Source organism: Schistosoma mansoni, chromosome 4, assembly GCF_000237925.1.
Source record: "Schistosoma mansoni strain Puerto Rico chromosome 4, complete genome".
Lineage (NCBI taxonomy): Eukaryota > Metazoa > Platyhelminthes > Trematoda > Strigeidida > Schistosomatidae > Schistosoma > Schistosoma mansoni.
Window position 1 is genome coordinate 27,549,053 of NC_031498.1, and position 63,337 is coordinate 27,612,389.

A 63,337-nucleotide genomic window follows, 5' to 3' on the forward strand; every position below is an offset into this window, starting at 1 on the left:
ACTCAGTACCTTTCGCTTCAAATGTCATCGCGTTATCCACTCGGCCACCGAGTCCCGATAGCCATTTGCCTGTACGATGGTGGTGAAGTTTAAATTCATTTAGTATTGTTTGTTTGAATCTTCCCATCGAAAGGTACTGGGTTGGAGTTCCAGAGTGAACATCAACTCTGAGATGCAGGTACATCCAGCTGACGAGTCACAAATAGGATGAAACGCGTGTCAAACTGGATTCCACTGCTAGCTACGATCCATCTTTGTTTATAACGCTTGTGAATTAAGGCTATATCGAGGCAATACGCACAGTATGCACATATGGCCAATAAGAGACTGACCAGTTGCAGTCCTAAACATCAATGGGAAGATACAAAGAAATAATACTAAGTGAATTAACAGTTTAGTTGACTTACCGTAACCAAATAATTAAGCAGTAATATCATGAAATTAATAGATATCCACATTATGATACACAGTTACTATGCTATCACTTAGTATTTTTGTGAAAATTCATTTGAATAAGTCAAGTTAAAACTATGTTACATCATAAATGTGTTATCCAAAATATATTAAATATCATAAATCCTCAGATAAATGCACAAAATTATTGTTTTTATTGTATGTGAAGTATTATTTGTAGCCAGTAGATTTTGAGGGTCAATTAACCAATCGAAATTTAGTGCAGGTGATCAAAGTACCTGTCATAGTATAGGTACTTGAATTAACTGAAAATAAATAATACTTGATCACAATTAAAAATATTTATGAAGCATGATCCGTATTACGAAACAGATTGAATACACTTTAGGATATTGAATTCTAATTCCAAACTTCTGGTAATCTTCTTGTTTGGGTTCTCGTGAACAAGATAATGTTGTTGTCCGAAATATAAACATGAAAGACTAACGTGAAGTCTAGTTCTTGATTCCTGGATATTTATTTAAAAATAAAATCTAATTTAAAACAATCTACAGTAGATTGTGCCTTAGAACCTTGTGGATTCCTTCACAAACAACAAAGAATGATTGAAGCTATGAGTAACAGTGTAGGAAGACGGAAATATTTGATGCCTATAGTTAATTTCAACCGAAATATAAATAACACATTTAATTTTATACATGATACTTTAACTCTTTTTGGACAACGGTGGTATGGAAGTCAAATACAAAGTGTAGCCGGAAAATTATATTTAAAGTGTTCAAGTCATAGCAAATAGCTAAAGATTCAAATGAATGTGCATTGAGCCAGATCTTTCATTTTCAGCATGATTCGGTATGAAAGTGAAAAATAGACTATGGCTAGCACATCATAGACACATTTAGACAAGCAAACACTAATATATTGAAAAATTAAATGAACGGATACATTCGTAGATGCTTATCAAAGTTGTGTTACAGGAACTGCTGATTTTATTTGTTCGTATTTAAATTCGATCCCTCGTGTTGCATACATTCATCTTGGTAACTCTAGTCGTGCCGAGTATAGTACCTGGTATTTTTGAAGACCATTTTTGGAGCAAGGTGTTAGTGATAATATCCCGTTGAAGTAATTATTTTATCTATAATTATAATTAAAATAATAATAATAGTTATAATTATAATAATAATTATTATTAACTTGTGGACACTTGTGGTTAGCATCGATAGTGGGTAGTCGTCATTGCAACAAGTCATTAAAGCTTGTCATTGGAGGAATAAACTCTCATCCCATGTCATTGGTCGTTTATTCCAGTTCCGATAATCTGTGAGGGTCAATTGCATTGTTTTCTATTCTCGATTTTTGGATGTGTGCTCATCAACCATGATAGTGATTAATTGTGTGATAATGAAAACACTACTGCTTAGGAAATCAACAAACATTGATGTATGGAGATATGTAAAAATAACCAATAGGATTTGAATGATTTGTCTGTCACACGATTTGTCATACGGATAAATAACGTGAATCACTGAAACTTAAGGAGTTACTGAAATGAAACGTACCACTATCCCAGTTATTTATTAATCCCCCATATTAACTTTTACCCAGGACATATGTAACGGATATTTCTCAGTCTTCCATGATTACACCTTTATTATTCGACTCTGATTCAAATTCAACTTCACTATTTGATTTTGTCATTGTGTGATCCCGAATCACAGTTAATAATGTCCTGTTTGACTGAAATCAAGGTAACAGAACAGAGCAGTTGATTTTTATTACACTTTTACTGTCAGCTGAAAAGATTTGTTAGTCGGTTTGATTCTTGCAAAAAGGTTGATCTTATTTTGTTTAGAATATGCTCGTCAACTCTCAAGTACGTAGCATTGCGTTTATTAAACATTCTTTGCCGTGTAGTACAATCTTTCATACCAGAAAAGCTTTGGAAGGCATAGTGCACGAGCGTCATTGTTGAAGTATTTTGTATCTTTTGATAGAACTTTTTATTCTGAAAGTATCTCATAAATTACGCACAATTTCGGTGTAATTATTTATTACAATTAATTCAAAAGGCTTTGTACACTGAACGCAGTAGTTTGGCATGATCAAATAAATCTTTATATGGTGTGTCATTTTCTGAATTTAGACCAAATATTTGACGTTTGGTTGTTACACTAGCCTGACAAGGTTAACAATAACCGACGAAGGGAGATTAGTTGTGTTGGGGATAGAACGTCCAACACTCGACTATTGGGACTTGACTGGATCAATAGACTGAAGCTGACAGACCGTCCCATAAACTCAATCTACAACAACGTCAGTACGACGAAAATGGAGGGTTCAAATCCCATTATATCTCAAGCAAAATGTAAAATTGATAAATTGTCCGGCTCACAGCAAGACAATATGTTGCTAAATGCGCATGAAGTTGTAACGATGTGGGATAATCAAGAAACATATTTTGTAAATAGAGCTCGTAATCCAGAATTAAACGAAGCACTATTGGTCCTGTCTAACTTTGAAAATAAACTCCAGCAACAAAAGATTGGTTCATGTGATATTGGTCGATAAACCTGAAGGGATTAACACCCAGAAAATAATTGGAGTAGTACAATGATTACAGTTGTGCCGAATGAAATCCAAAGTCTTTGGAAAACAGAAGCTGATGATGAACCAACTTCCTATGTGACATTTCATGTCAATTTACTAGATATGGGTCCTTATAATGATTCACATGATTTTGATGAGTTTTTATAAAAATGAAAAAAATTATCTCGGATGGATCAAATGATGATTAAAAATCTAATGCAACCATTATAGATACTGATTTTTCTAGTGATCTATTATCGACTAATGAGATTCTTGATGAATATCAAGAAAATGTTCCAGAAGAACCAAACCCTGATGACATTGTAGTGACCGGCTGGTCTCGATAAGAACACGATTGGAATAACAGAAACAACCATTATTATTGTAACCAATTGTACCAGTGATTGTTTTACTGTATTTGTTTAACTGTATCAGACTCACTTCTTGTTCCGCTATCCGCCTGGTTCGGTTCGAACTTTCTTACGCTCTGCCCATTTTGCCTGTACTCGTTGGCACGTCTCGGTATTCTTTCGATACCACGAGATCGCCAATAAATATACTTTATCTGGATTAGTTAAAGCCTTCTGGTTTACGCGTTATCAAAGGAACCAAGTCGTTTCTGGGCACGTAATCGTACCATAGTAGTGATCATAGTCCATCCTTGACTCGACCCTACTACAACATCAAATCAAATGTCTTTCATGCTCACTATTTAGTCACTTCTAACGAGCTCTCTATCCGATGCGAAAAATATGTTTTCAACAAAGTCTCACTAATAATAACGGGATATGAGGATCCAACACTATTTCGTGGGGGAGGATAATGTCAGAGAAATTAAAGTTGTATATATATATATATATACGCCTGTGACCCCTAATGGGGCATAGGCCGCCGACCAGCATTCTACAAGCCACTCTGTCCTTGGCCTTAATTTCTATCTCTGTCCAATTCTTGTCCATTCTTCTCATATCTGTCTCCATTTCTTGGAGTAATGTGTTCCTCCTCTCCTTCGGTCTTCAGGATTCCAAGTGAAGAGTTGCCCTGTGAAGCAGTTAGGTGCTTTCCTCAATGCGTGTCCTATCTACTTCCAGCGCTTCTTCCTGATTTCCTCCTCTGATGGGATCTGGTTTCTTCTCTCCCACAGTAGGTTGTTGCTGATAGTATCTGGCCAACGGATCCGAAGTATTTTGTGTAAACAACTGTTAATAAACACTTGTATCTTGTGGATGGTGGCTTTCCACCCCATACAGTAGAATTGTTTTGACATTTGTATTGAAAATTTTGACTTTCGTGTTGGGTGACGGTTGTTTTGAGTTCCAGATGTTCTTCGACTGTAGATATGCTTCTCGTGCTTTGCCGATCTGCGCCACTTAGTTAGTTGATCATTACCTCCTGAATAATGATTTGATAGTTGCTGGTATTCAGAAACCCTACTGCATCTGACGATCGCGCTTTTTTTAAAAGAACATTGATATTTTTCATCACCCATTTAATTTTAAAGTATTGACCGCTTATTACGTATCAAAATTACTATATTCTCTTTGATTGAAATAATTTCAACTGCAGTTATCGAAAAGGGTATCGTTTTCTATTCCAAAGTGATTTATTATCTCCAGATGGTAGAGAAGATTTGTAGCTATGGGGCATGATTTTGTGCTCCGCGACCAAACTATTCAGCTACGAGAGCGAAATTCCATCAACATAACTTGTCATCTGTACTTTTTGTGTACAGGTAGAAAAGGAGAGTAGTATTTTCCCCCGTTGAACAAATCTTTTAGTGTTAATTTTATTCAAAGATGAGTAGGCTTCTTTAATTTTTTTTAAGTCTGATTTTGGTTTTCAGTTACAGTAAAATATAAACCTTATCTTTTTGTGCCCAGTGTCCATCACCCCTTAAAGCTTTAGAAAACACTTACTATAGAGGTCGATTTTTTGTTGTCCTCTCTGTGAGATCGCCAAACAACTTTATGGCGCAAGTAAAACATCATTGTGGCAGACCTGCTTGCTTTTTCCCTGTCGATGATGAAATGCAGTGTGACAACTGCAACAAGTGGTATCGCAACGTAAGCACCGGAACCGCACTAGCTGAATATAAAAGGTGCTGCAAGCCACTATCACGTCGGCTGTGCAAAGCGTACTGTTCTACAAAGTCTCTGCTGATTCTTGAGACGATTGGGTGTCTGAACGGTGCTCTTAGATAAAAGGCTGGCAGCCGATGAACAGTTTTCGAGAAAGCAGAGAGCGTTAACATGAGTCAGCTTTGTATTTGAATGAAACCATCAAGATGGCCCTCGATAGCGTGGTGAATAACAAACTCACGCATGTAGACATGGCTACCGGAAAAAAGAAAAAGCATGTTTGGTAGAACCAAATTATAAGAAGGTCTAAGATATGGTTGGACGGTTCCAGCTCCGGATCCACATACAAACGAAAAACAGACCATTACGGAAAAAGCCCGATTAGGGTAGATGATATGATAAAGAAATATAATAAAGCCAATAAAGAGCTTGCAGTTACACTCAGAAAAGTAAGAAAACAGTGCGAGACTTTTGCCCATAAAGCCAAATCAAACTTCAGAGATGAGAACTTTTCAGAAGACAAAAATCTCCAGTTTGTAAATAAGGAATGTGTTGACAGGTCAGTCATTTTTCACAAATTAAGAGAATCTGCCGAAAGAGAATCAAAAGCTAGATTTAAACAGAACCTAAGCGACATTAGGTCCTTAAAAAGGAAGCTACTCCCAGAAACAGTAGCAGGAGTTGGCATCTGTAAGCTTAATGGGATCAGGACAAAGTGGAATAGGAAAGCATACAGAAAATCCACCTCTTAAAGGTTACCTTTGCTTCTGCTATGAAAACCGAATTCTTAAAAACTCACTCAAACTGACTGGATCAAGTATATATGTCCGTGAGGAACCCAGCCTAGGTGATTGTATTTAGATGCGATCAGCACAGGTATAAATAAATGAGTGCCACCGGAACGGTGAAAACAACCTTAAACTTATGGGTTTTCGCACTGTAAAAATGCGGAGATAAACGATTCCCAATCCATTCTGGATGGTAAGAGAAAAGTTCTTCATAGAATTGAAGAAGTGACAGGCAACTCGCTCGCAGCCTACATAATAAATGGTGGAGCTCAAAACGGTGATGGATATAGGAAATCCTGATGTGATTGTCGTCTCAGAAACATAGTTAACGTCCGAATTGTATGCTATTGAAATCCAATTTGTTTGTATTTTTTACACAGCAGGGCTAATAGACTAAACTGTATGGGAGTGGAGGTACCTTAGAGTTAGGAATAAATTCCAAGTGGTCTTTTCGGAAACCAGCGTTTTTTGAAATACCGTAAGGCTGTGCTAGTCCTTTACTTTTCATACCGTATGTAAATGGACTCCCAAGTAAAGTTAAGTCTCCAATTTTACTATACGTTAACGGTGTGAACATCTGATGAAAAATTATAGGTGATGAAGATGCATGAGCACTTCAAGCAGACTCACATATTCTGGTTAGCTGGTCTAAAGAGCGGCTGATTCCTATCATCACGGTCAAGTATGCCTACATGCACTTTGAGGATGCAAAGGTAAATAGGTAGAACAAAGGGGAAGTACTTATACCCGAGGTTCGGTCTCACAAGGATCTTATGGTGACGGTGAGCCATGATCTCAAGACCACGGCAAACGTCCGGGAGGTTGCAGCCAAGGGGTTTGGAACCTTCGAAACCTTTTATTTTCAGAAGTGTTATCCGCACCTTCAATTGACTCATTCAAGAGATTACACCACATTAGGTTAGGGTTTAGAACCCTATGGTCTTCAAGACGGACATTCACCAACTTACATACTACCATGTTCACTACAATATACACAAACGTAGTGAGAACTAAGCTCGTAAACTGCATTCAGCTGTAAGTCTCCATTTGAAAGGTGACTCGGATATCCTGGAAATAATGCAGACGACAGCTACCTGTGCAATTCAAAAACTCCGGGATCTACCATACAAATAGCGGTTTGAAAAGTCAGGGTTCTTTACTCTGTCTTATATCAGATTAAGAGTTGTTCTGATTTTGATGTATGGAATGCTAAGAAATGTTTTCGGATCTAATATGAGTTCTTTTTTCCTTCCCACTATATCGAGGCATATCAGAGGACCACTTCCGCATTAACTCGATCGTATCGGAGGCGCATGTAAGTGGTACGTGTGAGGTAGTATGTTGTACAATTAGGTCTAGAAACGGGTTAGTGACGATAGGAGGAATATATCGTAGTCCGTGTTGTCTCGCTGACGACTTTATCCTAAAACACGTCTGTTCTTGGAGTAAAGCAGAATGTTGTCTCATCGTTGGAGATTTCAATGCACCCCATATAAACTGGATAGAGCTCAGAGCTCCATGTGGGGGTTTCGATAGCGTCCTTCTGTCATCAATTATTCAATGTGCACTTGTACAATGTATCGTTAAGCCGACGCATATAGACTTGGAACATAATCCGTCATTGATAGACCTTGTCCTCACACACCACTGTGAAGATATCGTTGACATTCAACATCTTCCCCCACTGGTGAATAGTGACCATGTCGTACTTTCCTTTAAGTTCCGGATACATGGTATAGAATTTGCATCAGCTCCACCCCGTCCTAATATCTGGAGAGCTAATATTCCGGCAATCAGGGACTATGCTATCTCAATTGACTGGTCGGTCGATGCTGATGGATCGATTGATGATGCATGGAATAGGTTTAAGTCTACGTTCGAATCCGTAACTCAACCGTTTATCCCATGGTCAGCACGTAAGTTATCATATTGCCCTCCATGGATTAATAAGGAAACCCGGAAGCTGTTGAAGCGTAGGAAACACTTCTGGGACTTATTCTTGTCAACAGGTCAGGCATCATTTAAGTGCGAATATAAAAAAATCCGGAATATATGTAAAAAGACCATAGCTAAATCCCGCACGGCTTACGAACGACAGTTGGCATACGATAGCCGTACCTGTCCGAAGCGACTGTTTTCGTACGTTAAAAGGCGGACGAAACGTAGTGATGGTATCCCCTCATTACTGTTAAGCGAAAATTCAGCTTTATTGGCTGAATCTGATCTGGCGAAAGCGGAGTTATTTGCTAACTATTTCAGTGAAGTCTACTCTACGTGTAGTGTTACAACTACTTGTCCCGTTGACAATGAGATACCAGCCATAGGACCTTTACACGTGACAGAGGATATAGTTCTTCCTTTGATAACTAACCTAAAACCTTGTAAGATACCGGGCCCCGATGGGTTACACCCACGTTTGCTGTCGTCGCTTGCGGACATTATCTCAAGACCGCTCACGATGCTCTTCAACATGTCCCTTTCACAGGCTCAACTACCTAGAGACTGGAAAGACGCCATAGTTAGTCCTATATTTAAGGATGGTCTGAGACGGATAGTATCTAACTACCGGCCTGTTAGCCTGACCAGTATAGTAGTTAAGTTACTTGAAAAATTAATTCGGGCTAAGCTACTGAGCCACATTGATTCGTACAATCTGTTAACTCCCGAGCAACATGGGTTTCGTAACAAGCATTCATGCTTGACTAACTTACTCATTGCGAGAGAGGATTGGACAGCTGCACTAGACAACGGCCAGTCTGTCGACGTGATATTTATAGATTTTAGCAAAGCGTTTGATAAGGTTTCACACTTAGGTCTTATGCAAAAGCTCTCGAGCTTTGGTATAACAGGTGCTATACAGGAATGGATAGGAAGCTTCTTATGTGACCGCAGACAGAGAGTGAGAGTCAATGGAACTCTATCCGAATGGAAACCGGTCAAAAGTGGTGTACCCCAAGGCACCATCTTGGGCCCTTTACTTTTCCTTCTGTATATTAATGAACTACCTTTATTACTTAAGTCGTCGACGTTATTGTTTGCGGATGATGTTAAAATCTGGAGAACAATAAGAAATGAGACTGATCGTTGTTATCTACAAGCAGATTTAGACGAATTGGTTAGGTGGGCTCATGATTGGGGCCTGGAAGTTAATTCTAGGAAGAGCGTGTTCATGCACATCGGGCACGATATTAGTTACCACTATACCATTAATGGTACATCTCTGCCACGCGTTCATGCGCATAAAGACTTAGGAGTAATTATAAGTCACGACTTAAAAACTACTACGCACTGCAGTGCGGTTGCTTCCAAAGGCTATCGCGCGCTATGGTCGCTTCGCAGAGCATTTAAATGCTTTGACGAGGACATGTTTCGAATTTTATATCCCACCTATGTAAGGCCACACTTAGAATACTGTATCCAAGCAGCTAGCCCTTGTCTGATAAAGGATACTAAATCGCTTGAGCGTGTCCAGCGTGTAGGGACAAAATTAGTAAAGGGTCTTTCCAAACTCCCTTACGATGAGCGTTTAAAACGTCTAAATCTTTTCCAATATCTTATCGTAGGACGCAAGGTGACCTTATACTGGCATTTCGTATCTTTAATTATGATCTGGGTGTTAATATGTCTTACCTTTTTGCTCCCTCCAGCACTAATAATCTCCGGGGTCATAGCAAGAAGGTTCTGAAACCGCGATCTAATAAATTAAAGGTGGGGTCCCGTTTTTCTCATCGAGTGGTCAATGACTGGAACGCTTTACCAGAACAAGTGGTATCAGCACCATCAGTGAACATTTTCAAAGAGAAGCTGGACCTTCACTGGAAGGAAATCTGTCAGGATTAACACAGGTTCATCAACCTACTATCCTTATTACTGAAGACTGAAGACTGACATATAGGGAGAGTAGAAAAGACAAGAGCGAACAAAATACCCATGGCACGCAGGTTTTCCCACCGAGTCATCAATTCATGGAACCTGTTACTCGAAGCATTAGCAACCTCACATTTAATTGACTCATTCAAAAGGAGACTAGATATTCCTAGAAGCATACTAAATGAAGAATAACATAGGCATTAGGCCTTCTGTTCTTACTGTACTAATTTGAATCAAACGCACTCGCTCAACAAGACATTCAAATCCACAAAGAGCTATCGTAATTACTAGAATTAGTGTTATTAAGTGACTGGATCATTGCAAGTGGGATCGTAACAAAAGTAAGCACGATTAAACCAATTGGAAAAATATATTGAACATCGCATGAGCGCGCTAAATACGCTTGACTACGTCGGGCGCAATATCTGACTGTGAGTTACTTTTGATCAGTCGTTTAAGCCTTCGCTTGTACTGATTCCTACCTGTTTATCACCTTTTGAAATGTATGTGTTTGATCGAAGGGTTTTCCTTGATTCTTATTTGTATGCACAACCACAACCCAAGCTGGTACCTAACATTTTAGTTTTTTCACTTCACCTATCGTTAGAGCCCTACATTTCATGCTCAATCAAAGTAAGTTTGAATTACTATCGTTTTAATCGGGAACGGCTTGAATTTGTACATTTGTTTTCGTCTATTCTCCGACATATATTCACTGTATAACCCCATGTTCTCGTGGATACATTTTTTTCATTTCCTTTGCACCGGTAAACGTTAAGAAGAATTATCTGATTTTTCATAGTTATTTGCCGAACCCTATGCTTTGACCTACTTTGTTATGTTGCAAAAAGTTTTCAAAAGTATGTTTTGGTCTTAATGTCAGCCTTGTATCGGGCCATAACATTAGTTGAACTCATGACAATGACGAAAGCCTTGTTTATTTGTTCGGACGAAATATTTACCTTTGTTTTCAATTTTCGTCAAAACATTGAAGTTCGATTTAATGCATCATTGGTTTGATGATACTTGACTTGGGAATGATGCTCTTAACTCAATACTCTAACAGGCTGTATTCAATTGTGAAGAAATAAGAGTAGTTATTTGGCGAGAAATAGATATATTCCTAATTGGTATCCAAACTGTGCGTACATGTTTAAATTTAGGTTTCGGTTACCATCGAACCAACTGACCTCCATCACTTGTTATTTCCGGTGCTATGAACCTTTGTTGGAGTACTTATACTGCTAATAGGCGGTTGTAACTTCATACGACCCCGATTTCTTTGTTTTTTTGAGCGCATTTAATTTTGCTACTCTGATAGTAATCGATATACTTTTCCTGACTAGGGATGTTGTGATAACAGCACATAATTGTTCAAGGTTTTAGAGTAAAAGTTGAGCGAAACAAAATTTCTAAGAATTTCTTTCCTGATTTCACATGTACATGATGTACAAATGTTAAACACAGCACATAAACAAACCTGAGTTTTATATCTATCAGTTTTTCTACATTGATAACAGTATAATCCTGATTGTTTTGAAAATGACTTGTTTTATCCATATCTACCACTAGTCATGTAAATGTGAGCAGTTCAATATTTACTTCGAATGATTTCAGTTAAATTACACATAACACGTAGTTTTCCTAACTGACCTGTTCTCAAATCACCCTATGCTGACATTTTTATACTACTTGGAGTTTGTTAGTAGTTTGGGAATTTCAACTTAATTGGGTTTTTTCTGCCACTCAACGGCTATTGTGTGATATGTCTACTTTCGATTGCGTTCAAATTATTGTTTTCCATCATCCTTTTGAGACCGCTAGAAACCTATGAAAGAATTACTCCTAATGAGACTGCTTTTCATTCTGTTTGTGAATGTATTGATAATATCACCCTCCAACCAATGTTAGAATATGACCGTAGATAATTCAGGCCAACTAGCTATGTGTGCTGGTGGTGGGGTAAGTGATGATACCAATTTATGTATAGTGAAAGCCAGGGTAGCCATGTCAATCCCCGCCATTTTTGGCGCCTTCATAATGTTAGTCTAGCTATAAAAGTTTGAGCCTACAAAGCGTCACCTATGGCGTAGACGAGATATCCGTCTATCAATTAAGGGACGAGTATACTGCGCATCAGTTCGTTCTGTTCTACTTTACGGCTGTGAAACATGGCCATTAAGAGTAGAAGATACTCGTAGGTTACTAGTATTTGACCACAGATGCCTTAGAAATATTGCTCGCATCTGCTGGGATCACCGGGTAAGTAATAGTGAGGTTAGACGCAGGGTATTAGGGAACGATGGTAAATCAGTTGATGAGGTGATGAATCTTCATCGACTGAGATGGTTGGGCCATGTCTTACGTATGCCTGAACACCGATTACCACGACGCGCTATGATGACTAGTATTGGGGATGGTTGGAAGAGAGTTAGGGGCGGCCAAACCAAAACATGGCATCAGTGCTTGAAGTCACTAACTTCTAGTCTGAGCCATGTTGGCAGATGCAGACTACCTGGTTGGGGTCCGCGTGACTATCGTAACCAATGGTTGGAGACTCTGTGTGACATGGCTCAGAATCGATCACAATGGCGTAGGTGTATACACTCTTTATCTTCCCTTAAACCTTGAGACTAAAATTGCTTCATATCTCTCTTCCTTCCTGTACTATATCCCTATATACAACCTATAATTTATATACTACTACCAACACTAAATTAACTACTATTAATCCGGTGTTGATCTTGTTGTGCTAACGAGGTATGGCAACTTGGACCGATGCATATATGTACCTGGTCCTACGTTGTAGCTGACTGACTACAAAGCGTCAGTGAGAATGATTTTGTTCTATACTTGCTAAACAGCTTATACGAGTCGAACATTCAACAACTCTGTATCTGATCATTTCAAAGAGATGCTGATGTTCAGTCCAAACACTATGTTAGTAATATGGCGACTCGACAATGTATGTTTGGGCACAGTGACGACAACTCACTTGGTGTCATCATTTTGAAGTACCAGCTTCGGTGGGTTGGACATGTTGTAAAAATGTCATTCCAACCGCTTTCATATCGTGCATTTTTTGCCTAGAGATATGTAGGAAAGTTGTGTATTACTTGTATCTGTCAATACATCATGACCCTTTAGTTGAGGTCCTAGAGATATTGGAACTTTGTAGTTTAAGACATTGACATAGCTCAGAATATAATTCAGTGGCAGTTTCGCTATAATTTCCCTTTACATTCTTCATAAAAGTGAGAGGAACCTTTTTTAATTATTTGATTCTGGTTGTATTTTTTTAAAATGTGTTATTTCTCACACTATGTAATACTTTCGTTAGCGATGGAGTAGGTGAATTCATTCTTTGTCTTCTTCCAAATTCTGAGCTATCTGAATGGCTCATAACCTTTCTGTGTTTTTGTTCCGCTAATTCATATTTTCTTGCAACATATTTTTAATGCCTAATCTTTTCTATCACCACTGGTACTGTTACTACCTCTTCTATTCTGGGACTCGGTCTGAAAATTCCATCTATGACATCTCTGCTAATGATGTATGTCAACTTTAACCGATGTGCATACATACAAGGTTCTGTGTTGTGACTGACTGACTTTCAGTCACTTATTTTTACTCATTTATCTTTGATTATATTGACCCTCCATTTATATCTTTACAATTTCAATCACTTATTTGTGTAACGTATATTTATTTTGCTGGTTATTTCTATCAATATTTATGTTCAAATCTTTCTGATTACTGCTCATAATTTTACTACCTCTACCACTATGGGATTTTAATTGACAGCTGCGTCTCTGTGCTAATGTGGTACGGCAACTCGAACTGATGTACGCATGTTTTATTTATTTACTTATTTAAACACATAAATATTGGTACAAGGAAGCACCAGATAAATATACGCCTCACAAATCTCATTTAATTTTTGTGAGGGCTGTGATACTGCCCAGGTGCCCAGACTGAAGCAGGTGGTTTTCTTAGGGGGCCACACCCGGAGCCTTTGACCGAAAGATCTGATCCACAAGGCAGTGGAGCATCGTGAGGAGATGCATTCCCATGGTAGCCGGTGATCAACGATTGATTCGTACGCCATTTGTTCCATCAGGATACTGGAACCCATGTGCACCATTGGTTTGGAATGAGGGTTTTCCAACTCCCCTAGGTGGACTTGCCATGTCCACCAACCCTGTTAAAGCGCCGGACATTCGCTTTTCGTCCTCTCACTTTTGTGAACAACACACCCGCCACGAGAAGGCAGTGAGTAGGACTTCCCTGGTAGAGGCTATATATTCGCTGGCCATATGAGAGCATTTGGAGAGGGAGAGCGGACTCTCCCCACTCTCGGCCGTACCAGGGCATTTGGGGGTCATGTACGTATGTACGAAGTTCTGCGTTGTTGCTGACTGACTGACTGACTCGTTTTAGTTACTTAATTTTTCTATTTTGTAGTATTTTACATGACTTAGATGTTACGATTGAGAAAATAATTGTCAGAAATATGTCGATTTATTCTGGCTCAGTATGTTTCGGTAAATCTGATCACATAGTTATTAGAATCTTTTTCTTATTGCGTTATTCTAAATTCATTGAAGGGATGAGCTATTCTTAATTCTTGTGTCGTCGTTTTATTTTATACAGAGTTTGGTCTTTAGATAAATTGATAGTTTACTTAACATCAACTTCATTATATACCTATTCATTATAAGACTACATATGTATCTTTTCGCCCTCAAACTTCTATTTTCAGATTAAATTTCAAAGATGTCATCTACGCCTATTTGTGATCGTGTTAATACATACGCTAATAAAAGTAGAGTTATACCTGGTTATGAGGGTATACCATACAATTTATGTGTTAACGTTATCGGTTGGGTGGTATGTCGCTTCATTTGGATTTTCATCAACGGCAAATTTAGGTCCTAATGTCCGGATTTACACTATTAAGAAAACTTGCATGGGACTATGGGCGTATGGCTACATTTCAACCTAGGAAAAATAGGTTTGTTCAAGATGGTTTTCACGTTATATTTTTGTTGCAATTAATAAAATTTCCTACTTCTTTATAACAAAAACCAAAAAAACAGAAAAGGAATTAAAAAAAGGTTTAAGAAAATCTGAGTTTACACAAATTATCGAGTTTGAGACATGCTTAATTCATAATAAATATTCTTTTTCCAAATATTTGTTATCTAGTTTACAGACTATCGATGGTTTGTCGGCCAAATCAATCTGACTTTAATCCGAAAGATAATGAAATGTAGACTGGAAAAAACTACACTCGTACAGTGTGTGAAAATGCTCTTTACTTATTAATTGAATTGATAATTCTTCATGTTTTTACTACCAACAAAATTTCTTTGATTTTGCTTCTGATTAGTTAACTTGTACCGTAGTCATGGTGACTGATTCATAATAAAATGGAACAATCATTATGTATAATCTACCAAGTTGGAATTAAAATGGATATTTATTGGTTACAATAATTAAAAGTAATATTTAACCACCAATCAGTTACAGTTAAATGGCGCCAACCTTTGGATTCCAACTGATTGGAATCATTATTTTCTTGAAAATTAGATATCCTAGATTCTATTCTTTGTAACACTTTAACTATTTATGTTTGTGTTATAATTGTATTTTTGCTATATAAACGACCCAGCTATTCCTATTGCTTAGTATTGTTATATGATGACACTCGACAAGACCCCAAAATCAGAACACTTTGAACAGGAATGAAATTGTATTCAAAATAATAATAGTAAGTGAACAGCAATCACTGATTTGAATAACGTTCATATATTTATAGTATATACATAAGAAGCTTCTAGATTTTTCTCCAATAATATGCCCGGGCTGATCGGTTTAGAATTAGCTAATCAGCGCGCAGCAACATCATCATGTATAAAACATGCTTTAATCCAATCTATGTCCCACTAACAGTTTGTGACCAGTCTCGACCAGTTAGTCGTAGACAGCATAGGACGTTTAAAAATTGTTTATCCGTATTCGAGTTGTTACACACTCAACATCAGCAGCCCTAGAAGTGAATTAACAATATAAGAAGTGAATAAGATGAAATGACAGTATCTGCTGTCATGGAAAGTTAGATACAAAAAATAAGGTACCAAAGAGATAAATGAAGTCAAAAAAATCAGTTTAGAAATGACACTGATCAAAATTTAGAATAAGATAAAGAATAAATACAAATGTCTCACTGGGGCTTATTCTGACCCTAAGTTTTTTGACCATACATTACAATGGTCATTGTAATCTCAACCAACTATCCACTTACACATAATTCAGACTAGTAATCAATAGAAAATTTTAAACTTGGAAAGAATCACTACCATTCGATGTTATTTTGTTTTTAATAGTTCTCTCACTGATGTCACTTTTTAATCAGTCATTACCAACGTAAAAATGCATAAATTTACGTTAGTCCACATTAATACGATTGGATGAAACTGGCACGACGAATATCAAAGGAATCGGGACAATCTAATAGCAATGATAATGAGAAAGCCCGGACATTGAGAATATGGTTTGAGGGGACAATGAAAGTGTATGTATGACGAAATATAGTAACTGAAGATCTGCAGTAAGATAAAGAGTAAATCCATTTACTCTGACCCATGTCACTCAAAGGACCTTATCATCAATCGTGGTTATTGCACGAACCTTAACTAGGTAATTTGTATCTACTAACATTACAGACTAACAGTCAATGACTTCATAGGCTGACTTTTTTGGTTTAGCCTCCTCTAGGTTCTTCCAGTTCTGCATGATCTAACATCCTCCATCTAGGTAGGCGGGAAATACAGAGTCTTCTGACCGCTATAAGCAACCATGCAGGCATGTTCGGAATGCCATTCTCCCCCTCAAAGTGCAAAATGTTACTTCAGGATTGGGTTGCATCGACACCTGAACTAATGATAGGGAGTGAAGTAGTTGAGCGTGTTGACCGCTTCACTTATCTCGGGAGTCTCATCAGCCCTTGTGGTCTGGTGTTTGACGAAATCTCAGCATGGATACAAAAGGCTCAACTAGCTTTCACCAACTTGCGTCATTTATGGCGTAGGCGAGATATTCATCTAGCAATCAAAGGACGGGTTTACTGTGCAGCAGTTCGTTCCGTCCAACTTTATGGTAGTGAAACATGGCCGATAAGAGTAGAGGGTATTCGTAGGCTACTAGTTTTCGATCATAGGTGTCTTCGACGCATTGCTCGTATATCGTGGGACCACCGGGTGAGTAATGCAGATGTTAGGAAACGGGTATTAGGTAAGGATGGAAAATCGATTGATGAAGTACTGAAACTTCATCAGTTGAGATGCCTGGGACATGTGTTACGTATGCCCAACCACCGACTGCCCCGACGTGCAATGCTTTATGGTGTAGGAGTAGGTTGGAAAAAAGCTATGGGTGGCCAGACCAAAACATGGCATAAATCCATGAAGTCGCTGACAAGTGGACTGAGCCATATTGGTAGATGTAAACTACCTGGTTGGGATCCGCGAGATGATAGCAATCGATGTTTAGAGACCTTGAAGGACATGGCTCAAAATCGTTTGCAATGGCAAAGGTGCATCCACTCTTTGTGTTCTTCTGAATTCTTCAAGTCCCTTCTATTTTTTTCTCTTCCCAAATGTATTTCACTGTATTATATTCCTTAAAAAATATCTCCAAACCCTAATCTTTCGGATTACTGCTAATACTCTTACTACTTCTACCACTATGGGATTTGAATTGTCAACTGCATCTCTGTGCTAATGTGGTATGGCAACTAGAACCGATGTACGTATGTACGAAGTTCTACGTTGTGACTGACTGATCTAGGTAGGCGGCGGTTAGATATGCGTGATACACGTCTTAGCCACCTCAGCTGAAGATCCACAGCCTTATCAATCGATCTGCCATATTTACCTAGTACCCCATACCTAACCATAATATTGCTCACTCAGTCGTTCCACGAAAGGCTACAAATAGTTTTAAGGCATTGATTATCAAAACTTATACCTTACGTGTGTGCATGTTTTCAACTTTCGTAGACTATATTTCACTCAATGCATACCAGTAGAAAATCATTTTTAAATCTAAAAAAAATAACTTTCCATTCAATCTTCTTTATTCATTTTATTTTTCATTTTAGGTGGACTCTATTTTCAGAAATAAATGATGAAAATGTCAGTACTGACAGTGTTTCCATAGATAGTGTAGAACAAAATCCATCTACTAATGATCCTGTAAGCTTTTGTGTTCTAATTACTGTTAAACGTTAATTATTAAGTACAGAATTGTTTTTCACTATTTTTTACTACTTAGTTTTCTTTTCTTTCTATCTTTCTTTGTAGGGCTATTTTTCATGGATTGTTAATTACTTCAAGTTAACGTGAGTTACTTAACAAATTTTGTGTGCATCGATTCCTTCAATGATTTTCTTATGTATTCTTCCGTAAATCTGTTAATTAACGATATATCAGTTGTCATAAGTTAGTTTTCAAGCCTAAAAGTGAGGTCACTATTTGTTCACGATGTCTCAGGTTCACTCTTTGCCTTTCCTTAGATCCTGAGTCCTCAAATATATTTTATTTTCCTCTTCTGTCTGCATCTAGTCTTTTTTTTAACCATTACTCATGATATTACGACTTGTACTATTCTTGGATTTGTGTTGATAATTTAATCTCACTGTGATAATGTGGTATGGCAAGTTGAACCGACGCATATATGCCCCATGTTCTACTTTACAGACAACTGACTGACTTACTGCGCCAATTGTTTTGAGTTCTAGTGTTTGAACGTGACAGATAGCTCCGTATCCACATTTCGTGATGAATGACACTCTTCTCAAGGTATACTTGCAATCCTAATGAAATTGGTCTTCCTCATAAAACTAGAAACAGTGTCACGTGGTTTCATAGTGAGAAACACTGCCACTGGGCTACTTATCCCTCAACTGAAATTTTTAGTCACTACTGTTCTTTGAGTCTTCTAGCTACTTTTTTTGTTGTTGAGACAATAAAATAATCAAAAACTGTTTCTAATGTAATGATGACAATAATTTTGTACAAACAATATTGTTAACCTGGCTAGTGCAATTCAGCATTGGAAATTGAGGTAGGTGGTTATGGGGTATACGCAACATATATTTCAACTGCCTCAGTCGGTGGAGATTCGCAGTCTCACCAACCATTTTGATATCTTTTCATATTACCTTGTCTGTAACCTAAAGAGTGTTTACTCAGTCATTCTACAATGCTCAAGGTATGCTTCGAAGAGACTTACGATTAAAAACTTTTTAACGCATAACTTCTGCCTCCAAAGACTGTGTTTTACAGCCGTAGATCAACACAGTGAACTTCTGTGCCGTGTTTTCAGCCCTTTGTTGACAGATGGATGTTTTGTCTGCGTCACGAGTGACGCACGATAAAAAAGCTGACCGGATTTCCTGAATTCCTGCAAATATTTTAATTGGCACTTACAAGATAAGTGAAGTGGCCAATGTGCTCAACTACGACACTACCTACATACATATATATTAGGCTCTGCGTTACTTATGACTAACTGACTGATCATATGACTGATTAAAATAATAATTATGATTACTTATTTCTCCATATCTGATTTAGTTCTCATTTATTGATTGTTTTTTACACCATTTTTTTCACAGTATTTCTGAATAAATGTTTTCTATGCATGCATTGTATTTTAAGAACGTGAATAGTAATTGGTTATGGGAATGCTTTTTGATTGAATTCTTGAATAATGACCATGAGAATGATTGTTCTCGACTCTTCATTAACAATCTTATACGCTATCTAAAAAGTTAGATTATTTGTCATTAGCATTTTCTTTGGTTGTCAAAGTAAACACAAACACAATATGTAGTACAACAGATTTATTCATTCAGCTGATAGATTCATAACATTATCTCACTTGTTTTAGCGTAGGCGATCAGAACTTGTGATTAATCAACTATCCTAGAAAAAAGTATCTGGCTAAATAAAGTACAAAGTTGTGTTGCGTAGATTAATGAAATGGTTTCTTTTGAAATATATATCCATATATTCTGATCGTTTGATCATTAATAAGTTTAAGCAAGTATACGAACAGAAAACTAAATTAGCTTAGTGTTATTTCATTCAACAATCTACTATTATTTTATATTGTTTCTTCCTCAAATTGGTGTTTTCTCTGTGTTAAAATGATTAGATTGTTAAGTAAATGTGAATAGATTGTTTCATGGTAATTCTCATCACAAACTGTTGTCATCAGCACTAGAATCGTCAAAAACCAGATGGAACGAGGTTTTCCAGTAGTGTATATCGATCAGTCTGCACGAAACTGATCTTTTTACGACCTTGATGTATCACGGTAGGAACGATACCATTGAGATAATGTTTAGGAACAAATGATGTAACATGTATGAAAGTGTATGTAACTTTCCGGTTGCCTGCACCATGGCACGACACTTCCTGAGGTACCTAAAACGGAAACTGGTTTACCGATGATCCTGACTATCCTGAGGTATAACTATTGTTCTCAAGGGAATACTGCTTCTGGCCGGTCACAAAGTCTAAAGTTTCAAATTCATATAACTAGCGATGCGTATAACACAATCAACCAGCTAATCTTAATTTGTAGTGGAAAGTTATTTTTAATTCATCAAAATGTTCACATAAATATCTATTTTACATGCGGCATGCTAGTCACAGACAAAACAAAGTATAATATTAGTCAATAAAGTCATTGATTATTAGTCTCAACCGTTCCGATAGATGTAAACTTTCCGGTTTCGTAGTGACTACAATCTAAGTTTGGTGTATTTTTGTCAACATGGTTCAAATTCGATCACACTGAGATCTTTTTATTTATTCTTTATCTTTTTTAAATTTACTACCTACTGAGACATCATACATTTCTTTCTTTGATCGTATTTCTTACTCTTGCACTGCATCTTTTTATGTTCATCTCACTTATTATAGTCAGTGTTATAATTTTATTCCCTTGATTTCAGATCTCCAGCTTGTTTAATGTGTAATAACTTCCACCAACACACATGTCAGATTGCCTTTATAAACTGTGTTGAACAAACTGAGTGTATGTTGAATACATCTTGCTTTTATATGAGAGTAATTATAGGATGATATAAAGTATCACAATGTTATATATATGTAATTTGCATCTACCATCATGACTCAAATCATCAGTCGATAACTTTATTGTCTGGTTTAAATGCCTCTCGGTTTCTTACAATTTACTCCTACACTATCTAACATCGTTCATCGAGGTCGATGGTGGTTGAATATACATAATACAAATTCATTTGGTGAGGATTTGATAGATTAAACACATTTCAAAGGTGAAATAGACTTCAGTATCCTTAGTTTTTTTTAATGAAAATACTCAATCCGTACTTATTCCTAGCGTAAAATGGCGTTAAGCTAAGGAATTTTCGGAAATCGTTCAACCTAAAGTGAGTCACTTGACATTCGTGTTATCTCACCATTCTCAATTTTTCGCTGTATTGTTTGAGCGGGTAGCTGTCTCCTTCGTAAACTTTATTTACACTACAAACTCACTGCTTCCTGATTTTCCGACGATGTTCTTCACTTAGTATAGACACCATACTTTCATTTTATACAAAGGTTTCATAAAACTGTTTAGCTGAATCATAATTCCAGAGTTCTTATATTGTTTTGTTCTTTTTTTCTTGTATTTATCTTCTACAGATCGGCAGATTTACGATCGAAAGCAGGAAATGATGCTGTTCAATATCTTAGATTTCATTTCTACTTAATTATTTATACAGCAATCACCACAGTTTTTTGTTTGGTTGTTATACTTCCAGTAAATATACATGGTACACTAAAATGTAAGCACTCAAAATTTTATTTGATATTGTAATATATACATCTATCTGTTTTGTGATCTATTTGATTCATCCTTGTGATAATTTTATAAGCGAAGTGGGCTTCTGTGAATTATAACTACAGTAGTTCATGAACACTCATTTGGAGAAGACCAGTTTTTTATTTAATGCAAAATTACAGTGTCTTCGCAAAATATGAAAATCATACATTAAATACTACATTCGCATATCTTCCATCAATCGTCTCATACGAACTTTGTCGTTCTTTCAGTCTTTCTGTTTTTACTATTACTCTTTGTTTACATCCCTATCCTCTTCAGTTCGACCATCTTAATCTTCTTCTGCTATGCATTCCACTTCTGAATGGTGTTACGTACTACTTATGTCTGTCAACATTAGTAGCATACATCACACTACTACTACTACTATTATTTTGTTTACTTGTTATATTCCTATAAGCGTGGCTTCAGTACATAATGACTCGAAAAGCATGAAATCAATAGTGGAATCGTAATTACTGTGAAAATTGGTGCTGAATAATAGTAATAAACAGAGATGGTATTCATCAAAAAGAAAACAGTTAAAATAATGAACCTGTCAGCAGTACGACTCCAAGTTTTTTTTCATATTAATTCACCTCTTCTGGTAGTTTCATCAATCTGTTGATTTCACGACCAACTCACTCTCTTCATAGACACGGAAAAACCGACTTACCTTTATCAACCTTAGTTAACTGTGTTCCAGAGAAGTATTCGTGATCCGCATGTAAAAAAGAGGAAGTATGCGACATAGAATTCGGCTAATTATTATTTTATGACTGTGAAGCTCAGCCTTTATATGCACAGAACATGGATAGTGTGCTTTACTGAGAGACCGTACAAAGTTATTGGTCGATATGAGACAGATTCATTCATTCTTGATCTTTACTATTAGTTCGTGTTTTCATCTACTGATTGTAATTTTCACTCTCTGATTATATTTGTTTCTATATTTAGTTTTTATTTTGCTTTTTGTCGTGTTCAGTTTGTCCTTTGGTTCGTTACGCTGATTTAAGATATTGAATAATGACACGCTATCTGCCTCTGTTTTTGTCTTTCTGTCTGTACTGGTGTGTGATATGTATTCATATTTGACCGTTTGATGTGGGTGGTCACTCCAGTTTCATGATTCTGGATAATTAAACAACATTCTGTTCTATCAAGCTTATTTCTGCACATGTTCACTCTTCTATTATTGTTTTTCTATGACTGTATATCGCTATACTATTACTGATAGTAGTAATAACGATAATAATGGTAATAATATTTCTGATAACCGTTGTGAAAGGCGGCATCCGAAATCTGATACTGATACAGGACGTGCTTTGCGCTAACCTTACAACTGATTACTTGGGCGAGAACACAAAAATGGGTGGGAAAGCATATTGCGCTACCGGATGTATATATATATATATATATATATATATATATATATATATATATATACAACTCTCCCCATTGGGAAATCAATCAATTTCCTAGCCGATGATATGCACTTGTCCTTCAGGTCACTTCTGATTGGCTGACCATGTCATTATTACAACCGTTATTATATGTGTAAGTGCTTTATTTAGTGGGCGTTTACTGTTAAAAATGAGAAAATAAAATGTCTCGCTGGTGTTGTAATGTTTCTATAATCACACCACCGTTAACCCAGAAACATATGGAAGTATGTATGACAACTTGAACATATGGAAGCTATTGTAGAAACAGTAAGAAAAGTAAACTAAATACTAGTGTTGTATTTATTATTTCATTTAAATACAATAATATTGGTACATGGAGGAAACAAATATATATGCACCACAAAAATCATCCGATTTGTGTTAGGGCTGGAATACCTTGTGGGCACCCAAACCGATGCAGGTTGTTTTTTTAGGGGGCCATTCCTCTAAACTTTGATCTAGGGCTCTAATCCACAAGACATTGGAGCAACTTCAGGAGATGCAGTCCCTCGATGTCCGGAGCCCATGCACACCATTGGTTTGGAATTGACGTTTTCCAACTCCCCTGGGTAGATCCTCCATATCTATCAACCCGGTTATTGCGCCGGACATCCGGTTTTCGTCCCCCCACCTTCGTAAACAATATCCTCACCGCTTGAAGGCGCTCTGTACGACTTTCCTGACTGTCGCTGTATACTCTTCGCTATATGAGAACATTACGAAAGATAGAGGTGACTGTCCTCACCCTCGGCCGTATCAAGGTATTTTGGGGCTTAGAGGGGAGGGGCATAAATTATTCATGAGAAACGATAACAAATGTCAATTATCTCTGTTATGTATAAGTATCATAATCGGTAATTTCCTTGATTTCATTTATTGTAAGCTTCACAAAGAAATAACATTAAGCAATAAAATATTCTTTTTAATATCGAGGTATTAGATTTTTTGGGGAGGGGAGATCGATTGGAGGAGCAGACTGAGTACATTAAAAATGTGTTTATTACTAGCATTTCTTTTAATAATTGGGTTCGAATCTCGCGAGGCGAGGTCGTGGATACGCACTGCTGAGGAATCCCACAATAGGACGAAACGGCCGTCCAGTGCTTCCAGGTTTTCCATGGTGGTCTAGCTTCAATTGATTCACGCTTTCAACTATGAAAATACTAAATCTCCATAAAACCCCTTCTGATAATAATAATCACAAAATAATTGGTAAATTCATATTATTCTTTGATTGGTTAGTTAGTTGTTCACAGAGTTTGATGGAGAATGCTGGTGAGCGGCCTATGCTCCTCGACGAGGGGTAACAGGCGTAAGTAAGTAAGTAGTTAGTTGTTCGTTCCTATGGCACAAAGTAAGGACACAAAAGACTGCTACGATGGAGATCAGTTGTCTCTCCAAAGACACATCCCCGAACAAATCCCTAAATTACATTGTCCTTTGACTAAGGTACACTCACTTATATAACTACTTTTTATACAAAACAATATCACATATAAGGAAAAATACATATGATTACTCAAAAACACTGAATTAATATAGGGAATATAATATTCTCATTGAACGAAAGTTCGCACTTGTCAAATTGAACGAAGTCTACGCTGAATTGATACCAAAAATATTGATTTAAATAATACCAATTTGTGACACAAATGACTTGACTTTAGATGATTGAAGGTATTCATCAGGAAATTCTGCTCTACCTCGGTGTCGTGCTACTTGACACTTGTCAGCTTGGAATATTTGGAATTTTAAAGCAACTAATTTTTTCTGTAAGAGTTGAACCCGTGTCATCCAACTCCATAGTTTGTAATGTTTTCACTAAGGTATTTTGGTCATGACTACACTGATTAACCATTAATTAGGGATCAATGTTATACTTGTTCTAGTACTTAGTGCCGAACTGAATTCTATTAATCAGTGTAAAACCTAATGTTATTTCTTAGTTCTATTAACCTTTTCAATAAGTAGTATGAATATACGATATATATAATTTTTGTTATTAATTTCGATAAACAAAAAAATTAGCTCCTGACTTACAAAAATTCGGTGTTACGACCATATCAAATATATCGGCTAACTCATCGAGTCTATGGGTGCATACAATATTTGGCATTGGATTTTTTCTATTGGCATTTTTTCTAATGCAACATTTCTCGAGGCAATTTCGTCGAGAATCGACTCGAACGCCGAATTTTGTGAGTTGTTTTATTGATCTGTATCACTTTTCAGTGATAGATGAAGGGGAGCGTATTTGTTTTCTTATCAAATCGTTTCCGCTTCATTAAACTAATTACTCTTCGGATATTTCTTTCTTTTTTGATATTGAATCTTATAATCGATGTATTGAATTGAAAGTTAATTAATCTACCTAGTTTTATACAAGGTACAATAAAAACTAAGTAAATTAACATGACTCTTTCTCCACGTGGTTGTATATAAGCTACACTTCAAGTATGAAGGCTAATAATATGCTAGCCGGTTGCTCAAACTGAGTTAGGTGGAGTGTGTTATGAATTTGACCTAGCGGTCGCCAATTATTATGTCTTGATCAAGGTCGTCGCTAATTTGTTATGACCTTACGAATTAAACAAGGACGTAATTCGCATAACTTGTCCACCAATAGGATACGACTTGTGCGACCTTCACATTGTGACAATGACGTTCGATTAGTATGAGTAATCTAGCGTCCTTATTGGTCCTTAATCCACCTAGCCCGTCCATTTGAGTCCAGAACACCAATAGCAGCCTCGGCAATATGAGTCGTTTATTTCAAGCATACTTTGTTTATATATCAGACAGACAGACCACATCATACAATAAAATAGAAAATAATATTTGTACAAAACCAAGCCAAATGAGGCTGTATGCTTGGGAGACAATAATCAATAAACTGAGTGTAACTTAGGTACGGTAAATCATATAATAATAATCAATAGGTCAAAATGAAGCTTACAATAAGATGAATATAGATATAGATAATCTAGTTACTGAATAGTTATACAATAGGAATATACATAGAATAATGGTCCAATAATAAGTCCTGCAAGTTACCCGTACTTATGTCTTCGATACTACATAACAGAGTGGGCCTCGAACGTGGTTGAAAGTATAACATAAGATACTAGTTAATACGCTGGTATGTGTTTAATCAGATCAGTCCTCGAGACTCACGCTTTTGATTAGGGATGAATATAATCCTCTGAGTAATCAACCGTAACTGTATGACAAAAGTTCTTAACCGAAGCCTATGTTTATTAAGATATTGGAAGGTACTGATATTTTTCCGTAAGAGTTCGCACAAATATACCAGAAGTTAAATTTTATTGAAATCTATATCCTGGATCCTTTAAACTATTTATGAGTATTCAATTGTTCTTCCATAAAATTTACATCTTCCTTCAACAGTACATTAAGTAATTCTATACAATTTTTACTGTAGTTATTATAGGAAGTAGCAATTGATAAGATGGTTGAGTTTTATTTATTTACTCTTATTTTCTAAATCTGTATGATTTCAAGTGAATCATGTTTCGTTGATTGTTTTAAGAGCTAATCGAAGTGTATAGAGAGTTCCGGATTGAATATCATTCCATATTCTATGCAAAGCATTTTCTTAGATTCCTAACAAAGTGTAAGTTGAAATTATAATTATATGTTAAACACATCAATTTACGAATATATTTATATTGTGGCTAACAGGGGAATTCGGGTCTCACCTTCCATCAAATTTAAAACAAAACTATATACGCTTTCATTCCCTGTATTGTTGTTAGTTCTCAGGCTCGAACTCCGTTCCTATCAAAGCGTCACCTATTAGAAGAGTGAAACCAGTCAGGCAACCATTTATCAAATAGGTATTTAGCTGAAAAGTTGTAAGTAGGATAAAATGCTTATCTTGGATTTTGAATATATGAAGAAAATTGTAATGAAATGGTAATTTCAAGCTGTCCGTTCAGTTTGTACATATATCAGCTAAGACATATATATTGGTTATAAACAATAGGGAAACAGAAACACGTACAAACAGCGTTTTATCAATGCATTTCAAACCTTGTTTTTTTTAAAATATAACTATCAGTAATATCTGTAGATTCCAGGTGGCACTTCACATAATTTCTTTTAGGTTTTCTTGTCTGTTTACATTATCCATGATTTCCTTTCACTTACAAAGTTGTCAGTAAAACGGCTATATATATTTATACACTTTTTTTCATTTTTATAGTCAGAGAAGACATTGATGATTTCCGGGATATCACGTAGGAATTGTTCACGGGCACTCATTTTAAGGCATTTTGCGTAAGTAATAGTCTTTCCTTTATTGCTATATATCTTTTGTAGCCTGTGTATCTGACTCCAGATTGATCATACGACGATGTTATGAACATAATTCTTCCATTTAACTCCACATTTTACCTAGTCTAACTCTGTTTGTATGACGGCTGTAATAAGAAGTCAAACACGGGTTGCGTTGAATGGATTTATTTCATCCACTCGTGTATCTAGATAGACATTCGGAATAAGAAATGGGAAAGTGAAACGGACAAGTCGATTGAACCAACTCGTTTTGATAAAATGTGGCTTGATATTTATGGTCAGGGGAAATAAACTACAGATATGTGATGAGTAGAATAAACAATGCATATATATATATATATATGGCTTGTGTACAGAAAAGCCAGGGTATTTATAAAATTGAACATGACTTTGGGCTTTTGCGAATTTCTGAAACCATGCAAAATATAATAGCAGCCTAACCAATCCTCCAGACGAGACCGTGGTACATGATTCTGCATTTTATGGGTGCTTCTGCGACGACGCTAATTGGATTAAATATTTCCTGAAGTTTCTGGGCCTCTAGGGTTTTTAACAAGGGATATTTCTAGGATTCCTCCAACAGATTTGAGATCAAAAACAAAACTATTTGCCAGAAGAATAATTTTGTACATCAAAATAATATAGAAATTATTAAGAGAAAGATAATATGATCAGTTTTCGTAAACAGTTGGTCGATATCAACTTTTTAGGTCATTCCTTCTCCAAAGCGTTAACTCTTATCGGTTTAGCCTAATTCTAACGCGCCATATCACATAATCTATTAGGAGGTTCATTGAAAACTGTTGGTAGTTGATGAATACAGTTGAAAAATTGTTGTTCGTTAGTATTTTTTCGAAAAATCAGAATTAAATTTTACTACCTCGTTTACCAGTTATTTGGTTATAAATCACACTGTAATTGTGAAGGCTTATGATCTATTCAGTTGCTTAAAGCGACTTAGGTGTATATTTGTATCTGGGACTTAGTTGACCGAAAGTCGAAATAGACATATGCAACTCTAAGCTGGACGTTTGATAATTGTACAACTGATTTCGGAATTACCAGTAACAAGGGAGCAAAGCAAGCAGTCTGTTCAACCTGTCCCCACCTATTTTGAGTAAAGTAAATACAGGAATTGTCAAAAAGTTTTCCTTAATTAATAAAACAAAATAGAAATTATCAGTTCTACAGCCAATCGATTTATATCCTAGAGTCTAAAACAGGTTCTGTACATAGTGCTATTCGGATATTTTAAGGTGTAAACATTACATCGACTTGTAATTTGTCTATGATTTGAAAATAGTATATGACTAGTTGATGAATCTCCCATCAATAACCTCAGATTGTGTGGTAATGTTTTCTCTCATCACACATTTCTTAGAAATGTACATTTGACAACGAATGCTCGATGTTAAATGCACTATGACAAGTTGTATGTAAAATGAAGTAAAAAGGTTATGAAATCAGAACAAACGATGTCAATCTGTGCTACCGTAGCTACTGTCTGAAAGTCAACTCAGAAATAAAAGCACAGTATACCGTGCCTTTATTTTACACTATCTTAGTGAAGTTTTTGTTTTCAAGCTGGTGATGTTCAATGACTCTATGTGTAGGTAGTCACCAGTTATCTCTGAAGTGTTATTCGCATTCTATAACGACGTTATTTAGGTAATACTGTGGTTCTTCAACGTTTGTTTAGGGATAGTAGAAATGATGATTCAATAGGCTCATACGTTTTAAAATACCATCTTCAATGGATTTGTTACCCCATACACATGTTCTCTCAAAGGTTCCTTTAATGGAGTGCTTTAGGGTCTTAATTATCATTTATCCAAACTAATAAGTATTCGAGATAAATATATTGGGGGCCCGAAACATAGTTACAGAAACTTTTCTGCTGTGCTTTTTTCTAACTAAAGATTGGGAATAAAAGGCGTTCTTATCAACAGGCCAGTCAGAATGGAGGTTATCTCGGTCTCGATCCAAGGTTTATTTTTCTATTCAAGGCGAATCCTTGGTCAACGCTTAGGGCTCTAGCCTATAGGCAAATAGCCCACTTAACATAGCGAAATTGAAACCCGGGTTTTTTATTTTATTATTTTTATTTATACACATAAATATTGGTACAAGGGGGTACCAAATACATATGCGCCGCACAAATCTCGTTTGATTTGTGTGAGGGCTGTGATACTGCTCAGGTTCCCAAACTGAAGCAGGTGGTTATCTTAGGGAGCCACAACCCGAGCCTTTGACCTAAAGGTCTGATACACAAGGCAGTGGAGCATCGTGAGGAGATGCAGTCCCATGGTAGTCGGTGACAAACAATTGGTTCATACGCCATTCGTTCCATCAGGATACTGGAACCCATGTGCACCATTGGTTTGGAATGAGGGTTTTCCAACTCCCCTAGGTGGACTTGCCATGTCCACCAACCCGGTTAAAGCGCCGGACATTCGCTTTTCGTCCTCTCACTTTCGTAAGCAACACCGGTGCCACGAGAAGGCAGTGAGTAGGACTTCCCTGTCAGAGGCTGTATACGCATGGCCATGTGAGAGCATTTGGAGAGGGAGAGCGGACTTTCCCCACTCTCGGCCGTACCAGGGCATTTTGGGGGCAAAACCCGGATTCTTATTTGTAGATTTCTGATATTGCTTAATCTGAAGTCGTAAGAATGAAAAAAGAAACGAAATCATATTCGGAAATACATTATCATTTTATATTTTATCGTCGACTGTTTTTCACAATGATTTAATTATCTGTTTTTATTTCCCTTTTGTAAAATAAAATTTAATCACTGGATAAACACTGATGATGGATTTTTTTTAAAACAAAGTGACTTATTTGTAGCCATCGTATAAGTGCTTTTGTATGTTTACATGTAGAATGAAAATCTTATGTCCTGATCGCCTTTTTCCCACCTTACTTTTTATGTATTTTTCAACAACAATAACAACAACACAGAGAACTTTATCCTGAATGTCCTGTTGAGGATGTACAAATTTGTTATGATACACGAAAACTGATAAAACTTGAAAATCAGAGGTACGTTTCTTTCTCTCTGTCGTTTGCTATTCTCCTCTTCATGTACTTCTTTTCAGCTATGTATACATGTCATTTGCCATTAGTTAGAATTGAATAAGTCTGTGGAGCAGTGGCTCACTGGCTAAGATGTCCGATTGTCAGCTACTACATCACAGTTTCAAACACGCCTAAATTTTGATTGAAAGTCAAGTATGCGAGTTCTGTACTTGGTCAATGAGTTGAATAAATTGAATAATATATTGAGGATGTAGCGCTTTCTTATCATGTTTTTACCAAACTATGTATATACTATCATCTGATCATTTTAACAAGTTATCTGTTTTCTTGTTCATTTTAACACATCATTATGCCTATTAGTTTCATAACTTATTCAGGTGCGTTTCTGAAAAGTGTACAACCTTTCGTTGTACAAGTCACATAAGTGACCAATCAGAGACATCGTGGTTACTGACAATATGCATCGAAAATAATATACATTAATCAAGTGTCGATTCTTGAACTGCTAACATCTAACTGGCTATTACTCAATATTTATCTTCAGGATCGATCAAGAAACAAGAAAAGTAAACTTGTTGAAATACTTTGTGCTGAGAATTCTATATTGTACCAAAAATGTAATATTGAATAAAGCCACCATTAATAATAATATTATACAGTATCCTTACGTTCAAGTCAATTCACTAAACGTATTGGCTGATATCTCATTTGGTACCATGGTTGATCGTTCTGAATCTAATGTGAGTTAATAGTTTACAGGAGCTGTTTTTGTCAGAATGTGGGACAACTAGTCTTTGGTTCATATTATCACATCCCATAAAATCACTACGTGAGAGGAAGATAGAGAGATTGACAACACAATTGTTAGAAGAACGGTAATAACAATATTCATTGAACCAAATGACTAAACATGAGTTATCAGTTATAGAAAATAAATTCAGTCAGTGAAGGGAATGAACACTACTCAAATTTATTCTTGTCTCCGCGATCAATTTTCTGGTCATAAAATCCAACATCATCAACCATTGTGTTACCATCATCTGAAATCTACACCTACTGATATTGGACTCAATCTAACTGGTACTTAACTCCTGAATGCTCACCCATGTGTGTGTATGGGTATCATTTTATCAGTTATGCTTACAGACTGTGTTTCTATGTTTGCATGTGTGTTACCTTGAATCTTCAAAGGCTGTGAATCATTGTATCATGGGATCTAGGCACTTGAATATTTTAATCTTATGTGAAAAACTAATCTTTCTTATCACTTTAATTTTGTGGCATTGCTTTATATGATTAATTTTTCATTTTTTTTTCTAAAGCGTATTTCTTTTGCAAAAACATTGATTTTTTTGTCAAGTGTTGTTAAGTGAATATTGACAGGTGAATAAGTAAAAACAAAAGAGGAAACAATTAATAACAAAAGTACTAAATTGTAAGCAAAGATGGATAGTGGCTAGCAGTGGAATCCAGGACTCGCGTTTCGTCCCATTTGGGACTCGTCAGATGGATGTACCTGCATCTCAGAGTTAATGTTCACTCTGAAACTCGAACGCAGTACATTTCGCTTCAAAAACCATCGCGTTATCCACTCGGCCACTGAGTCCTGATGGCCACTTGCTTGTGCAAAACTACTAAATAGACATACAATTGTTACAATTCAAGTACCAATAAGTATCCTCTGTTTTGAGCCACAATTCGTATATAAGGGATAGTAATACTACTCGACTGTCAAAACCTGTTGAGGAGTTCCAAAGTATTCCTTAGGAAAGCTCGCAAGGAAACTCTTGAAAACACTATCCAATCAGCGTTAAATAAATGCATCTCAAAAAAATCCAGTAAATGGTGAAGAGTCCCGTTTCTGATTGGATATTTACGTATACTGCTACTATATTTGATATGGTTATAGAAATTTCCAGAAGGTCAAGATCGTGTGTATTTCCATAATTATCATCGTTTTTTTTTGTACATAAACTAGCCTTGAAGTAAGGTGTTCTTTTTTGCACTCCATGCGTTTTCTCTTGTAATCAAGTTATCGTGTAGATTTAGCCTGTGGTTCAAAAAAATTAAAAATACTAGTACCTGTTATATAAATGATGTAATCCAGTAGTCAATAACTTTGTTGACTGATGTTCACAACTTGTATTTGTTGTCTTTTTCCAGAATATTCATTAATATACATTTGATTGTACTGTAGTGAACAAAACACTAGCTGGGGACAATCGAATGTATTTAACCACAAATTACAGATTATCTCATTAAATTCTGATAACCATACAGCAAACAGTTAATTTGCAAAATAACCATCAATTGTCTCAATCTTCACTGTTCCTTCTGTAAATATCAGTTCATCTTCTCTAATTTCATTGTTCATGCATTTTCCTACCAATTGCGCTTCATTTTAGTTCTTTCCTTATCGGTCTTCTGCCAAAATATATTCTATGTCTGACCATTGCCATTGGCCCCCAAATGCCCTGGTACGGCCGAGAGTGGGAAGAGTACGCTCTCCCTCTCCAAATGCTCTCACATGGCCAGCGAATATATAGCCTCTACCAGAGAAGTCCTACTCACTGCCTTCTCGTGGCACCGGTGTTGCTTACGAAAGTGAGAGGACGAAAAGCGAATGTCCGGCGCTTTAACCGGGTTGGTGGACATGGCAAGTCCACCTAGGGGAGTTGGAAAACCCTCATTCCAAACCAATGGTGCACATGGGTTCCAGTATCCTGATGGAACGAATGGCGTATGAACCAATTGTTTGTCACCGACTACCATGGGACTGCATCTCCTCACGATGCTCCACTGCCTTATGTATCAGACCTTTAGGTCAAAGGCTCCGGGTCTGGCCCTCTAAAAAAACCACCTGCTTCAGTTTGGGCACATGGGCAGTATCACAGCCCTCACACAAATCAAACGAGATTTGTGTGGCGCATATGTATTTGGTGCCCCCTCTGTACCAATATTTATGTGTTTAAATAAAATGAAATAAACATTGCCATATACTACTTATATGGATATAAGTAGATCACAGTACAGTACCTTGTTAAGAAATCACTTATTTATCAATTCCATTTTTAATTATCATTATTAATATTACTAACAAAAATTAATTTTATTCTTTCTCTTTCTCAAGAGATACTGTAAGAGCTGCTCTACGTTACTCTGTAGAAAGTTATGAACGTAAACATAAACGTCCATTTATTATACCATGTTGTTGTGGTTGGATGTATAAAAAATGTTATGAAAATTATTGTTGTCGTAGTTGTTGTTGGAATACTAATCATCAAATAAATTCTTCACAAAATTATATTTCCAATAATAATGATAATCATAAGGATAATATTATTGATACTATACCAAGGTCTGAAACTGTTAACAACCAATTATCTTCATCGTCCTCTTCTTCTTCTTCTCCTCCTTCTCCTACACCTCAAATTAATTATAAGAAATGTAAATTATGCCTTTGTTGTTCATGTCCACCACCTACTGATGCAATTAATTATTATACAAATAAAAAAATTTATTTACAAGAAGAAATTGTAAAACATTATGAAACAACAATTAAAAAACCAATTGGTATTGCATTTGTTACATTCTCAACTAAATATGCTGCAGCTCAGTAAGTTTATTTATGAACAAATGAATTATTATATATAGTTAAAATCATGAGTCAATCGAAGTTAGACCACCATGGGAAACCTGGGAACACTGGACGGTCGTTTCGTCCTATTGTGGGACCCCTCAGCAGTGCTCATCCATGATCCCGCCTCGCGAGATTCGAACCCAGGACCTATCAGTCTCGCGCGCATGCACTTACCCGATAGACCACTGAGCTGGCATTCAACGGTTTTAATGCCCAACTTCAACCAATCCATGAAATTGAGCAACCATTTCACCAATGTCTCCAATGAGTTGATATCTCCCAACAGACCTGGCTGAACCCCACTGGTTACTGGTTCTCACTAGAACTCCAGGAAATACCTCATTGGATCGTGGATGCGGACTGCTCAGGAGTCCCACAATAGGAGGAAACGGCCGTCCAATGCTTCCAGGTTTCCCGGGTTGGCTGCTTCAATTGACTCATAATCTCAACTAAATAAATGAATTATTAATTGTTTTTATTAAAATATTATCTTATTATATTTATTGAATCTATTTCATCTGTTATATTCTATAAATACTACTTTTCTCATACTTTTAGTGTATGTAAAGAATATCGCAACATTTGTCGACGTTTAATTATATCTATAATGTCTAGTACTAGTTCAGTATTAAAAAGTCATATGTGGTCTGTTGATTTTGCACCTGTTCCAAGTAATATTATTTGGTAAGTCCTGTATTGTTTTTGATTAATTATTTTCTTTTATAATTTTTAAATTTTGATCCTAATTAATTCAATCTATGGTATTTAATTTTTTTCTAATGTATTGTTTTCTCGTGTACTGCAGATTAGAGCAACAGTTTAGGTAGAAAAAAATAAACGAGGATATCCTATTAGTTCGTTGAATCATTGACTTTTAGTCGGAATCTTGTCTTTATTAAACCTTACACCTTGAGTTTCAATGCTTCTTCATACATACCTTCTTTTCGAATCAAATTCTCTATCTCATCCGCTCAGTATCTATATATTCGACTATTACTTTCATTTTCTTTGTCACTCATATTACTAACTTGATTTCTTTGCATTGATGTGGTTTGTTCACTTAGGCTGAATGTTACATGTATATAAGACTCTACTTTGATGATGATGAATTGTAATAGTCGAATTCTCAATGGTCTTTATGAGAAGATTATCTATGATTAAATGTTAATTACCTACCACACTTCATTGTTTTGTAATACGGAGGTTGTTCGATTAGTTCGAGAATTTTTATAATAGTATGTTTATCTGTAGAGCGAATAAACATAATATTTTACCATAACTTGTCACTGAACACTTAGCAATATCGTTTTTGTCTAGACTTTACTGCCTTTCAAATACTATCGATCAAATTACAAAAATACCTGTAGATTAAGTAATTCGAGATCACCGTGACTTTTATTTGATGTTAATTATTTCAAAGTAATTGACATTCAATCACAACTCATCGTCAATAAGTAAGCTTCAGGGTTTTTCTGTTCTCCATCGAGGTGAAAATTCGCTTAATCCATTGAGATAGTTTATAGTCATTGAGTTATTTACAATTAATTGATCACTGAGTGGTGATCAATGTCATGCGTGTCAGGTTCTCCTTAATGCAGATGGGATCTTATCGACCAAGTTGCAATGTGACAACTAGTCTAGGTGACTCGAAACTGCGTGTACTATGTTGAAATAAGATGGTGATTGGAGGTAGTCGACAAGAAACCTCGGACCTAGGTTTCGTACCACTTGGCACTCGTCAGCAAGGTGTACCTGTAATTTTCAGGGAACTGATATTCCCTGATAGATTCGATCCTGTGTCACCCAGCTTCGCAGTCAGAGACGTTACCACTGGGCTGTCCTGCCACCACTGACCTCCTGTAGGACTGAGATGTATTTACAATTGATTTACCACTGGGTGAGATCAAATCCGTTAGGGAGCATCAGTTCTCTCGAGGTCAGTGTCGTGGCATAAAAGAAAGCTGCAAAGGGCTAGCTTCTGTTGGTCCTTTACAACTCCCTGGCTGGGGTCCGAGAGATGGTGCAACACAGTGACTAGAGACGTTATCAGATATGGCTCAGAATAGAAGCCAGTGGCGAACCTGCTGTAACCTTCTTTTACTTTCTTCATAAAGAGTGGTTCTAACTTTCTTAACTGAAAGAGTCTTTTGGTTGTACATTTCAGTCCGCCTTATCTTTTCATCCCTTCTCTTCCTACTTTCATTATTTTGTGTGGCGCATATGTATTTGGTGCCCTTTTGTACCAATATATATGTGTTTAAATAAATAAATAAAAATAAAATCAGTTCTCTAAAGATTACAGATACGCCTTGCTGTGACGAGTGACAAATAGCACGATACCTAGGTCCAAAGTTTCTTGTCAACTACCATTTTAGTCACTGAGTTATCCTACTTGCAACTGACCTACTGAGATCATAGGTGTTTGCATTGATACGTTACTAAACATTAATCACTGTTGTATGTTGATATCGTCTTGTCGTATTTGTCAATTGATGGCTAAGTATTTTCTTATATTTTCAAAGCTTTATCTAGTGATATTTTTCTCAGGTGGTTACTGTTTTGAGCTGTTTTTCAGATGAATGATGATTTTTTTCGCTAAATGATGTTCTGATAATGCTATTCATATGTATGTGAACTAAGTTTTCGAAATCATCGTTCAAGTGAATCCTTTTATATTTCAGTTACTTGACCACACATTGAATATCTGAAAACTAAATTATTTCTACCAATTTTAGTGTCGTTTTTAAACGATTCTGTAGTCGAAGACTCATTTGTGAACTCTGATAATATCCTTCGTTTTTTGTCTGCTTACCATTAGTTCGGAAATCAAAACTTTGTGTTTCCTCTGAGGATTGAGTAGTCGGTTAAAAAGTCAACTTCTCAAGTATTGTTCTATGTGTTTCCTACTTATCAACAAATTTCTTATGAACACAATTGCTATGAATCAACTTAGATGAAGTAACAATTGTCAATATACTACTGAAGTGAACAGAACACTGCTTGGGGACAACCGAATGTATTTAGACACAAATCACTAAATTCTGATAACCATACAGCAAACAGTTAATTTGCAAAATAACCATCAATTGTCTCAATCTTCACTGTTCCTTCTGTAAATATCAGTTCATCTTCTCTAATTTCATTGTTCATGCATTTTCCTACCAATTGCGCTTCATTTCAGTTCTTTATTTATCAGTCTTCAACCAAAATACATTCTGTCTGACCATCACCATATACTACTTATATAGATATAAGTAGACCACACTACACTACTAGCAGTTGAAAGTTAAATGATATTTCATAATTAAAATACCATGCTTCATATATCTTATAATTAATAAAGCATGTTCTCAGTGTTTTGTTTAAAGGTCTCTAGTAATTTTGATTCGTTTACGCATCAAATATTCTTCAATCGTTGATTGATAACAATACATTTCATATTTTTTTTAAAACAAAGCACAGTTTATTTTGATAGTTTAAATTTTAGCCTCTACAGTATTTTGAACCTGGAAGCACTGGATGGTCGTTTCGTTTTAATTTGGAACTCAATAGTGCACATCCACAACCTTGCATCCGGAAATTGTGGGTGAACATTTGACTTCCAATACACTATGCCGAAGTCTCTGGATTCAATTCCTGGATGCGGAATTAGGGACGCGCACTGTTGAGAAGCTTTGTTTTAAAAAGAAATGTCTATTTAGTACTTCCAGATATTTAGTAGTGTTCTGGTTAAGATCAATTCCTTGTTTAAACTATGAAAATTCTTCAACCTCCGTAAATCCCCCTGTACTAATGCATGGTTTAGTTGTATTTAATAGATTGGATTGTTCCATCAACAAAACGACGATCATAATTCAGCATACATGCAATTCAATTCAAGATTTTGAATGTTATTTTCACATGCTTCACTTCTTTGTTTTTTTGTTACGAAAATATGATTAATACAGGGATTTTGTAATTTAGCCTATGGCATAATATATTTTGTCTAGAATACATCAAATCTTTTTTTTCATCTCTATGTGATTACAATGTTGATTTAATTAAGTTATGCATCACTACCTCGTATATTTTTCATGCGTATAATTATCCTTCTTTCACTTTTTTTCTTCTTCCTCTTCAAGAAAATGTTTCATCATTAAAATTTATCGTTTGTATTTTATGCTTTACATGTATCGAATGTCTTGTTAATTAACTTTTATTTTGAATAAAGTTGATTAGTGTAGCAAATAAAAAGCATAGATCAAGACAATTATATAACATTTATTGTATGTAAGACGTCTGATACGTTGGCACTTAACTATGACTTCTATTTTATTTATTATTTAAACAAATAAATATTGGTACAAGGAAGCACCAGATACATATGCGCCACACAAATCTCATTCCATTTGCGTGAGGGCTGTGATACTGCCCAAGTGCCCAAACTGAAGCAGGTGGTTTTTTTAGAGGGCCAGACCCGGAGCCTTTGACCTAAAGGTCTGATCCACAAGGCAGTGGAGCATCGTGAGGAGATGCAGTCCTATGGTAGCCGGTGACCAATGATTGGTTCATATGCCATTTGTTCTTTCAGGATACTGGAACCCATGTGCACCATTGGTTTGGAATTAGGGTTTTCCAACTCCCCTAGGTGGACTTGCCATGTCCACCAATCCGGTTAAAGCACCGGACATTCGCTTTTCGTCCTCTCACTTTCGTAAGCAACACCGGTGCCACTAGAAGGCAGTGAGTAGGACTTCTCTGGTAGAGGCTATATATTCGCTGGCCATATGATAGCATTTGGAGAGGGAGAGCGTACTCTTCCCACTCTCGGCCGTACCAGGGCATTTGGGAGCATGACTCATAACCAATTCCTAGTTCTTTAGAAGTTTACTACAGTTCAATATTAAATAAGAGGTGGGAATTATGAGAAGAAACCTTGCTTCTCAGGTTAATTTAGGTACAAGCAACAAGAATATTTAGGGCGTTTATATATACGCGTGACTTTAACTCATACGAGCTTCTAAAGATATGTTGAGATTAGTAGCAAAGTCAGCAGTGGTTAAACCAGGATATGACACACAATTCATGACTTTTCTAGAACTTTCCCTCTCTTACCTGTTTATTGAACTCTGATTGGATAAAACATATTCGTAGCTTCCTAAAGCTTTTCGGATGAATTTTTGATGACTCTCAACTTTATCATTGATGAATTGTATGGTGAGCTAAAAGAATGGTAGATTTGTTTTAAATGATCAGTTTACTCGAAGCTAGTCATTCCACCTAAATATGTGTGTTTTGATTCTCAAAAAAAACACTAATTTTTAATCATTGAGGTGAAAGTTTCAGATCAATTCTATGCATCTTATTACGAGTACCAACTTTGTATAATCAATTATCCTTATATATAAATTGTTGTTCAAGGCTAGCTACTAGAACTTGAGTCACCTAATCGACAATATTAGCAAACAGACTTTTGATTACATTATGATAGGGTATGATTTGTGCTTGTTCTGATATTTATTTGTTTGAACACATAAATATTGGTTCTGATAAGTTACAGATAAATTGTAGATCACTGCCAAGACTACTATAGATCCTGTAGATTTTGGATTCACGAGTAAATGATTAAGAAATGGTTCAAAAATCCTATTGAGCATCTACATGGTTAAAACTGTAATAATGCTTTCATTTGAAATATGAATTCGATAGGCTACAATTATAAGGATTGAATAACACGTGTTTTAACCTGTTTCTAGTTATGTAAATCTAAATATCAACTTATCGAGTGAATGTGAAGAAAATACCCTTCAACCGAACTATCTTAAGCTCCAAATCACTCTTGATCCAGTCACAAACCATCGAGAAGACAGAATAGAGTCTCAGGTTTTTTCCCATTTTAATCAACTATAACACTTGGAAATATATGTGGGCATTGATGTAGTTTTCCACTGCATTTTTGTGATTCATTCATTCAGAACTTTATTTAATGTTGCACGCGCTATATACAAATCCAAAATGTTATTTACTAAGAAAAACCATTCTTTTGACAGGTTCCGGGTCAGATTTTTTGGAAATTATCCTTTCATAACTATGTGTGTCTCACAGATGTGAGCTGTGGCGTAAAAAAGAACGAACTGCTACAACTGAAACATTTTAGAAACATAAATTGAGTTTTGGCTAATATATATGACACTTTTTTTTAGAGGTTCTCTAGTTTGATATGTAGTCTTGCTGAGTTCATGATAAAGTGTCATGCACCGTTGATATTTTCAATCAAATAATTTATATATTAGCCACAGTTTTTTGAATATAGGTTTTAGTGTCTCATTAAGTAATGCCGTTGGAAATTACTGATATGACTCTACTAATTATGATAGGAAAACTGAAAATACAGTGAGGATGGGACGTCGTCAAGTATTGTACCACAGGTTGAAACATGCTCTAACTTAGTCATCTTAATGATCGCGAAAATTTAACTCCTTAAAATCAACTACACCCATAGTTTTTAGTACAGTTTTTCTTAGAGAGATCAACAGTTATTAGTAAATCAGTTTCCTCAGTAAAATGTCACTAATAACTTTTCTGTTTTTATAAAAAATATTTTATGTTATCATTTTATGGCCTACATCACAGACAAACATTAGCCAGGGAACCATAGTGGTACTTTTAGAGTTCTAGTAAGAATCGGTGATCATCGGACCTCAATCTCATCGTGTTTGACAGTCATCCGCCAATCATATTGGAAGATGGTTTTACAGTATCACAAACCAATTGAAATTAGAAACACCAGCCATTGCATTTCAACCCAGTAATTTGAACGATAGACACCCTGCAGAAACACCTTAATAGACCTAGGTTCAACTCCGGACGAGGTTGTCAATGCAACATAAAACATCTTGGTTTTCAATGTTAGTCTAACAAAAATTAGTCCATAAAATACAGGATGAAATTCAACAATAACAGCGAACCCATATACTAACGTTACTGTAATTGTTTTTTTCTATATATTTCAGGGCAAATCTAGCAGCTACGAGAACTGTATGGTGGTGTCGAGCAATTTTCATTAACTTGTGCGTTTTCTTCGTGGTGTTTTTTCTTACTACTCCTACATATGTATTGAATTTAGTTAATACATTGCATTTAACTGAACGTCTACAAATTAATGTGAGTTTCCTTTTTTTTTATACCACCATTATCATAGACGCTTTTTGCTACTTTCTTAAAAGTCACTACACGACCGGAATTGAATTACTACTTAAAAGTTCCTGGAATTCAAAGTCAGCACAAAGTTTATTTTATACTTTGATATACATCTATTATTTAAGTAATGATATCATTAATGAATCCCATAAGTTAACATATCATGGTCACTGGTGATATTGTAGTAAAGGAAGACTTGATTGGGAAAACCAATTTATTGTTTAATGCAAAATTACAGTGTCTTCGCAAAATATGAAAACAATTTATCAAATGCATTATTTATACACCTTCCATCAAGTGTTTATTACAAACTTCATCGTTCCTCCATTCCTGTTATTTACAATTCAATCTTCTGCTTCCATGCATTTCATTTCTGAATATTGTTACATACTACTTTTATCTGTCAATATAAGTAGCATGCACTACAATATGACCCTCGGTTTTTCACCCAAACTCACCCTTGTCCTCGTTAAGCTGTTTTAAATGTTGATTAGTTGTTTAGTAGTGATGGCAATGTGGTATTTGTATTTCCTTCTATAATTTTTTTTATAGAATAAGGATGTAGTACTCTGGTTCTTAACAATTGGATTCCAATTTTTTCCCCGATATATCTACTTATTTTACCCATACACCATTGTTGTTGTAGCTAAATAGTGAGAAGTTCATAGGTTTTTCATTACTTGGCATATGATAAGATTACTGATTTTGTAAGTTGTCATATCATACGTTCTAATCAATTTGTCAGGATTAAAAAATACTATTAGTTTGGTTAAGATGTGTGATCCAACTACAAATTCTACCCTAATCCAGTAATCAACTTTAACTTTCATGATGATCTAACCTACCTATGTTGACTGAAACCATTATGCATTCGAGTAGTTCAAAAAAAGTGAAAATACCAAGAGTAGCATGTTTCAAGTTCGAATGCTATGTATTACCAGAATGTGGGGAGAATAAAATATGTTCTCAGTTAGCCAGCATCTACAGTGATAGCTCCCTTCGGATTCATGTGAGGCGTAGTCAAGCTGCTCTTTAAAACACTATACATCTTTTACCGCATACATTTTTGAGATCGAAAATTGTGGGATTGATGCTAAAAAATATAATAGATTAAAGATCCTATACAGTCAGCTCAAATCAATTTTACTGTCATACTCACGTTGATCAGTACTACCTAGGTGAATCTCCTCTTCATTATCCTTCATTGAATATGTATAATCTCCAAACCTGTGAGATTACATTTAAATGTCGGACTAAAAGTAACTACAATTAACTGATCATATGAAGATGTTAAAATACATTTAAAAGTTTTTGCTAACAAAATGATTGATTTCAATGGAAACCACTCAAAAGTAGTACCAGTATAATGGAATGAAATGGGATATTACATAATAAAATATACAACTTACTGATTAATTTTATAGCGGGAAATATTGTGAGCAAAAATGAAAATTGCTCATTACGTCAGATTGGTATCATTAAAAAGTTTACATCACGAACTAACCTCAGTGAAAATCAGGAAGCATTGGATAGTTGTTTTGTTTTAGTATAAAGCTCTTCATCAATGCGCATCCACAAACTCACTAAGGATCAGACCCAGGACCTTCAAGTGGAGTCTTGCACGTTCATTATTGAGGAATCTCTTACTGGAACAAAGTAGCTGTTCAGTATTTCTTAGTTTTTAGTAGTTGTTTTACTAACGTTAGTCAGTAATGTAAAAGTCTATGTTAACATTTTTGTTTTCTATATTTCTCATCCAATAGAATCCACTATTGATTCAATTTATTCCATCTATTATTCTTTGGTCGGTTTCTGCTTTATTACCTTACATTGTATTCAATTCAGATCGACTTGTTGGTCATTGGACTAAATCTGTTCTACATTTAACTGTAATGATTAAGACATACACTTTATTAATTTTAATGATTTTAGTACTTCCATCACTTGGCCTTACATCGTAAGTTTAAAAAAAAGATTTTATTCGATTTTGTATAATATTAGAAGCTTACAGTGTTAGTTATGTTTTGTGTGGAATGGCTTCCACAGTGCTATAAGTATATAAAGACCAACAGAGTGGAAATATACCTGTATTCAAACTATTGGCTTTAAATATGAACTCAAGTTTTCATTTTCGCTAAATTGAAAGTGTTTAGCTCTACCTTTTGTTAGCCAGTGTTATTTGTTTCATTTACATATTTACTTACGCCTGTTACCCCTCGTGGAGGAGCATAGGCCGCCCACCAGCATTTATCATCCAACCCTGTCCTGGACAATCCTTTCCAGTTCTTTCCAGTTAACTTCCTGATAGAGTACGTAAAGTCATAGCCGTATCCGAGCATTTGCTACTCTAAGTCTTACCTTGACATTCACATTGTTATCTCTGTTTTCATGCGGTCCATTCTACATCTGCTGCCCTGCTGTATTTATGTATATTATTAAATTTGTGTATAAATAGACAACCTGCCCAAAATTTATGTATGTATGATGAACTATTTTCGTAAAGTTTCCAGTAATATTTTTTCTTTTAATTTTTCAAATTATCTGTAATAATAATGATAATAATACATATGTATATATTTCTAGAATACCTGCTCTACTTCAGTGGCTTTTCCCGGAAATGCATATCATACCACTTGTTCCAGCAAATAATGTTTCAAAAATTACTAATATTTCAAGCATCGCTAATACTACTAGTAATAATGATAATTATAATGCTACTACTTATAATAATACTAATAATTCAAGTACATTTACATCATCTTCATCAAAATTCGACGAAGAGCCAAGTCCATTTATTCCAATAGGACCACAGTCATTTCAGTGGGAATGTGTTTTTATGCCAGATAATGGTGCTTTCTTTGTCAATTATGTAATCACTGCAGCATTTATCGGAACATCATTAGAACTTGTTCGATTTTCTGAATTATTTAATTATGCTTGCCGTCTTATGTGTGTCAAATCACAAGCTGAAAAAGCTGGTGTACGAAAGGTAGAATTTTCTACTAGGTTTTCATTTATTCTTCCGTTTACAAATTCCTTAATTCTGTCATTTTAATGAAAATGATTACTTAACTATTTTCATGTAATTTGATAGTCATTTTCTAAATGTGTCCTACCAACTGCTTTTTTTGGAGTAAACTTTCAAAGATGTGATAATTTACATCATAATTTACATAATTTACACCTTAGACAACTGCTAGAAAGCAGAGTGCGCTAGTGACCTTTTTCGTTCTAGTTTAGGAGTGTTCTACAGTGCGTATCTATATCGAGAGCTTAACCTTTAGCCAACTGAGTTGGCATCCGATACTTTAAATTTCCACCTTCAATCAGTTCGCGACATTGCGTAACCATCCTCCAATGCCATGAGTGGTTAATTACTTCATAACCATTGCGTTTATTATCTTGGACTAATAATTATTGGAAATTCTTTCTTTATTAATAGGCTAGTCAGTTTGAATTCCAGTTTGGACTGTTTTATGCATGGAGTTTATGCGTTTTCGCTGTGATTTGTGCATATAGTATTGTATGTCCATTGATTACACCATTTGGTAAGTGATTAACATTTCTTAAATTTATACATTGCATAGTAAATGACATTATCATTATATCACTTGTGTTATATCGAATACTTGAGTGCCCAGTTAATATATGACGTAATATAGCCGCCCAATTAGAGAGCAGTTAATTTATTGATCGCCCAGTGAGAGAAGAGCGAATTGTCGATCGGATCAACAATACACAAAAGCCGTATGAACAGTCTTGAGTACTTATCAGTCCTGCTTTCTGCCTAGCCCAGCCAGTTAAGTCCAGAACACAAATAACAGCCTCTGCAATATGATTCATTATTCTCAAACATACTGGGTTTATATACCAACCAAACAGACCACATTGTACCATAAAATAGAAAATAACATTTGTACAAGATATGGCCAATTGTGGCTGTGAATAGGGGGAAAAGTAATCAATTGACTGGGGATAACTCAATAATGATAAATCGTATTATAATAGTCTATAGGTCAAAATAAAGCTTATAATAAAAGGAACATGAATATGAATAGTTTAGTTGCTTAAAAATTATACAATAAGAAATATATAAATCATATTAGTCCATAAACAGTCCTCAAAGGTTACCATTCATAATTTTCCACGGGATATAACAATTTGGTACAGTTTTGAAATTACGTTTCGTCATTAGCAATGTTAATAGTTGTTTTTGTAATGTAATGTATATTTAGTAATTTTCTTAGCAAAATTATTGTTTACATACATTATTTGTGCAATCGAACCATCTTTAGTCAATATTCATTAGAGTTATGGCAAAATCTTTGAATGTGTTTTGTAGTTTTTCTTAATTTAATGGCTTAGTTTGCTTTGTTGGATTAGGATGTATGTAAAAAACCGTAACACTTCTCACTAATTTTGCATAATTTTGTTGCCATCCTCAAATTAATGTGAGCATAAAGAGGTGGTAGACGTTGTTACATGACATCAACTCTGAGATGCAGGTGCATCCAGCCGATGAATCCTAAATAAGAACGAAATGCGCGTCCTGGATTCTACTGCTAGTCACTATCCATCTTTGCTTATAAAGCTTGTGACTCCAGGCAATATCAAGGCAGTCCGCACAGGATGCACGCATGCCAACAAGAGACTGATCAATTGCAGTCCTAAATAAAAATGGAAAGATGCAGGTAAACAACACCAAGTGAATGTTGTTACATAACGCTATAGAATGAACGATTATTTTGTCAAATAGAGATCGATTAGCGTCTCGGTGTAATTTTATATTAGATTCTTCCTCTCTTCTGACAGAAAGAAATTGATCTATCGTGCTCGTCGACTTCAGAAGAGCTTACAGTACGACAGTTATTATCGACAGGAATAGATAAGGATTTCGTAGTATTTTGAATAAAATAGATTTGAAACTACGACCTACTATATTTTATCTAAATGTTTGTTGGGCTTGTACGTCTCATGTTCGACTGATTGTGAATCATGTATCCTCATTACTATAACGAAAGAGCTGCCCATCGCTCCTCCGTTTCCAGTAGTTTTCTAGTTATATTCTTTGAATGGCATTCTTGCTTGGAAACTTATTCTGAACTACTCCCTGGGAGCAACATCATCCCTATTTAGGGTAAAATCCGCTATAAATTAAACAACTCATTAGTGTGCTGATGACAAATTTGTCCTAGAAACTACTAAAGGTTATATTCACCTCGACTACTCCTTGATATCCTGTTCAAGTAAATAGGTAAATAGAATGATGCCACTAGGAGGACACATTAGACTGAACGAACTGGTATTTAACTGGATCTTTAACAACAGGCTCTTGATTCCTAAGTGCCACTAATTGCCCAAACCAACTATGAACTACTCTAGATAAATTTAGTGGATTTCGCGTTCATTCGACTCTTTATCACTCTCCTTTATTTTGTAAACTCACTCTATTCCGTAATGTTAAATTGACTGAAACAAGTGTTTTACTATCCAATTCAATGTTCCTGAGAAATTTAAGTCAATGACATAATTCATTTGTTTAAAAGCTTCTTCACAGTTCCTTACCTTCATAACCAAATATGACTGTACATCAGGATTACTATAATCTACGTTCACTCTGTCAACCAAACTATTTAACAGCTCGGGAGTGACTACCATGAATCTGATCAAACAAAAAGTTGAGTGTTTGACGAGGACTATGATAGCTATAGATAGCATTACACATTATTTAGTGGCATTTCTGGTTTTACCCTTACCCTTACAATAATGCATTAGATACAGAAAATGTTGTCCGTCACTAGTGACTTATTGTTATTATTTATTTAAACACATAAATATTGGTACAAGGAAGCACCAGATACATATGCGCCACACAAACCTCATTTGATTTGTGTGAGGGCTGTGGTACTGCCCAGGTGCCCAAACTGAAGCAAGTGGTTTTCTTAGGGGACCACACCCCGAGCCTTTGACCTGAAGGTCTGATCTACAAGGCATTGGAGCATCGTAAGGAGATGCAGTCCCATGGTAGCCGGTGACCAACGATTGACTCATACGCCATTTGTTCCTTCAGGATACTGGAGCCCATGTGCACCATTGGTTTGGAATTAGGGTTTTCCAACTCCCCTAGGTGAACTCGCCGTGTCCACGGACCCGGTTAGAGCGCCGGACATTGGCTTTTCGTCCTCTCAATTTGGTAAACAACACCCCCGCCACGAGAAGGCAGTGAGTTGGACTTGCCTGGCAGAGGCTATATATTGTCGTGGCCATGCGAGAGCATCTGGAGAGGGAGAGCGGACTCTCCCCACTCTCAGCCGTACCAGGGCATTTGGGGGCTTTTAATGCAACTTAAATCTCAAACTGCCGACTGAAATCCAATACGATATTAATTCTCCATCAAAACAAACTACTTTAACGTTTTAAAATTGAAATCCAATCGTGATCGTAGAATTCATAAAGTTATCCGGACTTTTTGTTCTTGTTTCTCACTTCCTTTTCCCTTTCAAAAACTCGAATCTAAACGCAGTCACAGTATGAAATAACAATCGGAAGTTTATCCTTCTAGGAACTGATACATCGTTGTTATCTGTTTTTTATGTAAGTGAGTAATTTATACATGGATATGTAAATTAGAAAATTTAATTTCCTTCCTTTTATTCATTTTTAGGTTTAATCTATCTAATATTTAAGTATTTCGTTGAACGTTACAATCTCTACTATGCCTATTTACCTAGTCGTATTGATTCACACATTCATTGGCTTGCAATCAGTTGTATGTTAGCTTCTGTCTTCTTATTACAATTAAATATATTTATGTTTATTGTTTTACGTGCCAATACTGTCAGTCATGCTTTAGTAATTTGTTCATTATTGGGTTTAATATTCTCTGCAATATTAATGATTTTCACTATTATTACTGGATGGATAATGGCTGGTAGTAGTTCAGCACGTAAACTTCTATTTAGAAATGCACATTTAGTCTCTGCCACTGACGATTCATCTGTTGATCAACATAGTCAGTATAATAGTCCAATCAGTGTTCAACATAGAGGATCACATTTGAACGATATAACCAATGCAGTAAGTGTATTGTTTTTTTTTTAATTAATAGATTTGTTACGTGATTTTTGTTCTTCTTTCAGTTTCAAAATTTGATTGATAAATTTCATTGGAATCACGATCCGATCTAAGTTAGGAGTTCATTGGAAATCTCGGAGCACTTGACAACCGTTTAATCTAGTATGGGACTCCTTAAAAGTATGCATGCACGATACTGAAACCGGAAGTTGAACGCCAGGACCTAACCCGTAACCTCTAGACTACTGACTCGGAATTCGGTTGTGTATAAATCCAACTTCAATAAATCCATGATATTTCACAACCGTCTTCCAATGTCTTTAGTGGGAACTTCTTTACACCTGACATGGCTTTTCACTTGAACTCCAGATATTTCTTTTCGAAACTAGTTACCAACATAGGCATTGGAAGATGTTCACGCAATGGCGTAGATTGATTGGTGTTAAACTTCTACATTACTGGGTCCTAGTTCAGTGTCTGGAAGTTAAATGCTTACGCCCAATACAGATGGTTCTGAGTTAAATTCCCAGTTCCAGTGTCGTTCATGTATACTTTTGAGGAGTCCCATACTAAAACGAAACGATCGTCTGGTGCTTCCATATTTTCAATTGTTTTGTAATACCGTTTTTTAAGTCGTAATTATTTAAATTCAACTAATGAGCACTACAAAGTGAATCTGTTTACAAAATAGTGGGTTTTTTTCTCAAATCTATTTCTCACATTGTAGGCTTTGTCGTCCTAATAGCCTGTGGCTAAGTCAACAGTATTAACAAGAAAGCGATAGTTTTAAAGAGTTATTGCATGCGTTCAATTTTTATAAACATCTGTACATTCCCTATTGTATTGATATTTTAAATCGTATGTAGTAAACAAAAAATTATAACATTATATCATTAAATAGTAATGACTACAGTGTTGAATAGATCCTATACCATACAGTTCCTGTTATTTACTTCTTGTTCAATAATTGGAGTAAGGAAAATATATGTCTATAGGAGGCTAGAAAAGATTGCATTATAAATGGATTCGACAATAAATAACAAATGAGGTGACGTACTAATCAAGGGGTAAGGAAGAAAATAATTTATGGGTCAGATAATAGTTCAATTGACAGATAGGAAGAAAAGCGACAAACACAAAGGTCATAATAATAATAATAATCTGAGTAATAATCAAGAAAACTTGTATAAGGTAATAATAATAATAATAATAATAATAATAATAATAATAACTGATTAGAGTTTAAATGTAAAATAGTAATTTAAAAAACAAAAAACCGATAATAATCAGATAAAAGTACAGAAAAAAACAAAAAAAAAACAACCAAAAAACGTACCCAATGAGGGAATTAGAATAACATTAGGGTCACGTCGATTTTTTTTTTAATAAACTTTTTTTGTCCCCCTTAATCAAAAAATTTTCATCCCATTTTCCTTTTTTTTCAATCCGTTTCGTCCAATGAAATTCCTAGTTGTAAATGCGTTATAATTGGTTATGTCATTCTTGAAATTCGTATAAAAACTCTGTACTTATCGATATAAATAATTTTCTTCACAATATGGACGTCAGTAACGTGCAAATTAGAGGCTCTGTTGTTCCTCACGTAGTCACAGAAACGGAAAATGTATTTTTGAATACATTGTATCTGGTAGCGTTTCCATCACTGGAAGCGTTAAAGAGCGCCATTAGAACTTATGAAATAGCAACGTACTGCCATTATGCGGTGAGAGATTCTCATTTCCATGGAGATCGGAAGCCGTATATTAAATTTGTATGTTGGAGAAAGCTATAAAACACCAAGCGGTTCTTCGCAGCCGATTAGATGAAGGAGGTAATTTGATTAGTGTTATTATATTGTTCATTGACGTCTTCAATGGACACACAATGTCCGGCCTTCATCTTTTGTAAGTTTCTTGAAGGTTATTGGACTGTTGTTCGTGGGAATGTGCATCACAATCACGAGTGCAATTCCCTGAGGTACGACTGTAATACATGGATGCGCCGATTAACGGCGGAGGAATTGGAAACAGTGAAGCCACTGTTGATATCTGGAACATCAGCATTCAATGTGATACACTACGCATACCAATCCGCGTGCAGCTGGTTTGAAATGTCATCAAGAGGGTAAGCTTTCTTTTCTTTACAATTAACCCATTCATCGTATTCGTAGAGGCTACGATCTGATCTTCTTCAAATGTTCTACCGTCTTATGCTAACAAGAAATGTGGAAAGGTAAATCGAAATATGCTTTACAATGTATTGTAGCTTCCAACGGTATGTGTCATTTATCGAAGCAGCAGACGGGAATTTCTACCAATATTTGAGAGATCAGTTATTGTCCAAAAAGCACAAGTGGTCGAACGCTTTTAGACCAGCTGCAATGCTTCTAGATCAAAGCAATACAAAATTCGTTGAGACGACCCATCGAATTTTAAAGTTGCATAAGCTGAACAGAAAAACACCCGTGTTCAGATCGATATTTAGTGTTCTGCTTCGCACTGGATATTGGATAGAAGCTAGAGTTCAAAAGTACTCCACTGAATGCCGTAGCAGAGCTGTGCTGGGTCGCGAGCCTCAACTACGTCGTCTTCAGGAAACACTTACACCTGCTGCAGTCCAATAACCTTCAAGAAACTTACAAAAGATGAAGGCCGGACATTGTGTGTCCATTGAAGACGTCAATGAACAATATAATAACACTAATCAAATTACCTCCTTCATCTAATCGGCTGCGAAGAACCGCTTGGTGTTTTATAGCTTTCTCCAACATACAAATTTAATATACGGCTTCCGATCTCCATGGAAATGAGAATCTCTCACCGCATAATGGCAGTACGTTGCTATTTCATAAGTTCTAATGGCGCTCTTTAACGCTTCCAGTGATGGAAACGCTACCAGATACAATGTATTCAAAAATACATTTTCCGTTTCTGTGACTACGTGAGGAACAACAGAGCCTCTAATTTGCACGTTACTGACGTCCATATTGTGAAGAAAATTATTTATATCGATAAGTACAGAGTTTTTATACGAATTTCAAGAATGACATAACCAATTATAACGCATTACAACTAGGATTTCATTGGACGAAACGGATTGAAAAAAAAGGAAAATGGGATGAAAATTTTTTGATTAAGGGGGACAAAAAAAGTTTATTAAAAAAAAAATCGACGTGACCCTAATGTTATTCTAATTCCCTCATTGGGTACGTTTTTTGGTTGTTTTTTTTTTGTTTTTTTCTGTACTTTTATCTGATTATTATCGGTTTTTTGTTTTTTAAATTACTATTTTACATTTAAACTCTAATCAGTTATTATTATTATTATTATTATTATTATTATTATTATTACCTTATACAAGTTTTCTTGATTATTACTCAGATTATTATTATTATTATGACCTTTGTGTTTGTCGCTTTTCTTCCTATCTGTCAATTGAACTATTATCTGACCCATAAATTATTTTCTTCCTTACCCCTTGATTAGTACGTCACCTCATTTGTTATTTATTGTCGAATCCATTTATAATGCAATTGGAGTAATGATAGTGACACAACTGATAGTTAGACAAAAGATACATAAATAATCATACTAACTACAATTTCAAGGGTTATCCTATGGGAAAAGGCTAGAATTACCTCACTATGACAATAAGGTACCGTGAAGAAGACAAGGAGAGAGGGAGAGAGACGAATTTGTTGTCGTCTTCGAACATATTGTTTTTGTTTGTTTGTTTTCACCTAAGTTTTATAGTTTTATAAAAGCATAAGAAATTGTCTAATAACGTTCTCGTAACTTGTTTTATGTTCATGTTTTTGTATATATATATATATACTTATATGTAGATATCGAGATACTTTACAAGGTAACGATTATTATTATGATTGGCTTTATTCAATTTTATATTTTCGGTACATTATAGAATTCTCAGCACAAAGTATTCCAACAAGTTTCCCTTTTTTATATATTGATCGATCCTCAAGATAAATATTGAGTGATCGCTATTTAGAAGTTAGCACTCTAGTCAATCGACATCTAATTGATGTACATTCTTTTCGATGCATATTGCCAGTAATCACGATATCTCTGATTGAGCTCTTTTGTAACTCGTACAACGAAATGTTGTACACTTTCCAGAAACGCCCCTGAATAGTTTATGCGATTAATAGCCCTAATGATGTATTAAAGCATACTAAATTAGATAACTTACTGGAATATCGAGATGACAAGAACAGGTAGTCCAGATATTCAAGCAGGTTGCCGAAGCATAACAACGATACTCATCGTATCGATCAGTTGACATCACGGGTCATCTTATGTTTTCATTAATCTCTTCACTTAATTGATGATACTGTGTCATTATTGCTTGTCTTATAGAATTTTACTAGTTGCATTTAAATATTATACAGTTGTTTATTGTGTTGTAATCCACTAACATTTTAACGCAATAATTAACAAATACAAGTTCAGATCTATTATTTATTATTAACGTTGTTTGTTTTCATTCATCTTGTCAGGTTGGTGATCGAAAATCAGTGGTCGATGCTACTTTTCCTATGCACAGAAATAATAGTGATCCGAATCAGTTTACTCAACAATCGATAATAGATATATCACAAGCTAAAAATTTAACCACTTCTGTTCCTCCTTCACCATTATTATCACCTCCATCACCTCTTCTTACCCCTCCTACATGTTCTTTACAAGTATTTAATAGAAATGATATAAATAGACATTCACATCCTGTAAGAATTAATAATAAAGAACAATTTGTTGCACCAGTTTTATTAAATTTTCAAAAAAGGCATAGTATAGCTAATTTTATGAGTACACAATCTATGATTAGTTCATTATCGGAGAATAATTCTGATAATCATTCACAACTAGAAGATCATAATGATTAAAAGGAAATACATTCAGTGATAGGCAGTTATTCCTTTTGCTTTTCTTTATAGTTTCTATCATTACTTTTTTCAACAACGAGAACTAGAATAAAATCTGTTTTGATTTATCATCAAAGGCATATATCTTTATTTGTAAATCATCTTATATAAAACATTATCTCTTCAATTCTTAATACTCTTACTACTTCTACCATTATGGGATTTGAATCGACAACTGTATCTTAGTGCTAATGTGGTATGGCAACTCGAACTTATGTACGTACGTACGAAGTTCTACGTTGTGACTAACTGACTGACTTATCTCTTCAATTTGTCTTTGAATCACTTCTACAATAATTGTTGACAATTCCATTTTCATGTCATGAACATTATGACTATCATCTTTTGTTTTTTTTTGAGAAAGAGAATCCAGATTTTTCTATTTACTTTTTCATTGATTATTATTTGTGTAATTTTGTAATTTCTGCAATTATAGTTTGTTTATTCATATGATTTTCTATAATTTCTGCTTATTTATTAATTGAACAAAATGATTTGCTTTATAATAGATTATATGTGACTGGGGGAAATGTTCGTTTCTATGAGTTGAATACTTCTTGGTAATTACTTACTTTAAGCATACTTGTTAACTATCTTCCGTTTTTTTCCTATTACCATTGTATATATATTGATTGTGACAATAATGATGATGGTCAAATGAATGTACTTATCATAATTAAGGGGAAAAAACATTCTAAAAAATTATGTCTGCATTTTTTGCTTCTGTCCCTCTTTTGCACTCTTCGTCTATCTATCTATCCTGTTCACAATTTGAAGTCTAGCTTACTTGTTGCTATTTTGTGTATGTAGGCATGGTGATATGATTTATTGTTTAATTAAAGCTTAACTACGATAATCATAATATTCCAAAGATAAATTGATGATTTCATTTTTTTTGCTCAAAGTTAACATTGTTTTTTTTCTAAAAGAAAACACATGACGAATAAAGCTGTTCATTTTAGGTTTTTTCTCGTTGTTTTTAATTGATTTTTCCTGTTTTCTTCGTATGTAACGCAAAATATGGTTACCAACAAAATAGTAGGTGGTATATAGTTCGTATAGGGATGTCTTGTTCAGAATCGGGAAAAAAAATGTCTAGGTTTGTAAGCAAAAATGGACAGTGGCTAGCAGTGGAATCCAGGATGTGCGTTTCGTTCTATTTGGGGCTCGTCAGCTGGATGTATCTGCATCTCAGAGTTGATGTTCACTCTGGGACTCGAACCCAGTACCTTTCGCTTTAGGTTTTCTGTGCGAAATTCAATTATATATATATCATGTAAAATGAGCGGTGGAAATACTTTCATATAGTAGTGATCCCAACGTTTAAAATGATATTTTTAATATTACTTCTAGAACGTCGTAGAGTGAAAATGGTAATGTTTAGAATAACAATTACCCATTTGTTTCTATATACACTGTATATAAAAGCCAATTCAACTCTAATCTTAAGACAAAACTTGACTCAGTGACAGTATATGAATGAACTAATCGGATTTAAGATAGCACCTTTCGTGTTTTCGCATGAAATTTGTTCATCCATATACCTACAAAGTACTATCACCAACGTTCCTTCGTGATAAATACTGTGATCAAAGAGAATCTGGAGCCTTAAAAATCTATTTGGATATTTATAATGATTAAAGAAGATAGATTAACTATGTTCATAATGTTGAATTTACATGTTTTTCCGAAATACAGACAGAGTAACCTTTCAATGGTCTAAATAAATTCGATAATTTTGTAGAATTCGTTTACAAGTTTTAGTAATACTGTTTTCTGATCGACTAGAACTGACTGAAAATTCGTCGCAGTCTTTTTTAACTTGTTCATTTACTATACTCTTACCATATGACTTATAAGCCCAGTTTTAAATAGGACACTACTACACCGTTTTTCTTCTTTCCCGGCTTAGATACAAACGTTAATAAGAAAATTAATTAGTAAAGACTAATAGCGCTACATATTGACATTTAAAAGTCATGGAATCATAAGGAATGTGAGTCTTTCGACATGGGTGGATATGTAAGATAACATTGAAAAAAGAATCTAGTTTACCTAAAGGAAACGACGAATAAATAGTCAATAAGCGTATTCCGTCCATTTAAGCCCATTATTTAAATGTTCTTTTTTGGATATATGCTAATTGTAAAATGAATCCACGTGTTTATAACTATAAACTGGAATTCAGTGCTTAAACACGGATTGGTAAAATGGAATTTGTTGTTTTTCTTATGTTCTACATTAACTGTATGATTAAAAATCTTATATCATCAAATACTAAATGGTATCGTGAATACTCCTTTCTCTCGAACTCATAGCATTCTCAGACGCGTCTGGTTAAATAATTGTACACATTGTATGATATCTATCACAAATGTGCAAGAATTCACTGGATAACTAACTTATATTTTGTTTACTAATCCTTAGTCATTCAGTTTTCATATGATTATATTTGGCATTTTTCAAGGTTTTATCAACATCGTATTGTGGAACAGTGACTCAGGGGTTAAAATATTTGTCTTTCAGCTAACAGATTTCAGGCTTGATCGCAACTTCAAGTATTTTGGTTTGGGCGGCTTTATAATAGCAGTCCTTTAACTTCGTAATGGCAATTTATAAAAGTTAGCATTTTATATATTATGCAGAAATATCTATACCAGTGTAGTACAAACCAATCAGAATTTAACAATTTTTGTCATTTGCTAATTATTTATTTTAGTAAGTTTTACGAACTTACTCCTGTTACTCCTCGTGGAGGAGCGTAGGCCGCCCACCAGGATTCTGCGCCTGTGGCTCTTCTAGGTTTACTGCCGGTCTCAAGCCTGATTAAAGGAGGAGGGTTGGAGTTGGGGTCAGCAACTCCATCCTGTAGAAAGCATCCTGGTAAAAAATCGTTAACCAGAAGTTTTACAAAGCCATCATCATAATAATGATTTATATTTTGTTTTCTAGTTTTTAGATTAAATGAGTTTCTAAAATAATAAAATGTAACAATAGGAAATGGAAATAGATAATCTTTCTCTAATGAGGTCTTACTTCTGATACATTCTGCCACAAACATTAAAATGTTAGTAATGTGAAGACCTATTATGATGATATTAATTTACATACTAACGCCTGTTACTCCCAATCGATCATAGGCCGTCGACCATCATTCTCCAACCCACTCTGTCCTGGGCCTTCTTTTCTAGTTCCATCCAACTTTTGTTCATTCTTCTCATATCGGTCTCCATTTCTCGGCGTATTGTGTTTTTTGGTCTTCCTCTTTTCCTTTGGCCTTCAGGATTCCATGTGAGGGCTTGTCTTGTGACGCGATTGGGTGATTTCCTCAATGTGTGTCCTATCCACTTCCAGTGCTTCTTCCTGATTTCTTCCTCCACTGAAATGTGGTTTGTTCTCTCCCACAGTAGGATGTTGCTGATAGTGTCTGGCCAACGGAATGGTGATATTTAATGTTTACTAATTAAATTAACATGTATTACTCTATATTTTGAAAAACATCAGTAGTATTGATAACGCTAACTCGAAGTTCATCAGTTTAATGGTTCTTTGTTTGGTCTGTAGATACATGTGATGGATGCAAAATAATAAACACACATTTGAACTTCGACAATAATCATATGCATTTAAAATCAATGAAAAATCAGAGCGAACTAGTAATGAATTCGTTTTAAGACAACATGTAGTTCACATGGTCACAGAGAGTATTTTAAGTTGGTTTTTTTTATAATTTTTTAATAAATAGAACTTTAAGAATGATTAAGGTAATTAACAGAATGTCCCAATAGATAGATAGCATGTACTGATCTGTAGACATATGCCTTCATTTGAATTGATATCAGAAGACAAGATAGCTGCTTACCATGCTTGTGAATTAAGGCTATATCGAGGCAATATGCACAGTATGCACATAAGTCAATTAGAGACTGACCAGTTGTAGTCCTTACACATCGATGGGAAAATTCAAACAAACAATACTAAATGAATTTAAACTTCACCCAATCGCACAAGCAAGTGGCTATCAGGACTCAGTGGCCGAGTGGATAACGCGATGGCGTTTAAAGCGAAATTTACTGGTTTCGAATGCCAGAGTGAACATCAACTCTGAGATAAAGGTATATCCAGCTGACGAGTCCCAAATAGGACGAAATCGCGTCAAACTGGGTTCCACTGCTAGTCACTATCCATCTCTGCTTACCATGCTTGTGAATTAAGACGATATCGAGGCAATACGCATAGTATGCACATATGCCAATTAGAGACTGACCAGTTGCACTCCTAACACATCGATGGGAAGATTCAAACAAACAATACTAAATGAATTCAAGATAGCTGCTGTTCAGTCAAATCAGTTTTTTTGTTGGTGAGACTATAAGTTATGGATGACTTTTGAGCAACGCTAAAGTGACCATGGAATGTCTACCTATTTACAAAGGTTAAGTGAGTGTTATAAACTAGTGTGAGAAATTAGGATTTACAGTTGATGGTTAGGCTTAGGAATCAGATCTAATGATTTCATTATGAACTGACATCAGTTTTAATGCCAAAATTGTATTTAGCCAAATGAGTGAATGGATTCCGCTCCAAAATCCAAAACTTGTTATCCCAAATCTGATTTGTTCGTTCATAAATTATGGTCTCGCTATTTTTTCTCGTAGAACAAACATGTTTAATTCTTGAACAAATAATTGACTAGATGATATAACAACTATAAATTGTTCACTCTCCAATGAATTCAATGTCAACTATCAGAACCTGATTCTTGTCTTGTCATATTAAACAGTCGATATCATTAATCATACATTTATAAATTATTAACAAATGTACAAGTTAAAAGTTTGTCATTCTGCTAAATAGAAAGACAAACACTAAGGATTAAAGTGATCTATTTTTCATTTTCACCTAGTTCTTCCATCTGAAATACAAACATTTGTCAATTTTATTACATAGTTGAATTCATGAGTCAAATGAAGCTAGACATCCATGGAAAACCTGGAAGCACTGGACGGCCGTTTCGTTCTATTATGGGACCCCTCAGCAAAGCGCATCCACGATCCCGCCTCACGAGATTCGAACCCAGGACCTACCAGTCTTGAGCGCATGCACTTAACCTCTAGACCACTGAGCCGGCCAGTATCCAACGTTGTTAATGTCTAACTTCAATCAATCCACGAAATCTGAGTTACCGTTCACCTATTGTCTTCGATGAGTTGATATCTCTACAACAGACGTGTTTGAATTTTATTACAGTCAGTTTTTATTAAGACCTAATCAAATCTTGACTACATTTGTACTTCATATGAATAACTAATGTAATACAAACTAAATAGCTGCACTTTCTTAAAATAGAATATTTCGAAATAGCATATAACTGATTTTATTATTCAATCGTCTTTATTGAAATTATTGTTTGACGAGGAATTCGAGTTCGCTTCTATTCTTTGACTGATGGTTTATGGTTCAAAACTAGAATTGTGTTTACATTATTACGGATGGAATTCAGTATTTACTCCATAATACAGGAGTTTTGCTTTTTAATAAATTGTCTCTTATGCAATTTTATGTTCTACTAAGGAGGTGTGTGAATAGTAATGAAGTTAGTGAGTAGTTATTCAGCTGATTTAGCGATTTATGGAGTTTCGATTGTATGGATTTTCTTGACTTCTATTTCAGAAATCACGGTCGACCATCTCATATAATTTAGGAGTTTAGAGCATAAGAAATCCCTTATTTGAAGTGACCATTTTTTTCTGAGGTCATTCATCTCCGTCTTATGTACCGTCGATTCGACAGTAAAAATAGAAATTTCTTGTTTTATCGGCTAGACAAATTCTAACCAGAATTCTTTGGAAATTTCCAAAGAATGGTTGGATGAGGTAATAACGTCTATTTCCGTTATCAGCGATAAATAGATAGAGTTTATGTGTGAAACTTTTACTTGCATTGAATATGCTACTTATTTACTCCTGTTACCCCTCATGGAGGAGTAAAGGTCGCCTATCATCATTCTCCATCCAACTTTGTCCTGGGAAATCCTTTCCAGTTGCTATACATCCTTTTTATGCTTCCAATGCATTGAATGTGGAAAATACTTACACTGTAAACCGACTTTTCAGTTTAATATATCTATTTTCTTATAGTCTAAATATATTTCGATGAATAGATACGTTTATCATAATGTAAATTATAATCCTAAATAGGAAATAAACAGCTTCTTCATGAGGATACTATTGTAAGTTTATAAAAAACACCGATGGTAATGCCATTTTCCAAAGTCAATTTACCATAACGGTTATGAATTACGCAGATAACTTGGAATTTTTCAAAATTGGCAATCAAATCAATGAACATGTTCTTTTTATGTATGATGATTTACGTATGAAGATTCGTTCATATGACGAATATATATTTATATCTGTTTAAGATAATTCATAATCAACAATGAACCTGACAGAAATGTAAATTAGCCTAATTTACCATAGAGAAACATCATAATGTAATCAAATTAACAAACTGAATAGAAAATGAATCGAAATAATCATAGTAAATGTTTTAAATCTAGGTAGTAATTAGGTATCATTACCAAGGTTTGACTTGATAATTTCGAATAAATTGAACATTGAGCAGATTGTTATAAATAACTTAATATATTTGTAATATCCCAATGGGTAGATAGGACCCAAATGCCTTGGAACGGCCAAAAGTGGTGGAAGTTCGCTCTCCCTCTCGAAATGCTCTCACATGGCCACGTGCATGCAGCCACTAACAGTGAAGTTTTACTCACTGCCTTCTCGTGGCATTACTCTTGTCTGGCGCTTTAACCGGGTTAGTAGACACAGAACGTCCGCCTAGGGGAGTTGGAAAAACCTGATTCTAAACCATTGGTGCACATAGGCTCCAATATCCTGAAGGAACAAATGACGTATAAATCAATCCTTGGTCACCGGCTACCATGGGACTACATCTTCTTACGATGCTCCACTGCCTTGAGGATTAGGTCTTTAGGTCAAAGGCCCCGGGTGTGGCGCTCACACAAATCAAATGAAATTTGTGCGGCGCATATACATCTGGTGCCCTCTTGTACCAATATTTATGTTAATTATCAGAAGGGGTTTTGTGGAGACTTAGTATGTTTCATAGTTGAAAGCACGAGTCAATTGAAGCTAGACCACCATGGAAATCCTGGAGACACTGGACGGCCGTTTCGTCCCAATATGGGACTCCTCAGCAGTGCGCATCCACGAACCCGCTCTCGCGAGATTCGAACCCAGGACCTACCAGTCTCGAGCCGAAGCCCTTAACCGAACTCACTGATGACAATTGGTGAATGGTTGCTCAACTTCGTGGATCAGTTGAAGTTAGACATTAACACCGTTGGATGCCAGCTCAGTGGTCTATCGGTCAAGGGCTTCGGCTCGAGACTAGTAGGTCCTGGGTTCGAATCTCGCGAGAGCAGGTTCGTGGATGCGCACTGCTGAGGAGTCCCATAATAGGACGAAACGGCCGTCCGGTGTTTCCAGGTTTTCCATGGTGGTCTAGCTTCAATTGACTCACGCTTTCAACTATGAAGAATATTTATGTGTTTAAATAAATAAAATGAGTAGAAAAATTAGATTTTTCGACGTTTCGTGACTCAGTATAAGCCACTTCTTCAGAGAATAAGTAAGCAAATTAACATTGATCCAAGTTTAAATAGTACAACAGAACAACACGAATATTAGGTGCGATCAATCAAAAAACAGGTCTGAATAAATGGATGTCATGTTATTTCGGTCAAGATGATTTATAAGGCGACATATATGTAAATTTGTGTGTGTATGTGTGCACTGTTAAGGATAAAATATGTGTGACCTTTATTATGACAAAGGATAGAGTTTAATTTGTAATGTAATGGTGTGAATTGTAAATAATATCAGACTAGGTGACTAGGATAGATATTCCAAGCAGGATGTATGGTAAGGCCTTCTTTTCTATTGAGAGCAATAGGATTAGGCATTACATGGAACGCTTCAGCTACTCTTCTTTCTTTGTAATTGGAGAAGCATTTTCGTTATATTTTGATATATTTGAAATCGATTCGACGATTGCTGAAAATTGCGTGAACTGCTATTGCCGATTTAATTTGAAGTCTATCCAGTTTTACAGGATTATTCGGTTTCTTTGTGTACCTAATATGTTCTTTGGAGCGAGTCAAGATTTTGAGAGATGACTCTCCAATATAGAAGGTATCACAATCGACGCAACCTTATTTGTAGACGCAGTGTAGTGAACAAAACACTTGTTGGGGACAATCGAATGTATTTAACCACAAATTACAGACTATCTCAATAAATTCTGATTACCAAACAATGAACAGTCAATTTGCAAATTAACAACCAATTGTTTCAATCTTCACTGTTTCTTCTCTTATTCCATTGCTCATGCATTTTCCAGACGTTTGCGTTTCATTTCAGTTCTTTCCTCGTCGGTCTTCTGCCAAAATACATTCTATGTCTGACCCACACCATATACTACTTATATGGATATAAGTAGACCACACTACAGCAGTTCTGTGCAGACATGAATGTGATTTTTTCTTTTAATTGAACTAAAGTATTTCGAAATGTGTTTGCTGTTTTGTAATATACTTTAATTCTGTGTTGTTTTAAGATCCTTTGGAGTTCTTCTGTTGTGCCATGATGGGTATGGTGAAACTGCAGTACCAATCCATGGCATTTCATTCGAATTATTATTATTACGTATTGAACTGTCTTGTTTTAATATACTTATAATAATCTTCATAGGAAAATTATTAAATTGTAAGATACTAATTACATTCTTTTGTTCTTTTTGTTTGTCCTCTTCTGAAGTGATGATCTTGTTGGCTCTTCTAAAAAACATTTAAGGCTAACGAGATCTAGTAGTAGGTGTTTCAATTATCTCATTATCGATATTAACACTGGAACCCAGGTATATCCAGCTGTCAAGTCTGTTAATGGAACAGTATTTTTTCAGTTAAATATTTTTAGTTTTACTTAGTATTGTTTGTTTTAATCTTCCCATTGATGTTTAGGACCACAACTGGTCAGTCTCTTATTGGCATATGTACATACTGTGCGTAATGCCTCGATATAGCCTTAATTCGCAAACATTGTAAGCAGAGATGGATAGTGACTAGCAGTAGAATCCAGTTTGACGAGCGTTTCGTCCTATTTGGGACTCGACAGCTGGATGTACCTGCATCTCAGAATTGATTTTCACTCTGGGACTCCGACTCACTACCGTTCGATATCAACAAATGACAGTCGTATTATGTCATTCGAGGTTACCAACATCCAGAACGGCACTTTTACTCTACTGTTTATCTATACAATAAAAGACTATATGGTTCTAGTTCAAAACGTTTCAATAATATACAATCACAAAGTGATAAGTCTTGTCGATTGAACTCTATATTCGCTTCCCAAGCTATTCTGGTAACCCACAGGCTAGAACTACTCAGCGACTTGAACGCCAGAGAGAAGACACGAGTATGAGAGAAACACTTTACTCCAAGGTTCAATCTTGTACAGAAAATCATAGGTATTTATAGATGTTAGCGTATGTTAAATCAACATCCTATTTCAGCCAATCCATTAACGACATATTATGCTACCGACCAATAGTAGCACGCCACGTTGGAACTCTAGAATGTTCCATCATACCCTGATTGGCTGGGGCTCTTCGGCTCCTTTTCGGGCCTCTGGAGGCTCCGTTGAAGTTCTCTGAAAGCCGACTCAACACAAAGTAACAATAAAAAACTGAACTCAGAACCTCGGAATTTTGTCTTGAATATGATAAATTTCTCTTACAAAGCTGTATGAAATGAATTTCCAAATCACTTTATTGAGAAAGGGAAATTTTTCCAATACCATCGGTGATATTTCTCCTAATCCTTAAACCATCGAACTGTAATTGTTCTAAGTAATTCATTTAGTATTGTTTGGTTTTATCTTTCCCCTTTTTTTTTTTTTTTTTAAAAAAATATGGGGAAATAAAAAAAAAAAAAAAAAAAAATATTA

At 35.5% G+C, this 63,337-nt stretch overlaps 1 protein-coding gene across 1 annotated transcript; it reads left to right on the forward strand.

Moving 5' to 3' along the window:
* Positions 1-14,515: 14,515 nt before the first annotated feature.
* Smp_131030 (putative metazoan probable membrane protein) lies at positions 14,516-54,265 on the forward strand (the record flags this gene model as incomplete). Its single annotated transcript, XM_018797370.1, has 12 exons — positions 14,516-14,629; positions 14,671-14,753; positions 30,385-30,465; positions 33,593-33,820; positions 34,661-34,786; positions 41,095-41,245; positions 43,045-43,238; positions 43,865-43,916; positions 44,094-44,270; positions 44,724-44,829; positions 47,946-48,358; positions 52,872-54,265. 12 exons carry the CDS (start codon positions 14,516-14,518, stop codon positions 53,256-53,258), a joined length of 2,112 nt encoding a protein of 703 aa, XP_018652419.1. The 3' UTR covers positions 53,259-54,265.
* Between the last annotated feature and the right edge of the window lie 9,072 nt (positions 54,266-63,337).